Source organism: Arachis hypogaea, chromosome 1, assembly GCF_003086295.3.
Source record: "Arachis hypogaea cultivar Tifrunner chromosome 1, arahy.Tifrunner.gnm2.J5K5, whole genome shotgun sequence".
In the NCBI taxonomy this organism is placed as follows: Eukaryota; Viridiplantae; Streptophyta; class Magnoliopsida; order Fabales; family Fabaceae; genus Arachis; species Arachis hypogaea.
Genome location: NC_092036.1, coordinates 99,148,010 through 99,220,098, shown reverse-complemented (window position 1 = coordinate 99,220,098; position 72,089 = coordinate 99,148,010). Strand labels below are relative to the sequence as shown.

The window sequence follows — 72,089 nt, the reverse complement described above, 5'->3', positions numbered from 1 at the left end:
GTACATAAAGTTGGCAAAGTTACAAGAGATCAAACTTTCAACCATGAACATCAAAATAAAAGGAAAGTAGTATGTCTTTCTACCATTAACATCTTGTAACTTCACAAGTATTGTTTGAACCAAAATAAAAACCCAAACCAAAAAAAGGAAACAGTATCTAGAATTTCTGGTTATCGTTTACATTGGGTCATAGCTAAACCAAAAAAAAGCATAATATCGTCAGCCGTCAGTCATGTTGATTCCTTAGAAATTTGTTTAGTTGGTGTTATTGTTTTGGGGTCTTCCTGAGCTGGTGCTACTTGCGGTGTGCTAGATTGTCCTTGAGTCAGTGGTGCCGGTGGCCTGAAGATCTTCTGCTTTGGTCTGATTTTGAATGTTTAGGGCGAGAAGTGTTGTTAACCATTGATGAGCGGATAATTTATATGCTTTTTGGCATTGTTTTTAGTATGTTTTTAGTATATTTTAGTTAGTTTTTATTATATTTTCATTAGTTTTTAGTTAAAATTCACTTTTCTGGGCTTTACTATGAGTTTGTATGTTTTTCTGTGATTTCAGGTATTTTCTGGCTGAAATTGAGGGACCTGAGCAAAAATCTTATTTAGAGGCTGAAAAGGACTGCAGATGCTGTTGGATTCTGACCTCCCTGCACTCGAAGTGGATTTTCTGGAGCTACAGAGACCCAATTGGCGTGCTCTCAATTGCGTTGGAAAGTAGACATCATGGGCTTTCCAGTAATGTATAATAGTCCATACTTTTCTCGAGATTTGATGGCCCAAACTGGCGTTGCAAATCAGCTTCAAAATTCCCGGCGTTTAACGCCGGAACTGGCACAAAAATTGGAGTTAAACGCCCAAACTGGCATAAAAGCTGGCGTTTAACTCTAGAAAAAGTCTCTACACATGAAAGCTTCAATGCTCAGCCCAAGCACACACCAAGTGGACCCCGGAAGTGGATTTTTACGTCATTTACTCATTTCTGTACACCCTAGGTTACTAGTTCACTATTAATAGGATCTTTTGACATTGTATCTGGACCTCATGACACTTTACACGTTTCTTATTGTATCTTCTACAGCATGAGTCTCTAAACCCCATGGTTGGGGGTGAGGAGCTCTGCTGTGTCTTGATGGATTAATGCAATTACTACTGTTTTTCATTCAATCACGCTTGCTTCTATTCTAAGATATCACTTGTTCCTAAACCTGATGAATGTGATGATCTGTGACACTCATCATCATTCTCACCTATGAACGTGTGCCTGACAACCACCTCCGTTCTACCTTAGATTGAGTAGATATCTCTTGGATTCCTTAATCAGAATCTTCGTGGTATAAGCTAGAATTGATGGCGGCATTCAAGAGAATCCGGAAGGTCTAAACCTTGTCTGTGGTATTCTGAGTAGGATTCAAGGATTGAATGACTGTGACGAGCTTCAAACTCCTGAAGGCTGGGCGTTAGTGACAGACGCAAAAGAATCACTGGATTCTATTCCAACCTGATTGAGAATCGACAGATGATTAGTTGTGCTGTGACAGAGCGCATTGAACATTTTCACTGAGAGGATGGGAGGTAGCCATTGACAATGGTGAAACCCTACATACAGCTTGCCATGGAAGGAGCCTTGCGTGCATGAAGAAGAAGACAGTAGGAAAGCAGAGATTCAGAAGATAGAGCATCTCCAAAACCTCAACATGTTCTCCATTACTGCAAAACAAGTACATGTTTCATGTTCTTTTACTTTTCACAATTAAACCTGATAATTTTTGATATCCTGACTAAGAGTTACAAGATAACCATAGCTTGCTTCAAGCCGATAATCTCCATGGGATCGACCCTTACTCACGTAAGGTATTACTTGGACGACCCAGTACACTTGCTGGTTAGTTGTGCGGAATTACAAAAGTGTGATTGCAATTTCGTGCACCAAGTTTTTGGTGCCGTTGCGGGGGATTGTTCGAGTTTGGAAAACTGACGATTTATCTTGTTGCTTAGATTAGGACTGTTTTATTTTTGTTGGTTTAGAGTCTTTTATTTGAGTTTAGTTTCATATTTTAAGTTTGGTGTCAATTGCATGCTTTTGTTTTCTTTTATTTTTCGAATTTGCATATCCTTAGTCCTTTCTTGATCCTTAAAAATTCTAAGTTTGGTGTCTTCTTTGTGTTTTCCTTTAGGTTTTCGAAAATTTGTGTCTGATTTTCTAAAAATTTTAAGTTTGGTGTCATTTTGTTGTTTTTCTCTTTCCTCATTTCAAAAAATCAAATCTTTAGTTTTCGAAAATTTATTTTATTTTCCTTTTGTTTTATTTTATTTTTTTCGGTCAGCTAAAAATAATAATAATAATAATAAATATTTACTTTACTTGTGAATCCATATCATATTCCCTTTCTCCATCATGGACCTAAGTGGAATTGAACAGTCCAGAAGGACTCTGGGGTCATATGCTAACCCCATTACAGCTGCATATGGGAGTAGCATCTGTATACCTCCCATTAAAGCAAGCATCTTTGAGCTAAATCCTCAACTCATTATCATGATGCAGCAAAATTGCCAGTATTCCGGTCTTCCACAGGAAGAACCTACTGAATTTCTGGCACAATTCTTACAAATTGCTGACACAGTATGTGATAAAGAGGTAGATCAAGATGTCTACAGATTATTACTGTTTCCATTTGCTATAAAAAATCAAGCTAAGAGGTGGTTGAATAACCAACCCATAGCAAGCATAAAAACATGGAGACAGTTATCAGACAAATTCCTGAATCAATTTTACCCTCCAAAAAGGATGACACAGCTAAGGCTGGACATCCAAGGCTTTAAACAAGAGGATAATGAATCCATTTATAATGCCTGGGAGAGGTATAGAGGTATGCTAAGAAAATGCCCCTCTGAAATGTTTTCAGAGTGGGTACAGTTAGACATCTTCTACTATGGGCTTACAGAAAAAGCTCAGATGTCTCTAGACCACTCAGCTGGTGGATCTATACATATGAGGAAGATGATTGAAGAGGCTCAAGAGCTTATAGATACTGTTGCTAGAAATCAACATTTGTACTCTAGCAATGAGTCCTTTACAAAAGAAGAAGTTATGGCAGTAGCCACTGATCCTAATCCTCAAGAACAGATGGTTGAGCTTAATCAGCAATTACACCTGATGACAAAACAGTTAGCAGAATTTAAAGAGATGCTCCAAGAAACTAAAATTGCTAACAAGAACATAGAATCACAGTTGAATCAGGCAAAACAGCAGTTATCTAAACAGATAACAGAAGAATGCCAAGCAGTTCAACTGAGGAGTGGGAAGACATTGAATAACACTGCTCAAAATAGCAAAAAGCCAATAAAGGAACAATTGACAGAGGATAACCAAACCACTGTCCAAAATCCCTCTGAGGACAATAAGAGCCCAGAGAGGAATACTCTTGGCGTTCAAACGCCAGAAAGGGGGGAAAAGCTGGCGTTAAACGCCCATTCCCTGCCCAGTTCTGGCGTTCAAACGCCAGAAAAGGGGAAAAAGTTGGCGTTAAACGCCCAATCCTCACCCAATCCTGGCGTTCAAACGCCAATGAGGGATCAGACACCTGAGAGTGCTGATAGTAATCCCTCTAAAAAGGCTTCTCCAACCACCTCTGTAAGGAATAAACCTGCAGCAACTAAGGTTGAAGAATATAAAGCCAAGATGCCTTATCCTCAGAAACTCCGCCAAGCGGAACAGGATAAGCAATTTGCCCGCTTTGCAGACTATCTAAGGACTCTTGAAATAAAGATTCCGTTTGCAGAGGCACTTGAGCAAATACCTTCTTATGCTAAGTTCATGAAAGAGATCTTAAGTCATAAGAAGGATTGGAGAGAAACTGAAAAAGTGTTTCTCACTGAAGAATGCAGTGCAGTCATTTTGAAAAGCTTACTAGAAAAACTTCAAGATCCAGGAAGCTTTATGATACCATGCACATTAGAAGGTTCTTGCACCAAGACAGCCCTGTGTGACCTTGGAGCAAGTATCAATCTAATATCTGCATCCACTATCAGAAAGCTTGGGTTGACTGAAGAAGTCAAACCAACCCGGATATGTCTCCAACTTGTTGATGGCTCCATTAAATATCCATCAGGCATAATTGAGGACATGATTGTCAAGGTTGGGCCATTCGCCTTTCCAACTGATTTTGTAGTGCTGGAAATGGAGGAGCACAAGAGTGCAACTCTCATTCTAGGAACCTAGCAACTGGACGAACTCTTATTGATGTACAAAAAGGGGAAGTAACCCTGAGAGTCAATGAGGATGAGTTCAAGTTGAATGCTGTAAAAGCTATGCAGCATCCAGACACACCAGATGACTGCATGAGCACAGACATTATTGACTCTTTGGTAGAAGAGATCAATATGACTGAAAGTCTAGAATCAGAGCTAGAGGACATCTTCAAGGATGTTCAGCCTGATCAGGAAGAACCAGAGGAAACAAAAGAATTTTTGAAAATTCCTCAGGAAGAGGATAAGCCTCCCAAACCTGAGCTCAAACCACTACCACCATCCCTGAAGTATGCATTTCTGGGAGAGGGTGACACTTTTCCAGTGATCATAAGCTCTGCTTTAAATCCACAGGAAGAGGAAGCACTGATTCAAGTGCTAAGGACACACAAGACAGCTCTTGGGTGGTCCATAAGTGATCTTAAGGGCACTAGCCCAGCAAGATGCATGCACACGATCCTATTGGAGGATAATGCCAAACTAGTGGTTCAACCACAAAGGCGGCTAAATCCAACCATGAAGGAGGTGGTGCAGAAAGAGGTCACTAAATTACTAGAGGCTGGAATTATTTATCCCATTTCTGATAGCCCCTGGGTGAGCCCTGTCCAAGTTGTCCCCAAAAAGGGAGGCATGACAGTGGTTCATAATGAAAAGAATGAACTTGTTCCTACAAGAACAGTTACAGGGTGGCGTATGTGTATTGACTACAGAAGGCTCAATACAGCCACCAGAAAGGATCATTTTCCTTTACCATTCATAGACCAAATGCTAGAAAGACTAGCTGGTCATGATTATTACTGCTTTTTAGATGGCTATTCAGATTACAACAAAATTGCAGTAGATCCTCAGGACCAAGAGAAAATAGCATTCACTTGCCCTTTTGGCGTGTTTGCCACAGGAGAATGCCTTTTGGTCTGTGTAATGCTCCTGCAACTTTTCAGAGATGCATGCTATCCATCTTCTCTGATATGGTGGAGAAATTTCTGGAAGTTTTCATGGATGACTTCTTAGTATATGGAGACTCATTCAGCTCCTGTCTTAACCACCTAGCACTTGTCCTGAAAAGGTGCCAAGAGACTAACCTGGTTTTAAATTGGGAGAAATGTCACTTTATGGTGACTGAAGGAATTGTCCTTGGGCACAAAATTTCAAGCAAGGGAATAGAGGTGGATAAGGCAAAGGTAGAGGTAATTGAAAAATTACCACCACCTGCTAATGTTAAGGCAATCAGAAGCTTTCTGGAGCATGCAGGATTCTACAGAAGGTTTATAAAGGAATTTTCGAAAATTGCAAAACCTTTGAGCAACCTGCTAGCTGCTGACACACCATTTGTGTTTGACACACAGTGTCTGCACGCATTTGAGACCCTGAAAGCCAAGCTGGTCACAGCACCAGTCATCTCTGCACCAGACTGGACATTACCATTTGAACTAATGTGTGATGCCAGTGACCATGCCATTGGTGCATTGTTGGGACAGAGGCATAACAAGCTTCTGCACGTCATTTATTATGCCAGCCGTGTTCTAAATGATGCACAGAAGAATTACACAACCACAGAAAAAGAGTTACTTGCAGTGGTCTATGCCATTGACAAGTTTAGATCCTATCTAGTAGGATCAAAGGTGATTGTGTACACTAACCATGCTGCTCTTAAGTACTTACTCACAAAACAGGATTCAAAACCCAGGCTCATAAGATGGGTGTTGCTTCTGCAAGAGTTTGATATAAAAATAAGAGACAGAAAAGGGACAGAGAACCAAGTAGCAGATCATCTGTCCCGAATAGAACCAGTAGCTGGGGCGTCCCTCCCTTCTACTGAGATCTCTGAGACCTTTCCAGATGAGCAACTTTTTGACATTCAGGAAGCTCCATAGTTTGCAGATATTGCAAATTACAAAGCTGTGAGGTTCATACCCCAGGAGTACAGTAGGGTGCAAAGAAAGAAATTAATTTCAGATGCCAAGTACTACCTATGGGATGAGCCATATCTTTTTAAGAGATGTGCAGACGGAATGATCCGCAGATGTGTACCCAGAGAAAAAGCACAAAGGATCCTATGGCACTGCCATGGATCACAGTATGGGGGACATTTCGGAAGTGAGCGAACAGCCACTAAGGTCCTCCAATGTGGCTTCTATTGGCCTACTCTCTATAGAGATGCCCGAGAGTTTGTGCGTAACTGTGACAGTTGCCAAAGAGCTGGTAACTTGCCTCATGGATACGCCATGCCTCGACAAGGGATCTTAGAGATTGAATTGTTTGATGTATGGGTATTGACTTCATGGGTCCGTTTCCACCATCATACTCAAACACTTACATTCTGGTGGCAGTGGAGTATGTATCTAAATGGGTAGAAGCAATTGCTACACCCACTAATGATACTAAGACCGTGCTAAAATTCCTCCAGAAACACATCTTCAGTAGATTTGGTGTTCCCAGAGTCCTAATCAGTGATGGAGGCACTCATTTCTGCAATAAACAGCTGTACTCTACTATGGTCCGATATGAAATTAGCCACAAAGTAGCAACTCCGTATCATCCACAGAAAAATGGGCAATCTGAAGTCTCTAACAGAGAGCTAAAAAGAATCCTAGAACGGACTATAATTGCCCGTAGAAAGGATTGGGCGAAGAGCTTGGATGATGCTCTGTGGGCATACAGAACAGCATTCAAGACTCCTATAGGAACCTCTCCATACCAACTTGTGTATGGCAAGGCCTGTCATCTGCCCGTGGAACTAGAACATAAAGCCTACTGGGCAACCAGATTCCTAAACCTGGATGCTAAGTTAGCTGGTGAAAAAAGATTACTCCAGGTAAATGAGCTAGATGAATTTAGACTCAATGCCTTTGAAAATGCAAAAATTTATAAGGAAAAGGCAAAGAAGTGGCATGACAAGAAGTTGTCATCCAGAGTCTTTGAGCCAGGATAAAAAGTTCTGCTCTATAACTTTAGGCTCAGACTGTTCCCAGGAAAACTTAAATCCCGGTGGAGGGGTCCGTATGTGATTACAGGAGTGTCACTATATGGATATGTTGAGCTTCAAGATACTGATTCTGAAAAAAAGTTCATTGTTAATGGACAGAGGATCAAGCATTATCTTGAAAGCAACTTTGAGCAAGAATGCTCAAAACTGAGGCTTGAATGATTCTCAGTGAAGGTCCAGCTAAAGACATTAAAAGAAGCGCTTGCTGGGAGACAACCCAGTCATTAGCAGGTTATCTGTTTTGTTTAATCAAAGTTTGATACATATTCTCAAAGGGCAATCATCAAAATTGAAGGAATTCACAGAGTTACAAAAGGATTCAGTGCAAAAAGCAGAGAAAAGGAGCTTGCTGGCGAAAAAATGCCAGTAAAGGGTACTTTGGGCGTTAAACGCCCAGAATGGTGCCCATTCTGGGCGTTTAACGCCAGTAAAGGTGCCATTTTGGGCGTTAAACGCCAGAATGGGCACCATTCTGGGCGTTTAACGCCAGGTGTGCAGCATCCTGGGCGTTTAGCAAAACGCCCAGTGATGAAGGGGTTTCTGGCGTTTAACGCCAGCCAGGGTACTTGGCTGGGCGTTAAACGCCCAAATTGGCCAACATTTGGGCGTTAAACGCCAGAATGGATACCATTCTGGGCGTTTAACGCCAGAAAGGTGGGAGATAGAGATTTTGCTTTCCACTTCAAATTTTTTCAAACTTTCCTGTTTTAATCCATAATTTTCTACATAAATACATTTCAAACTTTCATCATTCACCTTCAAATTTTCAAATTTAAAATCATTCTTCAAATCTCTTTCAAATCCTTTCCAAATCTTCTTCAAAAAACTCAAATATCTCTCAATTTCTTCCCATATCTTCTCAAATCTCCTTCAAAATTTTCAAACTCTCTCTCCCTTCCTTATAAATAGGCCACACCCCCTTTCCCCACCATTCGAATTTGCTCTCCTCCTCTCTCTCTTTTTTCCTTTCTTTTGCTTGAGGACAAGCAAACCTTTAAGTTTGGTGTGTTTTTCCGTGATCACTAAGTTAAGGCTCATCAAGATCATGGCCCCCAAAGGAAAACAAACCAACTCAAGAGGCAAGAAAGAGAATGCTCCAAAAGACCTTTGGAGTCAAGAGAAGTTCTTAACCAAAGAACATGCAGACCATTACCATAAAATAATGGGTCTAAGGTCAGTTATCCCGGAAGTTAAATTTGATCTGAAAGAAGATGAATATCCGGAGATCCAAGAGCAAATTCGAAACAGAGGATGGGAAGTTCTAACCAACCCTGAGACAAAGGTTGGGAGAAATATGGTTCAGGAATTCTACTCAAATCTGTGTCTGACAGATAAGCAGAGAATGACTGGAACCGCTTTTCATACCTACAGAACCATGGTCAGATGGAGAATTATTTACTTCCATCTGGACAAAATAAGAGAGGTCTTCAAATTACCTCAACTACAAGATGATCCTGAATCCTTTAATAGGAGAATGGTGAGAGTAGATAAGGGGTTGGATCAAGTTCTAGAGGACATATGCCTCCCTGGAACCAAGTGGATGACCAATTCAAAAGGTGTCCCAAACCAACTCAAGAGGGAAGATCTCAAACCAGTTGCAAGAGGCTGGTTGGATTTCATAGGGCGTTCTATCTTGCCCACTAGTAATCGTTCTGAGGTTACTATCAAGAGAGCAGTGATGATTCATTGTATTATGCTGGGAAAAGAAGTGGAGATTCATCATCTGATTGCTTGTGAGATTTACACAATTGCAAACAAGAACTCCACTGAAACCAAACTGGCTTACCCAAGCTTAATCTCTTTGCTATGTAAAGATGCTGGGGTGAGGATGGGAGTAGATGAATTCATCCCAATTGAGCACCCAATCACCAAGAGGTCAATAGAAGGACAAATGCAAGATAACTCTATCAAAAGGAGGGCGCAGGAGTTCCTCCCTGAACTTCCTGAAATTGACTACTGGACTCGTCTAGAAGCATCTGTTGCCAAGCTGCAAGAAGCTATGGAACAAATTAAAGAAGAACAGCAGAATCCAAACTGCATGCTCTGCAAATTGCTGAAGGAACAAGAGAAGCAGGGGCGTGAGCTACAGGAGTTGAAGCGCCAAAAGCTCTCCCCTGAAGGGTCAAATACCCCACAAGTTGAGGGAGCATCCACTTCTCAAAATCAAGGTTGTTGAGTCCTAACTCTGTGATAACCTCTATCATTAGGAGTCTATTTAAATTTCTGTTTTCTATTACTATTAGTCTTATCTTATATATATTTTTGAGTCTTGTTCTTAATTCATGATTAATAAAATTTAAGGTTCATGTCTTAAAGCTATGAATGTCCTATGAATTCATCACCTCTCTTAAATGAAAAATGCTTTAATCACAAAAGAACAAGAAGTACAGGATTTCGAATTCATCTTTGAAACTAGTTGAATTAGTTTGATGTGGTGACAATACTATTTTTTTCTGAATGAATGCTTGAACAGTGCATATGTTTTTTGAATTTGTTGTTTTAAGAATGTTAAAATTGTTGGCTCTTGAAAGAATGATAGAAAATGAGAAATGTTATTGAGGATCTGAAAAATCATCAAATTGATTCTTGAAGCAAGAAAAAGCAGTGAATACAAAAAAAACGAAAAAAAAGTTGTGATCCAAGGGAAAAATAGTGTGCTTAAGAACCCTGGACACCTCTAATTGGGGACTCTAGCAAAGCTGAGTCACAATCTGAAAAGGTTTACCCAAGTATGTGTCTGTGGCATGTATGTATCCGGTGGTAATACTGGAAGACAGAGTGCTTTGGGCCACAGCCAAGACTCATAAAGTAGCTATGTTCAAGAATCATCATACTTAACTAGGAGAATCAATAGCACTATCTGAGTTCTGAGTTCTTATAGATGCCAATCATTCTAAACTTCAAAGGATAAAGTGAGATGCCAAAACTGTTCAGAAGCAAAAAGCTACTAGTCCCACTCATCTAATTGGAGCTAAGTTTCTTTGATATTTTGGAGTCTATAGTATATTCTCTTCTTTTTATTCTATTTTTATTTTCAGTTGCTTGGGGACAAGCAACAATTTAAGTTTGGTGTTGTGATGAGCGGATAATTTATACGCTTTTTGGCATTATTTTTAGTATGTTTTTAGTATATTTTAGTTAGTTTTTATTACATTTTCATTAGTTTTTAGTTAAAATTCACTTTTCTGGGCTTTACTATGAGTTTGTGTGTTTTTCTGTGATTTCAGGTATTTTCTGGCTGAAATTGAGGGACCTGAGTAAAAATCTGATTTAGAGGCTGAAAAGGACTGCAGATGCTGTTGGATTCTGACCTCCCTGCACTCGAAGTGAATTTTCTGGAGCTACAGAAGCCTAATTGGTGCGCTCTCAATTGCGTTGGAAATTAGACATCCTGGGCTTTCCAGTAATGTATAATAGTCCATACTTTTCCCGAGATTTGATGGCCCAAACTGGCGTTGCAAATCAGCTTCAAAATTTCCGGCGTTTAACGCCGGAACTGGCACAAAAATTGGAGTTAAACGCCCAAACTGGCATAAAAGCTGGCGTTTAACTCCAGAAAAATTCTCTACACATGAAAGCTTCAATGCTCAGCCCAAGCACACACCAAGTGGACCCCGGAAGTGGATTTTTACGTCATTTACTCATTTCTGTACACCCTAGGTTACTAGTTCACTATTAATAGGATCTTTTGACATTGTATCTGGACCTCATGACACTTTACACGTTTCTCATTGTATCTTCTACAGCATGAGTCTCTAAACCCCATGGTTGGGGGTGAGGAGCTCTGCTGTGTCTTGATGGATTAATGCAATTACTACTGTTTTTCATTCAATCACGCTTGCTTCTATTCTAAGATATCACTTGTTCCTAAACCTGATGAATGTGATGATCTGTGACACTCATCATCATTCTCACCTATGAACGTGTGCCTGACAACCACCTCCGTTCTACCTTAGATTGAGTAGATATCTCTTGGATTCCTTAATCAGAATCTTCGTGGTATAAGCTAGAATTGATGGCGGCATTCAAGAGAATCCGGAAGGTCTAAACCTTGTTTGTGGTATTCTGAGTAGGATTCAAGGATTGAATGACTGTGACGAGCTTCAAACTCCTAAAGGCTGGGCGTTAGTGACAGACGCAAAAGAATCACTGGATTCTATTCCAACCTGATTGAGAACCGACAGATGATTAGCCGTGCTGTGACAGAGCGCGTTGAACATTTTTACTGAGAGGATGGGAGGTAGCCATTGACAACGGTGAAACCCTACATACAGCTTGCCATGGAAGGAGCCTTGCGTGCATGAAGAAGAAGACAGTAGGAAAGCAGAGATTCAGAAGATAGAGCATCTCCAAAACCTCAACATGTTCTCCATTACTGCAAAACAAGTACCTGTTTCATGTTATTTTACTTTTCACAATTAAACCTGATAATTTTTGATATCCTGACTAAGAGTTACAAGATAACCATAGTTTGCTTCAAGCCGACAATCTCCGTGGGATCGACCCTTACTCACGTAAGGTATTACTTGGACGACCCAGTGTACTTGCTGGTTAGTTGTGCGGAATTGCAAAAGTGTGATTGCAATTTCGTGCACCAACCATCGATGGAACCTTGCCTGGAACTTTACTTGGAGCGATTGTTGTTGGGGCGGGTGGCCTGAGTGGAGTGACTGTTGCTCCCGGAGTTGGTATCACAAGTGTGGATCTAGTAAATCTGGATGGAGCTGGTGCAACATTTGCAGGGTTTGGTGCAGCTGCACTCGTAACCTGCACGCAATAGCACTCGTAACATTGCAGAGTTTTGTTGTAAGAAAGATGAACCAAGAAATTGCATTCTTCATCCTTGCAGCCCACTCTCACTCTCTCCCTGTCATTCTTGATCCACTTAACCTCCCTACCTTCAGCAATGAATGAGTCCTTCACCACATCTTTAAACCGTTCAACACTTGCAAACCTCATCCCTAACTCAAATCTGCCCTGACCATGAGCATAGTCATCGTCAAACTCTAGAAACTTGTGGCCTTCACCTTCATCATCGGATCCCATAGGTGTGTGCAAGTCCTCCGACTCATACTCAAACATGATTTCCTCAGGCTCTGTGGGGACTTCACTTACATAGTATCTCCATGCATTATCCACTCCTGGCATATTACCACCACCTCCTCCATCACTAGGCCCAGCAGCAGACCCTAAACCAGCTTCACCAGCTGCCCCCTTTTTTCCCTGACCGCTATCTTCTCCAGTTGGATGCTCCTTTTTACCATCTTGCACCTTCTTTGTGAATTTCTTCTTAGGGGTTATCACCTTCTTTCTTGGCTCCCTTACTCTTTTCCTCTTGCCACCAACAGCCCCTTTACTACTCTCAGAATCACTTCCATCACTCTCCAACCCAGCTGGTGGAGGTTTATATAATACATCTTCGGTGCTCTCATACCCATCATCCGATGAAGAGGATGTCTTCAATTCCTTTAATATTTCATCCACATCTACTTCATCGTCACCATCCTTACCAGCATCAAATACTTCCTCCAGAGCATCAACGGGGTGGTCAAAGTAAATGTGGAACTCAAGACTCTGTTGGTACTTCACTAAGTTCTCCCGCATTGCATTGATCCCTGCGTCCCCGGTTAACTCGTTCAGCCCAGACTCAAGCAACACACTTGTTCGATCATACCAGTATACTACCTTGTAGGACTGGTATCCCAAACCCTTAAATAAGGTTACAAGGTCCTCGAAGTTCACAAAATCTAGGTCTATCTCCGGGAACCTCTCTTCTTTACCATTCTGATAAACAAGAACATCATCACTACCTCTCACGAAGCTACCACCGTGGTGAAAAACTGGCACCACAAAAACATCCACCATCTGAAAATTACCAAGAAACAACTATGTGTGAGTACTACATTACATTGAAAATTTATTACAAAATCCCCCTTTGCCCTAACACAGTACCTCCTACGACTACTACTAGACACCATGCTCTAAAAACCATTTTTTGCCCTCATTACACCTCTGTTACATACACTGTCAACATGCACGCATGATCACTTCACCCTTACTACAAACTACAGAAACTTCAGGAGTAAGGAGGGCGATCTTACCTTGAAAGGAAAGCGGCGGTGCTAACCTCCACGGTAACCTTCTTTCTTGCCTCTGACCGCTCACTCACCGAACGCCGATTGCTCTTCCACGTAGTGCAATTTTTGGAGGGAGAAACAGGGGGAGGGATTTTGATCGTCTTGGTGTTATGTGTATTGCGTGGGTGAGTTGTGCTTAGTTTCGAAAGGTTGGGGAGAAACGGCTGCGTTTTGGGCTCTGGGGACATATTTGTCCTCTTTTACAAAGCCCAGCTGACGTGGCAACCCGTTAAGGCCAGGTCAGCGTCACGGGGCCACGTCACCGTTTTCCGTCAACCTTAAACGGAGACACTCAAACGGAGGGGTCAAAATGTCTACTTTTTAAAGGGGTCAGAGACATTTAAGTATTTCCTAATCCTTGGGGACGAAAATGTCCGCGGTAACAAAGGTCAGGGACGAAATTGTCCTTTACTCATTAAATAAAATTCTTAAACTATTTCTTTTCACCACTATTACCATCATTTCTCCCTTCTCTCTCTTTCTCTCTCTCTCTCTCAATATTCATAGCTACTCGCCAGTGAGTAATAGCTCAAATGGCATAGTCTCCCTATACTCAATTAAAAGGTTGCGAGTTCGAGTCTCCTATCTTTGGTAAAAAAAAATGTTCTTAGCTACTCAAATTCCAAACTCTACCACCACTCTTTTCTCCAACTATCACCATCACTGCCATGGCCATCCCTACCCTTCCTTCCTCTTTCTTCTTCTTCTTTCACTTCTTCGCCATATTCTGAAAGATTCTCTCTGTATACAAAGAAACAAGCACAATAAACTATATAAAAAAATTCAAACACACCATTATTCTGAAAATAATACAACAAATTCCAAATTTTTTTTTCACAAAAAAAGATGCTTTCTCCCACCTGACTAAATCACTAATGTTACGTTCATCTAATACTAATTTGATTTAGATAAATCTATGAAAATGATAACATAATAATAAAAAGAGGGATCTTTATTTACTTGAGGAGGAGAAGATCGGAGAGAGTCGTGGGAGCTTGATGCGGCCAAATTCGGAGGCGGACATCGTGAGGTAGATGCAGAAAAGGCCAGTGGTGAAGAGAAAGAATACGGCGCCCAAACATGCACTAAGCCAAGTTCGAATTAGCAACAAAGAACTCAATATTAACATCAATTTTATTTTATTTAGTAATTCTTTAATACTTCTTGTCTATATGGTTGATAACATGATATATAGTTCAATAAGGATGAATATGTGATCCTCCTTTTAGGAAATGTATATCCTATGGTCGGCCAATGACTTTCACAGTTATACTGTATCATGTTGAACATACAACAAAGACAATACACACAATTTTATAATAACTTCTATATCTAATGTTAGCCAAAGTAAGTGAATAAATTAATCGGTGCTATTTTTTTAATAAGTTATGTATAATTTAAAACTCCTTTTAATCGTCTTTATTATGATCAACTTCTCTCAAAAATTTTCATAATTCTTCTTATTTTATCTTTCTAGCAAGAATCAGTATCACGATTAAAAAATTCCGGTGTCAAAATTAAAAAACTTTTTCGGTACTATTTTTTTAATAAATTTTGCACAACTTAAAAGTTCTTTTCCTTTCCTTCCTTTGATTTCACACTCCTAATAAGAACAAAAAATAAAAAAAATAAAAAAAATGTTGCAATAACCACTAGGAGGAGGAAGAGGAGAAAAAAAATAAGAAAAAAATACGGCAATAACAACAACAATAAAAGAACGATAATGAGGATAAAACACACAAAGAAAAAAAAAGAACTTAAAAAAGAAAAATTGTGTGATTCATGCACAGGATGTGTGAATGATTTTTATTAGGTTTGTGCTAACTTAATAGGACTTGGTTGACAAAAATATTTAAATATATTACGAGACCAAAAATATATATATAATAAATTATTATTTCTATTTATAAAAATTTAAAATATTAACAAATATATCCATTGATAAAAGAAATTAATTTTATATTCATAAAAGATAAAAGTTATTATTTTTATTTATAAAATTTTAAAATATTAATAAAACTATACATGAATAAAATTAATACTTATGTATTTTTGTGACATCAAAACTATTTTTATGGGTAAAAACTAAATATGAATAATTTTTTATTATATTAAAGTTTTATAGTTAGAAATTAGGATAGATTTCTCAATATATATATATATATATATATATATATATATATATATATATATATATATATATATATATATATATATATATATATAATGTTATGAGTAGAGTCTATCTTTTTAGGTTTGGTTCGGTACGATAAAATTTTAATTTTTTAAAATAGTTTATTAAAATTAATTTTTAAAATTAATATTTTAAATTAATTTGATAAATAAAATTAAAATTAGTTGTTAATAAACATAAACTACAAAAATTATGTTTAAAGAAGTTATTTTTAGTATTTAAAATAATTTTAATAGATATAAATATAATAAATATAAAATTTATTGATATAGAATTGTATTAAATTTTTAATTTTTAAAAAAATATTTTTATAAATATTTTCAAAAACAACCTTAACTTCTCAAAGCTAGAAGTATATGTATATCATTAGCACTATTTTTTTCAAAATACTTTTTTTAATTGAATTTTATTGGAAAACAAAACGAAAATTAACCAATATCAATAAAAAATAAAAGTTTAATTACTTTTGAATTAAAATATTACTATTCACATTGTGAAGTTTTATGTCTAATTTTTTTGTAAAATTAATAATTAAATATTATTAAATAATTTGATATATTTAATTAAATTATTATTTAATATTTTTAAATTATCACCTTCAAACTCAATTACTCACCAATTCACATATTAAAATAAGAATAAATTATTATTTCTACTCACAAAAATTAAAAATGCTGATATATCTACTCATAAAAGACAGAAATTACTATTTATACTTATAAAAAATAGATTTATACAGACAAAATTATTCAAATTCTAAACAATTAAATAAAATTCTTAAACTATTCTTCTTTTCACCACTATTACCATCATTTCTCCCTTCTCTCTCTTTCAATATTCTTAGCTACTCAAATTCCAAATTTTACCACCACTATCTTCTCCAACTATCACGATCACTGTCTCCGTTACCATCACCATCACTGCCATGGCCATTCCTACCCTTCCTTCCTCTTTCTTCTTCTTCTTTCACTTTTTCGCCATATTCTGAAAAATTCTCTCCGTATAAAAAGAAACAAGCACAATAAACTATATAAAAAAATTCAAACACACCCTTATTCTAAAAACAATACAACAAATTCCAAATTTTTTTTTTCACAAAAAAATGTTTTCTCCCACCTGTCTAAATCACTAATGCTACGTTCATCTAATACTAATTTGATTTAGATAAATCTATGAAGATGATAACATAATAATGAAAAGAGGGATCTTTATTTACTTGAGGAGGAGAAGATCGGAGAGAGTGCGTGGGAGCTTGATGCGGCCGAATTCGGAGGGGACATCGTGAGGTAGATGCAGAAAAGGCCAGTGGTGAAGAGAAAGAATACGGCGACGTCCGTGACGAATTCGCAGCTGTTGAAAGGGAACTTCTCCGATTTGGACTTCTTGGCTGCGGGAAATTCGTTCTCGCCATTGTTCTCGAGGTCCTGACGAGCAACCTATTGGTATCGACCGCCATGACGCTCTGCGGCATCTTTAGATCCCAACGAATCACTCACACTGCTCGCAGCATCCTTAGATCTAGGATTTCTTTGCGTTAGATGATTATGCTGGTGATGGTGGTGCTGGTGTTGTTGAGTTGCGACCGACACCGATGAGCGAAAAGGTTAAGGTGACGGTTGAGGAGGAGAGTAAAGCAGTGATACTGAGCGGCGATGTGATCAATGTTAGGATTGGAGTCGCTAAGAACTTTGAAATAGAGAGGGGGGGGGAGATGATGGTTGCAGTGGTGGAGAGATGGTATAGGAAATTTTATTTAATTTTTGAGAGTTTAAATAATTTTTTCTGAAAAAAATTATTTTTTATAAATAAAAATGATAATTTCTTTTTTTTATGAATAGATATGACGGTATTTTTAACTTTTGTAGATAAAAATGATAGTCTATTCTTAAAAAAATTATAAATTTAAAATTGATTAAAACTTATTTTTTATTTTTTTTTATTTTTTGAACGTACAAATACAAATACCGACACTAAGTATTTCAAAGATAGGAAATAATAGTTGAATATTCAAAATTAACAGCAAGTATAATATTGATTGGGATCCTATCACAATGATCGTGGCATGAACCCTAAATCCTCAACATGTTTGAGTACTGTTTTTTTTTTTTTTTTTTAAGTGAATGGCCATTGGCCAGTCTCTTCTGAACCAACCAGAGTGTACTCTTACTCTTACCCAACACCCAACGAAGCACTTGCAGTTTCAGTTTCAGTGTTGAGGAAGAAGAAAAGATGGAGTGGTGGATGTCAATGCCACAGGTGGAACTCCATGCTCACCTCAATGGATCCATCAGAGGCTCCACTCTCCTGTACTCCTTTTCTCCTTTCCTCTCTCTCTTGTTTTGTTTCTTCATCTCATTTTCTTTCCTCTTATCCTTTTTTTTGTTGCACAGAGAACTCGCTAGAGCTTTGTGGGACAAGGGTCTAATAGATTTTTCCCAAGTGGAGCATGTTATCCTTAAAAGTATGCTCCTTTTCCCTTTTTTCCTTTCCTATTTTCTTGTTTTATTTTCAGTGTGCCCCTTCACTGTTGTTCAGCTTCATGTTCATTTTGGGACTGATTTTGACCCTTAACAGCTGTTTGATTGTAAAAATTACGCACTCTGCTAGTGTTTGTGATATGAGGGACTGTTTGATTGTCACTTTTAGTGTTAGTAATCGTTACTATTATAGTGTTTAAGGCTTATAATGGTGGTGGTTATGGTTTTGTAAATACAGATGATCACATGACTGTTACAAGAATTGCGAATGAAGTATGGTTGCTTACTATCTAAATTTCTGTGTTTCTAAATCCGATGCCTTCAGCCTTTCCATTTATAGAAGCAATTTCTGAATGCAGGTTGTTGAAGATTTCGCATCAGAAAAGGTTGTCTATCTCGAATTGAGAACCACCCCAAAGGTAACTAGAAGAGCTTGGTTCTTGATGCAGACTCTTTTTTTTTCTTTTTGGTTTTTTCTATTGATTCGACAGTGAATTTTTCGGCTTAATTCCTTACAGAAAAACGATTCCCAAGGAATGAGCAAACGTTCTTATGTTGAAGCTGTATTGGAAGGGATAAGATCTGTCAGCTCGGTTGATGTGGCTTTAATTCCTTATACTGAGGATCCTAGAAATCTTTTAGATCCTCTGCACGCAGCTACAAATGATAAATGTAATGGAAATAGTAGGAAGAAAATCTTTGTTAGGCTTCTCTTGAGTGTTGATCGTAGGGAGACAACAGAAGCAACTATGGAAACTGTAAGGTGAGTAATTTCAGCATCCTTAAGTTTGATGCTTGCTACTTAATACCTTCAACACTCCATTTCTGTGTTGCAGGCCAAACTGGCACTGGAAATGAGGCATTTGGGGGTGGTTGGAATTGACCTATCTGGGAATCCAAAGGTTGGCGAATGGTATGTCAATCTATCAAGGACTCTAGCATAGTAATTCGTAATGATGCTTTAGATCAAAGTCTCCCGTTATCTTTTTTTGGAAAAGATACTTGCCAGCATTGAAATTCGCCAGAGAACAAGGTCTTTTTGTAACCCTTCATTGTGGAGAGGTGCGCCAATCTTTTATTGTACCTGTTACCTGTGGTGATTACCTGACTGGTCTGTTTTGCTTGTTTCGTGCTTTTAGGTTCCTAATTCAAAGGAGATACAAGACATGCTCGATTTTGTTCCCCATAATCGGACATGCTTGTTTCTTTGAGGAGGAACATTGGAGAAAGTTGAAGTCTACTAACATTCCGGTTAGACTTTGCAAGTTCACTAGTCACATTTGTGATAAAATAAGAAAGTGAAAAGTGTTATGATAATCAATCAATTAAAAATATAGTGCATGGCAATATGGCATATTCATCTAATCCATCACATTTGAACATTTGATAGTTTCTAAATTCGAACCATTTTTGCATAATATTGTCAATACTTATATAAAGAGCTGGGCTACATATAATTTATTGCTTCCTTTACATTTTTCAGGTTGAAATTTATTTGCTTGCTCACGTCCATTGCTGCAACACGGGCAAGCAGCTTTGAATAGCGTGAAAGGCTCACTTGGAGATTAACTAGCATTTAGATCCGTCGTGATTCCCCCTCCATTCTATGAAATTTAATGAATTAATAACAAAAGACTGAAAATATTGGCAAAACATAGGCCAAATATCTATTAATATATAATAAGAATATAGTTGTGGTATTTGCTCGACAAGTGGAGTGTTCTGTGTTTGCCACGTGGAGCTGTGTATGATTGACAAGTGTATGTTACTATGTTTTTAATGTTGGGCACTTTGCTGTTCTCAATCCAAAGAAGTAACTGGGCGGGATTTGATTCAAATTCAAATTGAAAACGATTTTGTTTCAGGACTTTCAAGAAGAGAATATGAGAGAGAGAGTTGCCAGTTCTGATAGGGGGAGTAGTTGGCACCAAACTTCCTCTTTCAATGTCGCAGAGAAGAGAAGAAGAAAAGGTCGGTGAAGAAATAAAGCACGACGGAAGAAGTGGTGGGTGGCGATGACAACGACGGTCACAGAGAAGGATGCTAGATCGACAGAGAAAAGAAGAGGAATGAGGCGGCGACGGCGGTGATGGAGGTTACCGACGCTGTTGGATCCATAGAACTGCATCTACCTCAGAACGCCGTCGCAGCCGTTCCGTTGCCAGTGGATGCTGCGAATGAAGGATGGTTAGTTCTCTCTTTATTTTGTTGTTTGATTTCATTATAACCAGAGAAGAATCCTTTATAATCCATTCTTCGGTGAACGACAGCTTCAAGTTCTAAAATTTTGGTTAATCTGCAATAAAATATATTTTTTTTTTTGCTTTCAAATGATTGCATGTACATTTTGGTTAATCTATAATAATCCGTTACCTTTTTGTTGTTGGATAGCTAACCGTGTTTGTCTTCTATTAACTATATTGCTGATTTTTTTTTTTATCTGTTTTCGTATCTTATGTCATTTCTTAAAGAACATCTGAGGTGGTGATTGACCTGCAATTACAAGTAAAATTTTTAGTCTCTATAATTCTTTGTTGTGGTCTCTGATGGAGTCTTTGATTATGCCAACAATGTCCTCCAGGTAATACTATCCTTTAAAATTTCCTTTTGTTGCCATTTGCATTTATGTTGATATTAGAGGAATGAAAAGATTGCTGCCTAGGATGGTGGATATTGATTCTATATAATGAAATTGACATTAAATTTCTACATTTTATGCCTCATTTGACATGATTGATAACATTTTTATCCAGTTCAATAATATATTTAATGTTATATAGACCTTTTCAATTTTACCGGTACTTCCATCCTCATCATCATAGAGTTCATGAGGAAGTTCAATAATATTTATTTGGGTTTGATGCCTGTACTCAGCAACCCTTAATCTGTAACATATAGAGAAAAAAGAATAAACATTTGTGTGCTATATCCATTTCATTTTAATTAATTGGATCCAACACTAAAGTATATTTATGTGTTCTGAATTTGCACCCACCATCTCATTGTTAGGGATTCTTTCATTTGGTATGTCAATCCTCTCATACTAACAAATCACATATGCCAATTTAAATTTTCTCGAAAGATGTTTCGAGTTCTTAATTTATCAGCTAGAATTGATTTCAGTAAAAAAGATCTGCTTTTGGAAATTCTACAAGAGATAATTTTGAAGCAATGAAGATCATCAAGTAATGCAAAATAAATTCTTTGTTCTTTTTGTTTGGGTATATACTAATGCAAATTACAATGTTAAAGTATTTGATTATCATATCTTGAAGGTTTATGGGATTTTTGTAAAAATTTTAATGAATATGGAGCATTTTGTATTTCACTGAAACTTAATCATGTGATACTTTGATGAGATGGTTTAAAACAAACCAAACCATGGAGCAGTTTCTTGGACTATTAGGAGTCCAACAGCAATAGCAGAAAGTTGGAGATGCTACTGCTCTTGAAGTTAGAGTTGCTTCTCTTGAAAATGCTACCCCTCTTGAAGTTGGGTGTTTTTTCTATAATTTAAAGAAATTTAGTAAAAGCTATTTATAACAACAATGGTTTTTCTTAGAGGCTATAGTTTTTTTCTTTCCTAAACATAAAATGTTGTTCAAAGGTGTATGCATATCTTAAGTTCAGGAGTTGTTTCATAAAATGCTGGAGTAAAACAGCATCACACTTAAAATAAGCAGTCATTGTTGTCTGTTGACATCTTATGTAATTTAGTAGCTTTGACTTTTATAGATTTTTTTTGTTACTACAAATTTTGATTTGCTTTTGGTTTTGCTAAGTAATTTGAAAACTTGATTTCTTTTTTTAAGGAACAACTTCTCCGACAAAGCTCAAGGTGTGAAATCTGCTGCAACGTGCTCCGGCTGAAGTTGCACCTGCCAAAGCGGTATGAATGATTCATCTGCCTTAATCGCTATTTTTTTTACCTTTTTTTTTGTTTAAATTGGATCGTTTTTTTCTCTTCTTTAATTTGTTCAGTTTAATTCTTGGATGGCACTCTTTAAAATTTAACTAAGTTTATATGTATTTAAATAATTTTGATCTTCCTTTTCCTTCCATAACTAACTTCTGTATATTTGTTTCTGAGTTTTCTTTAAAAATGAGTTTCATACCATATATAAATATTGAAAACTCAAGGGCACATAGATAATGCAAACGGTTAAAGTCATGTATTACATGCAGTATTTTGTGAATATGCAGCAATAATACTAATAATAGTTGGTAAATTATCTGCTTTAATTTTCTTTTTCTTCTGCTATACATGCATGATGAATGTAGTTTTCCATTTTTTATTTTGTACTGTGATTTCTATTAACTCAGTATACACCACTGTTGCAGTTTTATGTTATGGTTTGTTGGCAGTTTTTTAATCATTGAACCATGCTCTTGACTATTTTCTATAAGTCTGTAACTATAACAACTTGAAAATTATATAGATTTTCTTTCCCCTATTTTGTAAAATAAAAAATTTTATAGTTAACTAATTTAAAAATAGGCCACTACATGTAAAACAAACATTTTTTTACTTTTTTTAGTTAACTAATTGATTGTTAGCATTTTATTAGAGAAGAGATCATGAACTTGAATTCTACAGTGATTCCATTAGCCTGTGTACTAAAGAGTTTAATCGTATCTTTTTTATGTGCCCTTAATGTTATGAAATTGGATGTAGATCCTCGATTGCGGTTTAATAGAAGAAGGCAGAGATAATAGGAGATGTATTCATCCTAATTTTGTATTATTGCTGAAAGTTTTCAATTGCTCTCTCTTGCCTTTTGTGTTGTTCTTCGCTCCCCCTCTGATTTGAACTTCTGTGTTTTCAATTTTAAAGATTTTATTATCAGCTTAGATGATATTGCTTGAGTTGTTCACCGTTCAATTTGTCCCATTGATCTTTGGAGGTGATGTAGTTATTGTGCTACTAATAATTGAAATTTTAATTATTATAATCGACAGAGTATGGAAATGACTATGAGATTAGCAAATATATAATTATTTGTTGCACATTAAAGATACAAGAACTTCTTAATCTAAGGTTTAGTCACTGCATTATTATTCAACTTTGTTGGCCAATTATAAATAATTTTACTTCATTAAAACTGTCATTGCAGTGTTTTTTAGCGAGCACAGAAACCAAGTTCATGGTATATAATTATATCACTGGCTTTGTTGCATGTTTGGTTCTTCTTCTTAAACTATGTTTTGTTAGTATTATTGTTATTGTTTGTGTTGAAGCTTGATATGATTTGTTTTATGTTCCTGGTGGGTTAAGTAGGAGATTACAAAGAGACATATTATATTTGTCATGTAGTTAGATGCAAATTATAGCCTTTTTTACAAAGGATTTATGTATAATGTTAGTGTTTATTAGTATAAAAAGAAAAAGTCTTCACATGTTGGGAGAATGTAGAGAAATGGGGAAAGAATTTATCAGTTTAATTACTCATGTTGCAAATAAAGCAAATTTTTTTTTTTAGTTGAAATGATTGGGTGTGTTCTTAGTCCAATATAAATTATCTATCACCAACAACCATAGTTTCACCAATTTTGTTCATAGATTCTAATTTTTAGTATTCTTAAATCTTTGAACTAAATTTGAAATTAAGATATTTCAAGGAATTACAATATGAGAGAACCAAAAGCATGAGAGAAATGAGTATTATTAATTTACATGTGATGACTGAAGATAAAGTATGATTATCTATCTATATGTATCTTTTTTTTCTTTTTATTATCAGTTACTATCTTTAAAGATCAAGAAAAATGAAGGATATTTGATTGAAAAGTGCTTCATTTCGAATTTCACTATTTAAATGTCCTCATGCCAACTTAACATTCCTTATTATATATGGTTTATAATGATTTGAATTAGTCCATGATCTAACTATTTACCTTTTTTTTGTGATGTGATGTAATTGTGTTTCCTTAAATACTTATATTGGGATTCGCTAAAAATGGTGATGAAAGAAATTAAAGAAATGGCTGCTAAACTTTAATTTTAGTGTGACTATTGAATTTTGATTTTTTAGATACGAAGTGCCATGTTTAGAGGCTTATATATGATGCCGCCTTTAGGTTCTGATTGCTTTTGCTTGACCCTGTTGACTTAGAAATGATACTTGAAGCCCATCAAATATAATAGTTAGGAAAACTTTCACACGTGCCATGCACTTTTTTGGTACAGCAATATAGTAAGTACGGTCTGATTAGCAGTCAACAGTTTGTCATATAATAATGAATAAACAGTCTAAAATGTCCTTAGTTATACTGTAAAATTATAGAAATGACAGACTAGCTTTGTGGCTTGTGCTTCATGGTTGAAGCTAAGAAGAAACTAATGTGAGAAAGTTTGGCTTTAATGGCTGAAAGTTAATGGGTTATTTATCTACCAACCCAACAGACCTTATAAATGGGCTTGGGTTACCAAATAATAATGAAACCATGGTAAGAAGTTTAAATTATACTTTTCTCATCTCTAATTGTTATTAGATAAACATTAGTAAACTTACTTAGATTCATTTTCTTTATAAATCTTTAGTTCATATTGACGATTTGTTTTTAATAATAAAAAAATTATATTCATTTTTTTAATGATTTAACCACAATATTTATATTATTCTATTTGTATGGTTTATTTATATTAATTATATATTTTTTTTGTTATTTTAAAAATTATTATATAATTTTAAGATTATTTAATTATGTTTTTTTTAAGCATTGTTATTATTAAAGAGTAACTAATTTTTGTGATAGTTTAAAATGGATAAAAAATCAATTTTTCATTGTTTGGATCAACAAAAAAATTGAATGGAAAATAAAAAAATGTATGTGACGCTCATGTAAATATTTTCTCTTCAAAGTTGCGAAGAAAACTGATGCAAAAGTGTAAACATGAATAAAAATACAGAGTTATCATTTGAATTATAATTTACATATAATATATAAAAAATATTAATATAATTTTACTCTATTATAATTTTTTCTCTCGTTACTTTTCTTTTCATCCAAACAAAAGAAAATTTACCCTCTATTTTCTTTCTATTCATTTTTTTTCATCTAAACAACACACAAAAAATTATACTTTTCTTTCTATTTTCTTTTCCCTCATTTTCTTTCTTTTCATTCTTTTCTTCTTATTTTCCATCTTATATTCAAACAATAGCTTAGTGTTTATCCATTTATCTTCCATTAGGCGGGCCGAGAGAGAAATTCAGGACTGCCTTACTAGGTCGGGCGGGAGCGAGACAATCCACCAGATGGCGGGCTTTTGGAGATGCAGGGCGGATTTTCCCATTTGCCATCCTCTAATAGGGACATGGACACAAGTACCCGCCTCATGGAACCTATTAAATATATGCGAATATAAAATTATTAATTTATTCTAATTTATATATATATATATATATATATATATATATATATATATTCATTTCTTGAATTTACTAATCCTAATTTCTCTCTCCAATTCGAATACTTTCATTTTCTTTCAGACCCATTCTCAGCCTCGATCCTCTCTCTCTAACTCACTTTCTATACCTCTCAAGTCCGTCACTACGTCGCTCAGTATCGTCTTAAAAATTTATGTTATGTTATTATCTTGGAATATACTTTTATGTTTTCTCCTTTTAAAATGTTATTTTTCATAACGAATATGTTATAAATTGTGTTGAATTATATTGAATTGATTATTCTATGATTATTATATTATGTCTTTTTGTGTTATTTTTTTTCAAAAATTTTCAAAGAATATTTGTAGATATTCGAGCAACGGAGATCCAACTAGCAACGGAGATCCAATCTGAGCCGATTTAAGAGGGGACGCGTGGACTTCATCTGCATTGGGCCTTTAAGGTAATGAACCTAAGTCGGATTTGGGACACTAATAATAAATTTTAGTTCATCTTGATTGCATTGAGGTCTTGCTAGGTCCAAATATATCTGAGATTAATATTTTAAATCATTGTTATAGTAAATACTATACTAATTAATATTATAACACTTAGTATATGTAAAAGTTGGATATATTTATAAGACATTTTTAATTCAAATTAAAAAATTAATTATCTCTTTTTTAGTTTTAAATATTAATTTTTAATGTAACAAAAAAGTGAAAATAACAATAATCACTCACATAATTAAAATAGATAATCTTAATATATACATGATACTATATATATTAAGAATTATTATATATGATATATAATTTTTTTTCTTTTCTGTAATGATTATTTATATAATTTATTGAACAATTTTTTTATCTTAATATTTAATAAATTTAACATACAAAATAATTAACTTAAGTCATCATCTAGGACAATAAGTATAATAGTACAATATTTATTTATTTATTAGTAGTGAGAAACTATTTAAATAATATAAATTGATATTTTGTTAGTATAAAAGTAATAATAAAGCTTATTAATTAAGTCAATTACATAATTAAAAAATTATTAAAAATTTTAAATAATAATAAAAAAAATCACTATTTTCACATATTACAAAGTTTATGAAAAAAATTTTGAATAATAAATCAATTTTCAATAGATTATACATTAGTTCTGTAAAAAAAATACATTGGATATTATTATTTACGTACTAATATAATATATTATTGATTATTAAATTTATAATTAATTTTTAACCCAATTTTTGGTAATTAAAATTTAAATGATTGAAATTATTAAATTTTGAATATTTTACTTCTAACCAATTTATTTTTTATTAATATTATAAAAGGATGAGTTATTAATCAATTCTAAATTTAAATTTAAATTTCAGTAAGAAAATAAAAAAATATTTTAAATTTTATTTCACTAACCATAATTAATTTTAAGTTAAGAAATTATTTTGTATATCATACATATTGTAGAATAGTGTGGTCATTTGCTATTTTTTAATAGTAAATATTATCAAATAAAATGGTGTAAAAAATTAGAAGAAAATGTATTTACAAGTTTAGAAAATATTAATTTATTTTTTAAAAGAATAAATTCTATATTGAATAATACCATGTTATCAAGAAATATTAATCAATCTAATAACTTTTGTAGTGATATAAGTTTATAAATTTAAAAGTTTAAAAATTATTTCATAAAATGTGAAGTTTTAACAAGTAACAATGTTGATGATATTGTTTTGACTTCAAGAATAAATATGATACCAACAACCAAAATTGTCTCACGTAAATTTTAACAAAGACAAAAGTCTATAAGTATTGCTATTAATAAAAAATTAATCTATTGTAAAGACAAATATAATTTTTTTCTACGGATTTTGTAACTCGCCAAATTGAGGAGTAATCCACCACATATTGATGCTCTATTTATTAAGGGTCTGTCGCTAACTAATTGATTATTATACACACAATACAAGATTCGAAATCCAAATATTTGCTTAAGCGGACGACAAATGAGATGGCCATTCAATCAATCCAAATTGATTAAAATAAATATTAATTATTTTTAATATTTTTAAGTAGTAAAGTATTTATAATAATAATTATTATAGATATTTTTTATTTAAATTTTAATAAAAAATTTTATATAATTTTATGTATTACTCATTGCAGGACACTAGTAACAAATAAAAAACGATACAAAATTTAATAATTATGGCTCTACAATTTTTAACCCAACAGTATAGTATAATGTTAGCCAAAAAATATACAAAAAAATGCATCCAAAAAAGATCTATTATCCTCAAATTAATACAAACAACAACTATGGGCCAAAAAGGTCCATTAGCCCTAAAAAAGAAAAACAGTCAAACCCAAACAAAGAAAAAGCCATCTAAGGAAGCAGCCACCAAGCCAAGCCTGCGCCAAGGGACAGTAAGTGTAATCATCAATTCTTCATACAATTATACTTCGATTAACGTAAAACTAGGTACACACTTCATCATCCACTCCATCATAAGCAGCAGTTTCATAAAAAAATCTCATCCATTCATATTAAAAAATTAATATTTTAACGGTGTAGATTTATTATACACCAGTGTACTAATAAAGTACATTAGTACAGGTGAAATTCTTCCTAATAGTTAAATTCAACACTGTCCTTTAATTATACCATATATCTTTTCGTTCTATCTTTGTTTTAGTAGTTTGAAAAGTTTTCTTTTAAATCTTACCATTTTTTATGAGATTATCAACCAATGCTCCGAAGGTAAGTGAAAATGATGTGACAATGACCTTGGAATATGATAATATGGCTGATTGATTCATGACTCATTTTATATAGGGACAAGATTTAGAACATATTTGTTTAAATTTCAAAAAATGATATTAGATAGTTTTTAACTCAAGTTATTATGCATTTATGTTCACTTTCAAGCTACACGATTTACAATGTGAATATCAGAAGTAAATCCCTCTCTTACTGAGGAGGCACTACAGGAACTCACGAACAAGATAACTAATCTAGGAATTAAACAAGAAGATTTGAAGTTGAAAGTAAAGCGCAGTATAAAATAGTAGAAAATGATGTTTTTCAAGCAAATTATTCGTTCTAGGAGATGGATTATGCAAACATGAATGTTATTGTTGGAAACAAGAGAACTTAAGTGATAAATTGGGGATTATGCAAAAATCTAAACGTGGTCAAGTTAGTATTACACAAAATATTTTAACATTTAAAAATATTTTGCTTTTACTACATGTTTCTTTTTTTATAGTACTTGCTTGAGCTTGTGAGAAATGTAATATCACTATTTTTAGCATAAATTCAGTATTTTAGTTGATGAAAATTTCAAAAAATAATTAGCATTGCAAAAAGCTGTGAAAGGAGTTGCAATAACTTTTAAGTTTATTGCATGCTAAATTTAATTTAGAAATGGAGTTGAAGCAATTAAATAAAACATTTTAATATGATTAGTTTAGTATAGCTTAAACATAATTTAATATTTCTAAAGCATATGTATTTATTATTTTGTGTGGTCATGCTATAGTAGAAAATTGTTATAGAGAAATTCTCACAAAAGTTGTGTGCATGTGGGAACATAATAACTTTTAAATTTATTGCATACTAAATTTAATTTAGAAATGGAGTTGAAGCAACTAAATAAAATATTTTAATATGATTAATTTAGTATAGCTTAAACATAATTTAATATTTCTAAAGCATATGTATTTATTATTTTGTGTAGTCATGCCATAGTAAAAAATTGTCATAAAGAAATTGTCACAAAAGTTGTGTGCATGTGAAAACATAATAACAACTTTATTAGCATATATATAAAAAAACAAATTTGTAGGTCTATATGGGATGAAGAAATAATTTTTACAATAGAAAAAAAAGGTTTGGATTAAAACATAAATTGATAAACATAATTTTTCTGCGTTTTATCTGATTCAAAGTGTAGTTAGAATTAAAAAATAATAACTATTACATCAGTATGGTAATTATAAGATAAAGAAAAAAATTAATACATGCATAAACTTTCATATCCATGTATTATGTATTCAATTTTGTCATGGGGTTAGTTATTTTTTTGAAAAGGGAGAATATTTTGTGTCTATTTAAGAGGATGTGGTTACTTTTAAAAACAAAGATGGTTGAAGAAGTAAACTTTTTTTTTGGTTAAAAATTAAATGCACAATGCAACAGTATATTCCTTAACTTTTAAACTGATATTAAATATGTATATAAAAATTTATTTATGTTTTTGATATGAAAAAAATGATCTAGAAGATATAAATAAGATAACATAGTTGATATATATACATTAGATCATAAATATATAGATTTAATTATTTTATTGGTCTCTATAGTTTTATAAGATTTTCAATTAGGTCTTTATATTTTTTTTTTTAATTTGGTCCCGGCACTAATTTTTTTCAATTAGGTCCCTCTTGATAGTAATTGGTTTAATTGTATAGGGACCTAACTAAAAAAAAATTAGTGCAGGAATCAAAATAAAAAAAGTATAAGGATCTAATTAAAAAAAACTTTGGTGTAAGGACTTAATTAAAAAGAAAAAAAAAGTATAAGAACTTAATTAAAAATTTCGCAAAACTATAAAGACTAATAGAATAATTAAACCAAATATATATTAATATTTTTATAAATAAATTATACATAAATACAATAAAATAGATTATGTACATGACCCGGACTTTACAATAGTTTAATATCGACTGAACTATAGGCATTGATTTATTGTTGTAGAAGAAGTTATCTATAATGTATTAACTTGAGGAAACTGATCTTTTTATAGCCAATATTAAATTCATACGTGTAATCAAAGTATGATTTTTGTCAAATACATTTGAACTTTCCCCTTTAATTTTCATTAGTTTTAGTCAAAACTCTAATATATGGATTGATCCATCTGCCAAATATAAAAACAGAATCATATTAAGCATGTAATATTATTAATTCAATTTAAAATGATACATGATTTTCGTTCGAGGTTTTAGCAACAACATGAAATACTTGTCATTTAGTTGGAGAAAAGAAATAAAATGCTATAAAAACTCCTTTTTGTTCAAAGGCTCAAATCATGAGATAGAAACTCAGAGATTTCTAATCTATCTATCAATTGTATAAAGAGTGTGGGTTATTCAGCCACGCATCACCTCGCAGTTAACTTGATTATAAAATTCACAATGCCTCTTTTTCCATCGGATAAAATTTTCTCTCATTAGACAATAATTTTCAGCGCTCTCTCTTTCATTTAGATTAGAATTCATAAAAAAAAAAGTGGTTAAGAATTTGAGGGAGTGATTTTTTCTTCTGATCTTGACAGCGGTGAAGTCTTGCATTAGCTTTCACAAATTAGTAGATATTAGACTATCTCTAATAAAAAATTTATCATATTTTTTATTTATGATTCACTTGTCATAAAAAGTAATTCTATATTAGTTTTTAGGTCATAAAGTGTAAATAAAAATTCAAAGTATCTCTCTTCTCATTAAAAAGAACTAGCTTTAGTCGCAATTATAGTCTCATTTAATTAATTAATTAAAGTAATTAAAATTAATGTAGTTATATTTTTTTTACAATAATATTGTTAAAATTTATAAATTCAAAAATAATTTACTATTAAAAAATATTAATATTTAAAAAAATAATTTCATATATAACAATAATACACTATATAATTCGAGATTAAACTAATTTGTAAAATTACTTAATATAAAGAAAAATATAGTTAAGCTCTATAGTTGATGACAAGCATGGTGAAATTGCCATATATCTTTCAATTGTCGATGCTGCCGCCTATTTCGAAGTTGGGCATTTTTTGGGAGAAATTGATGGTATGATGCAAAATCTTTCTCTCCCAACTGAGGTTGTGATAAGTCATTTTTGACATCCTCATACTCTAAGCCTTGAGCAAAATTTCTGGCATAAGTGTCTCTTTTATTCTCAACAATCATATTATGCAATATAATACAAGCTCTCATTATATTTGCCAACTTCTTCTTTTGCCAAAACCACGTATAATGCAAAGCGTACTTGCAACACTCCAAATGCTCGTTCGACATCTTTTCTTTACCCTTCTTGATATTGTGCAAATAACTTGCGTTTCTCCCCTTGTGCCTTTGAGATTGATTTGACATATATGGTCCATTCACGATAAATATCATCTGATAAATAGTATCCTATAGTATAATTATTACCATTGATAGTATAATTTACCTCCGGAGTACGATCATTTAGAATATCATCGAACACTAGTAAACGATCTAACACGTTGATATCGTTATTTGAACCAGAAACTCCAAAGAATGCATGTCATATCCAAAGGTTTGAAGATGCTACAACCTCAAGTACTATGGTTGCAACTCTACGATAACCACTCATGTACATACCTTTCCACGTCTTTGGACAATTTTTTCATTGACAATGCATGCAATTAATACTACCCAACATGTTAGGAAAGCTACAACCCTACACTATTTGTAGTCGGCGTCATACATCATTTGAATTTGATTTTCCCAAGTATTCATCTTCGAACACCGAAATGACACCTTCAACAAATTTTTTCAAGCATTCAATAGTGGTGCTCTCGTCTATGTGCACATAATCATCAACAGCATCAACTACTACGTCATATGCTAGCATCCGTATAGCAGTATTGCATTTTTGCAGTGGTGACAAGTCTCTTCTCCCAGTTGCAATCACCCTCTGTTGGAAATACGGATAGACATTTGAGAGAGCGTCTACTATCCGAAAGAACACGTGCTTTCTCATTTGAAATCTCGTCGAAAAATGTCAGTATTATACACCGACTCATCTGTAAAGTAATCTTTGAAAATGAGATCATATCCTGCTTTTCGATCTCTGTTGATCCATCTACGAGGAGTTGGAAAAGAACTTCTATCGATATCTTGTTCTTCAACCATTGAATAAATATTTATCAATCTAATTATCCATGAATGTGTTATCTTACCTTCTTCTTTTACCATACAAAACCTCATTAAATCAAAGTGATAAAGAATATTAAAAATTGCTATAATAATAATAATAATTAATTATGATCGATCGAAAAAAAATGGAAGAAGAAAACGAAAAAACAAAAAAGATAATATAAATTAATAATTTAAAAAAAATAAAATTAAAAATAATTTAAAAAATTGAATATAAAATTAAAAAAATAAAATATTTTTTATTTATTAAAATTATGCATGAAGATAACGAGTATTTCGTTTTAAATTAAATACTATTAAAAATAAATAAATAAATTTAATAATGTTTATAAATAATTAATTTATAATTAACGTTTATAAATATTTATTTTTATTTTATTACACATAATTTTTTTAATATATTATTTAATTCAAATTTATAATTTTTACACGTTCTAAAGTTAAATAAATATTAAAATTTTTATATGTTTTTAAATATTTTTTATTTTTTATTTTTAAATTATTCCATCAAATTTATAATTTTAAAAATAAAAATATAAAAATTAAGCTAGTATATATATAGAGAGAATAAGTTGATATTCGAAACCCTGGTCGCTCGTCAACAGCCCTATCTTTCCTCTTTTAACTTTCTAGTGCTTTACCCTAACCTAGCTTTTTGCTGCCGCAGCACCACCGATCTCGTTCGATCGGAGAGAGTGATGGCGGAATTGGATGCTGCTGAGTCAAAACGACGAAAAACTGAGCAGGTTGAAATGGCGAAGGAAGCGTGCCTTTGCCTTATGACGTATGGAAAGTTGATCGTGATCAAACTGAGCAATTTAAAGGAAGAAGTTGATGTCAAAGATTGGACTTGTTTGCCTCCACCACCGTTCGAGATGTGTTTGGATCTTCCAGGTCATGATATGTGTCCCTTCGAGTTCGACTCCAAGATCTATATGGCGCCGTCCGACAAGTTGAGCCTGCCGCGTGAAATTGGCAGAGCCAAATCCCTTTCCATGGGGAATCTGGTCCCCTGGCCAATCTACGAAATCAAATTTGAGGAGCGCAGAATTGCCCCTACGGGATCACTGGATGGTGCACCCTTTCCTTTTCGCAAATCATACATCGCAAACACGCCAGGCTCAGGCGATGTTTACTTCTATCTAAATGTGAGGCGACGGGTCAAAGATGAATCTATAAATGTGAGGCGACGGGTCACAGATGAATCTAGATTTTACGTTCTTGGTTCTGGTTCTAGAGTTTGGAAACCCTTGATGGCCCCTGGGGCCGCCATCATTAGCGAGCCACATGTCGAGAATACCATGTTCGTCCTCGACAACAACCTCTTTTTTTCATCGTCCAGGAATAGAGACTACTATTTGGCCCGCTTCGACCCCATAGAAGAAACTTGGATGGATATGTCTGCCGCTGATAACAATCTTTCGAACTTCAGAACCGGTAGACTCATTAGCGGCAGTGACCAATGTCGTATTACTTATTTCCCGCACATTTCTGTGTCCCTTCCCTATCTTGGAAGCAGCAACTACACCGTTTGCCTTACACATGAGTATGTGGAGGAACCTCTTCATACACCTTTGAACAAGGTCCTTGCCATTCTCGTTAACCACCAGAATGGCCTAGTCGCATTATATCAATACCTTGATGTGGGTTTTGAGGATATTCAACCCCCGATGGAAGGACCCGGCAGATTCAATTTTGTTGACCTTGGCAACGGGAAGCTGTGTGCAATATGCTCTAGGGAGTTATTGGGTTCCAATCCCGATTCATCCGCACACTGCTTCTCCATTTTCACACTGTCCGTGTTGAAGGACTTTGCAGCATTGCAACTTGACAGTGGGGCTCCTCCCATGGAGCGAGATTTCTTACAAGTTACTGTCCATAGGAAGAGTGTCTTCACCATGGAGAACGGTGGGATTACTGGGATTACTAATTGTATGCGCCATGCGTTTGTTTGGCCACCTACTAAGGGAGGAAGATTTCAGCACAGGACAACTCTATTGTAGTAACATTTCTTGTTATTTCTTGTGGCTTATTATCCTCCTTAGTCGTTTTCAATAGGATTATGAATGAACAATGAATTAAATATTAATGTCTTTCAGGAATATGATCTTGCTTTGAGTTGTGTCTATATTCTCTTCAACTCGTACAAAATTATCTGTGCATTTTGAGATATTTGCATTATTGCTGCTGGTCATATTAAATGATCAACTCACTGCTTTCTATTTCAAAATACATGATGCATTTTAAATAATTAATTCAACTAATAGCCCGCACATATTATGTCAAAAGAAACATTTTGAAGTTTCACATAAAGTTAGAATGGTTCTTGTTTGAAAAATTTAGTTTAAAAATTTGATTTGAGTCATTTATAATATTATCGATTGATTGCTTTATTGATTAGATTAAGAAAATAATAAGAATGATGATGAAGGGAAACTGGGTTACAAAAGTTCAAATCAAGTTTCTAAATGACTAAAGAAAAATAATGATGTTATTTTTATAATGTCATTCCGTATGAATTTAGGGAGAAAAGTAACATTATCAGGATAGGTCATGTTCCTAAACAAAATAACCTAATGTGATGATCAGTTTTAACTGAAGTGCTATAAAGGGGTTCTATGAGTCTATTCTTTCAAGAGATGATTATTTCTACAAAATATAATGATACATGCATATGGAGTAAAGAAATTTACAAGTCTCGTTCATATATGATAATGTCATGCTCTGTACAGAGCCCCAAACTAAAACAAAACATAGGGGAGCAAAAAGTTAAAAACAAGAAGTGGAAACCTAAAATCTAATGGGTGACTTTATCAACATTTTCTTCCAATACATATTTCACATAACCAAACCATTATCTCCAATACAAGCAACATAGTTTAGTGTAGCCAGTTCTACTCAATCTATTATTTGTTGTACAATGGATTTCAGCTTCAAAAAGGCATTTGTGTCATCACAGGTGAATTCCGCATGTAAGCACATCTGGTTAATACTACATGGAAACTTCTGCATGTAGACATCAACATTTAAGTTCCTATTCACTTGCCACTGGCCATGTATCTGTGAAAATGGAAATCCATTTTGCATATCTCACAAGTCATGACCGAGAGGGCCGTTTCCGGTCAGGCTGATGTTCCGACTTCCGACCTATCCACGTTATCACATCTTCTGACAAACTGGTCAAGAGTTCTCTGCTTTGAAGGCCTATGCCCAATAGTAGTGGCCATCTAACACCTGATTTTTCAATAACTAAAATTTAGAATGGTTTCTCAAAAACATCAAAAAGTAACTCTCAAATACTGCTTGAGTATAGATCTTGACAAAATATAAATATAAACCAGAATAAAAACCTTGAAACTAAGCATTATGTACATTTTGCATTACATATGATAGTTCAAGAAGATGTAGAAATGTACCTGCCCCCAAATTATCCGGTTTGAATTGCACCACATCCCTAAGTCGTAAAAATTTAGATCATCAATGCATAATAAATGTTAAGTCAATGCTATACCAAGCGGCGAAAGACTGCAGAAATAACAGAACCTACCAAATGTATCATTTACCAACTAGTGTATATTTACTGATGAGACCATTAAACAAGAACTAACGAGTCAAAAAACAGAAGAGCACATGTTGTCTTTGCTACTAAAAAATTTAGATATGAGAGTTCTTTTCATTTGAGATTATCTGTTTTCTTAATGTTGTCATGCAACTAGTAACAACTCTCTCCTTTCTACTTAATGTGTGTGAGAATACCTGACCAATTCTATATGCACGATCTTTGGCCTGAATTAGGTCACCTGGAGTCCAGGATTGTTCTGTAAAGATAACTGTGCTTGCAGCAGTTAAAGTTAATCCAACTCCTCCCGCTTTAATGGATAGCTGCATGATAATGTGTCACATGAAATCATTATCTCAAGCACAAATACTAACCAAGACAACAGAAAAGATGCCTATAACAGAAACACATGGAAGAAATGCACAACCAAAAATACCACCATACTACAGCTGCCTTGATACCGGAAATCTGTAACCAATTGTTGCCTTGATGCAGCGGGTGTACCTCCATCAATCCAGATGCAACCCACTTTTTTCTTCTGGAAATTTTCAACAGTTTTTGTAAGTGCTATAATTTCCAATATAAAGAGTAAAATTGAACTGGTCTTACAAGAAGGCACTCATGTATCGCATCTATCATTGGCTGATGGTGCGCAAATATATGAAACTTGCAACCTGCCTGCAGTAATCACAACATATTACACGTGATAACTACCGATAGCCCAAATGAAATAGAAAGATGGAAGCAAGAGAGAAAAAAAATTGAAGCAATCAAACTTTCAAATTAAGCATACACAACGTTTGGGGCGCTGGAAGATGGATGAAATATAAGAATTAACACATAATCTAAACCACTCAGACCAGCCAACGTTGACACCAATAATAGTTGTGGCATACGAATTAACATGTCATATGCTGAAATTTTCACTACACTGGTCAGCCAATTTAATTCGTTCAACTTAGGGTCCTAAACTAAGGGGTACCGATTGCAACAAAAGCAATTTGAAAAGAGCAATTTAACCATGCATCATGCAAGCACACCAATCAAAGGAGATGGGTGAGAAACTAGAGAAGTTGAGAACCTAACTTGACTTTCTTGTAGTACATACAGATGCAGTCACTAAATTCTTTATTGACATTTTATTGCTTTGAAACAGTGGAGGGGAGCAATACCTCAATGAAAGTTCCGAGATATTCAAGAGCAGCAAGAATCTTGGCATCTGCAGAATTAGTATATATCTGGAATCGAATATATCATGATTCAGTTTTGATCATATACCAGTCAAAATGATTTAAACTACTCCAATATTGGCCAAGGCCTGAGAAAAGGCAAATATAAAAGAAAGATAAAATGTTGAAGAAAAGATAAAAATCAAAGAAAAAGTCGGTAAAGTTTTAATGGCAAAAATAAATGATGATTAGTGAAGTGATTGCTGATTTGGGGAATATTTTTGCTCTTGAAGATAAAAACTATAGAAAAGTTTATGCATTTTAAATAATGTTTTTATTAAATTTTCATATTTGACAGTTAAATGATCCTTTTAGCAAACGTTTTCTAAAAGATTAAAATATGCACGAATTGAATGTTCCTTTTCAACAAACAAATTTTGAAGCTTGAAGATAGAAAATAACATCAGTTTCCCAATTATAGAGAAAATGAAAATAGAAGAATTATTTCCTGAACTTTATAATTAGATATTTCTCCTAGAACCTTCTCTGCTTCTGATAAGGAAGAAAGCGGGAACATCCATAACCTGCAGACTCAAATTTTCAAATAACTAAGCCCTCAAAACAGCCAATCCCAAAAAGCAGAAATTATTACCTGCCATGAAACATAGCCTATAAAGCATGAGTATGCAGGAATTTGTTCAAGGTCAAAGACATAGCCCCTAATTATGGAAAATTCAAAATTTTCAATAGAAATATAAAGTTCAATACTCTTGATGAAGTTAGCATGTGAAACCTGGTCATATTGGAATTTCGCTGCAACATGCCCACTGGAATGAAGAAAATGTTTGACAGAAAACTTCGGCAGTTCTTTAGAACTTAGAAGGCTCATCTGGTTACATATAAAGCCAAAATCCAAAGCAAATGCCAATAGATCAACAAATGATATTTCAAAACCCGAAGAAATTACATCTAAGTTTATAACTATTATTTTTTCTTATGGTAGATAATTAGAATTAGAGACAAGTAACACAGCCCTCAACAATGACACTGAAACAAATGTTAAGGTTTTGAAGGAAAGAAGCATACTTTTTCCCTTGAGGCAAAGCGTCCACCTGGATTGGAATACAAACACACTATGAGAAGTTCTCCTTCCAGAAACTGAACCACAGGGTCTTTTGATTCTTCTGCATTAATTTGTTTTCTAACATTAAATGAGGGTAGCGGTGAGGACGAAGGTGGTGATGACGGAAATGATGGAGGTGACGACGGGGTCAGGGAAGTGGTGGTGGTGGAGGAGGGTACAACGGTGGTGACGGGAGGTCAGGGAGGTGGTGGAGGTGGTTACGGGGCCACTATGGTAGAGGTGTTGGTGGTCAGGGTGGGAGTACCGGAGGTGGTGATCGTGGTCATCCTGGAGGAGGATAGAGGTGAGGCAGGTGGCCAGAGCCATGTATATGGTTGCGGTGGTGTGTGTGGAAGAGCCATCTGTACATGTATATCCTTACGGTAGAATTCACCAACTTTTAATTAGTATGTTTTTGTTTGAAAAGCTTATTAGCGTAAGGTTAAACCAAGGTTCTGAAACTTAGTTCGAACTGGCCGGTCGAATCAGTCGAACCGTGAATCGCAGAGAAAAGCGGTTCGAACAAAAGGCAAAACTGTAGATTTGAAAAATCGCTTTTAAACCGACGAATCAGTTAGAAACTTGTCGGTCAAATCAAACCATGACCTGACCGATTTTTAGAAAAGACAATCAAATGTCGCCGTTTCACTCACTGCCACAGCAATTCCGTTTCAAATCGCGCTCCTCTCGGTCTCACTCCCTCACACACACTCAGTCCAGGGAGGGCTCCTCAGTCCTCTCAATCTCATCGAACTCACCTCCGTCCAGCCATCGCCTCGTGCTGCCGTCGTCGTCGTTCCTTCGAACAGCCACCGCTTCGTGCTCGCTCACTTTCCCTCCATCGCGCAGCAGCCATTGCAACCTTTGAAGCCTCCGTCGCGCAACCTTAGAAGCCTCCATTGCGCAGCAGCCATCGCAACCTTCGAAGCCACCTTCTGTGGAAGTCACTCACCGTCGCGCAAGTTCCTGGAGCCAGCTTGGAGATTCACACAGCCCTTTCCATCGCGAAGTCAGCCGTGGAAATTGCAACCACCGCCACCACTCCTTGCTGTCGTGCAATGTCTTCCCACCGGCGCTAGCCCTGTTCGACCCTTCCACCCCAGCCATTGTCCTTGTGGCCGCTAGCTCTGCATTCTTCCCTGTCTTCCACTAACCCTAGGTATAAATCTAATTTGTTGTAATAATAATTGTTGAAGCATGATTAATTGTTGGTTTTATTCATTGCTGTTGATTGTTTAAAGTATGAATTCGAGCACAGGTTGTGATAATTACAGATAGTTGGACTGCAGAGTTTTTTGGTGGATCCCAAGAATCAGTATTTTTCTCCCAGGTATTGCTGTGGTAGACAACAATATGGTAGTCTTTGCTATTTTGTTCAATATAGATAAATTCACTATATTTAAATAAATATTGTTTACGAGTCTCATCACAGATTATTGATTAATTTTTTGGTGCTGATTGCTTAAAGCATTATTAACTATTAAGTGATTAATTGTTAAAACCGATTGCTTGAAGCATTGTTGAAGCTGATTGATTGAAGCATGATTAATTGTTATAGTAGTGCCTCAATATATATATATATATATATATATATATATAAAATTTAGTTAGGTTCTTCTTTTGCACTTAGCAGAGAAGGAGTTTGTTTTATCAGAAAAATGAAAGCCTAGTGATTGGTTGAAGCATGATTAATTCTTATAGTTTATTGTTGAAAGTTGAAACCTTGATAATTGATTAGTTATTGGGTGCTAAATCTTGCTGTTGAGGCATTGATTAGTTGATTAGTTGTTAGATTGTATTGTTATTGGATTGTTGGTAATTTTTAGGTATGGATGATAGTATCAACTAAGAATTAATTAGGAATAATAATTATATTAGACTATAATTATGTTTTAATGTGTTATTTATATTTTATATTATTTTATTATAAAACGGTTTTTTCAGTTCAATTACGGTGGAACCGATTGAATCTATAAACCAATAAATCAGTAGTTAGAACGGTTTGATGACCGGTTCGATTTTAAGAAAATCCTTGAAGGCCTATTTATTTATTTATTTTTTCAAATAAACCCTATAAATTAACAAAAGGATGACACTGTTGTAACTTGTAATGTAAATTGTAGAGTGAGAGAAAGACACACATCATCATCGTTTCTGATCCCCCGCCCCTCATGGCGTCAACCTTCAATCTCTATACTCAAATTAACGAACCCTTTTATAACTCCATCATCCACATTACATTCCTCACTTCTCAGATCACTATTCTCCCGGACAAGGAACAAACAAAAACAAACCCCCGAGTTTCTCTCTTTTTCTTTTATTTATTTGATTTTATTTCCGATCTTGTCCCTTCACTGGAGCTGTTGAAACGCGGTCGTTTCGGGGCCATCGCTGCTGAGTTTTAGATTGGAAATGGTGGGAGGAGGGAGCAGGAGGGAGGAGGCGCCGGTCATAAACAGCTCCAACGTGTTCGCAGCGCTCGGAAGCCTCAAGAAGAAGAAGAAGAAGCCTGAGATTCTGAGAAGGAACAGGCTTCATCCAAGGGGAGAGCCTACTCGTCCTCTTCCACCGCGGCTTCCTCCGCCGCACAACAGCAGGAGAAAAAGGAGGTTTTCTGGGCCCCGGCGCCACTCACGTCGAAGTCATGGGCTGACGTTGACGACGAGGATGATGACGACTACTACGCCATCACCGCTCCACCTCAATCCATTTGGGGCGCTCCTGTTGCTGCTGCAGCTGAATCCGAGGCCCATGCTGAGGTGAACATAAAACTTTGAGCATTAATGTGTGTTGGATCACTACTGCTGAAACTTGATATGCAATGGCTTGAATCGTTTATTTTTTAACTATGGATGGTGATGATCGCTTGCTTGATGCAGAGAGTGTGTAATTTTTTTCTTTTATTACTGTGTTTTTTATTTTTGAATCCCTTAGTCCTGTGGCATGGATAGCGACTAGACTTGGAAAAGGTGGATTAGTTGAGCTGTTCATGTTCTCACATTTATTTGCCACGAGGTGAACCGAACTGGAATGGATGTTATTCAGTAGGTGTTTTGATTGTGTTATCTGTGTTCTGTAAGTTGGATGTGTTAGGCAATGCTGTTTTGAAGGTTGGATTGGATGGGTTGATAATGGTGTCTTTGAGGAGAAAGAGTTGTGATGAATGTTATTGCATGCATGATTGGAAAGAAAGCTGAGTGTTTCTTTTTATATCTTAAAGATATAATATTGGATATTCTGTTTGAGGATCCTGGATTCTGGTCTTGTTCTGGATATCTAGCTCTGGGAAGGTATTTATGATCCTTGTTGAATTGTCATTTATGTGATTTGTGTTAATGGTCTAACGATCTGTAATCTGTATGCTTGGATTTGATGACGTTGTAGCTTGTCGGTTTAATGATTTGGAATCTGATTAGATTAATATGCATTTGATGACTATTTGTCGGTTTGCCGATTTGTTATTCTCATTTCCGGATTTGCAATTTGGTTCTTCAAGCTCAAGTTTCCACGTGTTCAATCTTGCATAGTTAAAATGATTGTGTCTTCACCCATAACTATAATGTTTAACGTAGATGATATCATGTAGCATGGACTTGCCTTTCACGTCCCATTTGGAGTAGTGAAAGCTGAAAGCTGCATAACTGGGCACTTAATTGTTAATTTGTTTTGGCCTTAATGGCAAATTAATAACATAGAAAATGGTTATTATTGTTTCATTGAGACATTGAGCTTCACATTGACTAACTGCAAGACATGTGAATGATTTAATAGCAGGAAAGCGATAGTGAGATAGAAGGCCTTGATGATGCTGAGGATGAACATGAAAATGATTTAGAAGTGCCAGTAGAGCCTGAAACTGTTGTTAAGAAGCCTCGTGAACCTTCGTTGTCTACCAAGGAAACTGAAGAGCAACTTTCAAAGAAGGAATTGAAGAAAAAGGAGCTTGAAGCTGTTTTAGCAGAGCTAGGATTGCAAAAAGAACCTGGAAGCCAGGCTGACTCCCATGGTAATATGATGTTTTTGATCTTGTGAAAGAAAAAAAGAAAAAAGATATTATAATTATCTTAGTTCTTTCAAGGAGGTATCTATCTTTTCGGAATTTGTTATTGATTTAACCATGTTGGCTACAAGAATGCTATTTAAATATCTAAAGTATTAAGTTGAGGCTTGAACTTGCTCATGCAAACGTTCGCCAATACATTTGCAAGCCCTGCTAAGATGACTGATTATATAGAAATTTCTTACTTGGAATCTGTTACCAGTCCTGGAAAATTCAAGTGCTGAGAAGAAGGTTGAGGATCGCAATGGTGAGTTAGAAAAGAAGGAGAATGCCACCAGTGAAAGCTGCCACCAGTGAAAGCAAAAATGCAAAGAAGAAGAAGAAGGACAAATCTTCAAAGGAGCAGAAAGAATCGCAAAACCTGCCTGATTCTGTGGCTGATGGAAAGACAACTACGGAAACTGCTGGAACGGGGAAGGCAGAGGATGCACCTGTAACTGACGTGAAAGAGCGGCATAAGAAAGTTGCATCTGTGAAGAAGAAAAAATCAAGGAGATGGATGCTGCTGCTAGGAGTGCAAGGCTTGCCGTGGCAAAGAGAAAAGATAAGGCGACTCACTACAATCAGCAGCCTGTGCGGTAAATAGGCTAGCAAGTGGCAAAGTACTTGTATCTTCTCTTTGTTTATCCTTTTGTTTTGCCCTTTATATTTTCAGTCTTTCCATTATCATATATGGGCATATGCTCTTTGTTCATTTGCAAATGCAAAATAAACATCGATAGCGGCTTTAGATAAATTGACTATGAGCAAAATTATAATTTTACATGAGGGAAAATACGAGTATATGAATCTTTTACTCTGTGTACTTATCAAAGTTTTAAAGCAAGAAGGTATAATCCATTTTTCTGTCCCATTTGTTTCACTGTATGCGCATCTCCGAGAAAATTTTTGATGATGTTCATCTGATGTATCAGATGCCGTTAGAATACATCAACGCATTTTTTTGAATTTGGGTTGCCTATAATTCCCTTTGATCTCTCGGAATTTAAGAGAATTAGCAGCATGGTGCAATGTGAGCGTATCATTCTTGTCAAATCAAAGTTCTTTTAAGATCTGGTGACGTTGATATGGAGTTGAAATGAATGGGCAAGATGTGATACTTATAGTAAGTAAAGTACCAAATACTACAACCTTATCTAACCTATTAATTGGTTGAAGACAGAATAAACGAGAAAGAGGAAAATTATAGGAGAAAAGTTTAGTTAATTATTTTAAGGAAAAAATATAAAATATAATTTTTTTCCTAAATTTTGACAAAAATTTTAAAAATATTTTTAAATTTTATTTTGTTTCAATTTTGTTCCTAAAATTTTCAATTTGCATGAAGTATATCTCTAGTAAATTGTTGGAAAGTTTAGAACAAATCAGCAATAATGCATGACAACTATGTCTCATGGCTAAGGATTTGATGGTCCCAGAATGTTTGGACCATTAAATGGTACCATAACAAAACATGTTTTTAAAGTTTTTTTAACAATTGCTATATAGTTCTTTAACTAATTTTAATTACAAATTAATCCAATATATTTTATTTAATTATAAAAACTGTTTTTTATTTTATAAATTATTATTTTATCAATCATCTATTATATTTGTTAATAATCAAAAACAAAAACAATGCCAATGAGTAATGGTTCAAATGGCATAAGTCTCCCCATACTCAATTAAGAGGTTGCGGGTTCGAGCCTCCTATCTTTGGTAAAAAAAAATCAAAAACAAAAACAATAACGAATCGTAACAAAGCTTATCGATTGTTTATACTCTCCAATAACAATATGGATTTGCCACTGCAGTTTATAACTGAAAGTTCACTTGTTAGGAAATTATCTAAAGAAAATGCTTTTATTATGTCTCTTAATTCTCAACATTGATTATTGGAACTCAACAATGGCTCAGATATTTGCTGGCTATTGCAATTTTGTCAAGTCTTTATAATGGAGGCATATTGTTTCTCAAAGTAAAAGGAAAACAATTGCTTCAGCCCAGAATGGCTGCTATCATTGACTTTGCAGGAGACCAGGTTTGTTTGCAATTAATTCTTTTTTCTTTGATCTTCATCATAACATTGATTACTTTGTGGGGTTTTGTTTTTTTTTTTTTATACAAAATTTGAATCTGTGGCCAGTGAGGGATGGAGAATCAAATTCAGGGCCATTAACTAGATTTGAATTATCAGATGGTTTCATTTTCATTCTTAAAGACTAGTATTTTCTTTCTCTTTTTATTTCTTGGTATTTTTTTTAAATTAATTAGCATTCCATTTAATTAATTTTCTGTCCCTTAATAGTTAAGAAAGACTTAAGTTTTTCTTGTGTTGTTGAGCTATAACTATAAGCAATGCTGAAGAGGTTTGGGTAGAAACTTTTGAAAACTTCTCTGTGAAGTTGCCTCTACAGATGTAATGAAAATGAAAGTTTACATTACTTCAAGCAGTCTATAATATTATAGTGTTTCTCTAAGGACTACAATCTGCAGGATAATCACATCAGCAAAAGTTTGTTATATTCTTTTCATCTAATTGTCAAATCAAATTAATGGCATATGAATATTTTATTGAGGAGAGTGTAGACTTTGAACTTATAAGCTAAGGATTAGATGAAATAGATGTAAAAATATTAATATGTTTTTCACTTTAATTAGTCAAGAGAAGTTAATGAGTCCTAGCGTTCATATGAGTCCACAATATTAATGAGTCTGATATTAATATAAGTCTTTCACTTGTGGAAGTTGGTAGAGTCTTCATTTTGAATTAATCAAATCTTTTACACAACTCTTCATTCAAAACCCTGTTTTACCTTCCAATCATCATATTCATGTTTGTGTATTTGCCAACTGCCATTGAGGAACAATGAATAGTTAATTAGCAACTTGACCCATTGGCAAATGTTGTTACTGTTTTTGGTTGCAGATCATGGCATATCTGTTGTTATCATCAGCATCTTCAACAATTCCAATAACAAACAGAATGAGAGAAAACTCAGACAATATATTCACTGATTCTTCAAGTACAGCCATTTGCATGTCCATTTTTGCATTCATTTGTTTAGCAGTGTCAGCACTCATCTCTGGCTTCAAACTATCATCAACTCAACCTTATATATGAAACTTTCATTGATTTTTTTTTATTTTTTTACCCGATAAAAATGTTTCACACTTTCATTTAATTGTGTATACCAATCACATATATTACAGTGAGATATGGAAAGTTACTGATTTTTTACCTATACACCAAAATAAATGAATTTTGCTCTATTCTTGAGACTATGTTAATGGTGTTAATTCTTAATAACCAATTTGGCAGAACAAAAACCAAAGGTAATGGCACAAGCAGTTCTAGATTTTCCATTTTATTTCTTTACAGAATATAATTATTAATTATACCTCAAATAGAAAATGAAATTATTGACTTTATATTTGGATCTTAGTGGTTTGAACATTCCAACTTTGACCAAGTGAGTTTTTGACTAGTCTCTTTTCAGTGTAATGTTGCCTAAGAGGACTATGAAATGAAATTTTATTGAAGTCCCAATGATGATGTCACTACAAATTATTAATCGAAGTTCCACTCTTCAATCTCAACTAATCTATATTGAAACTTGAAAGCTAAGATTAGAAATAGAATACTAAAAACTGCAAGCACTGCACAAATTTTACAAAGTAATCGACTATTAGAATCTTATAAAAGAAACCTTTTTCGCTTTCTTTCTGTGAAACAAATACAACAAAAGAATAAAAGTATTCATCAGCCAACAAAACTGATTAAAGAACCTTCTTCTGGTCAAACTTTCCTATCACTATGTCTCTAATCTAATACATGTAAACATTCTTGCTGCTTTCTCTGTTTCTGTCTTTTGCTATGAGTAACTAAGATCCTATATGCTATACAAAAACATGTCCATGATAGCATCTGCAAAGTGGTGTATTCCAAACTTAGTTCTTTGAAAGAAATGACTCGAGGAATGAGTCATCCTTCCTTTCATCCTTGGCCTTGATGTATACACCATCCGAAAGTTGCGTATTGTTTCCATATGAACCCATTGATCTTCCAAGAGACGTGTAGCCGAAAAGTCCAGAGCCTTGCAGCATGTCTAGGGAAGATGATTCTTGAGTTCCGGTGGCCGGAAGCCTAGGATTGTAAAGTGAATTCGTGAAATTCAGCGCGCTAGAATAACCATTCACGGCCGCAGGCCTTATTGGTGCGCCGGTGCATTGCTATTGTTTCTATTTAGAGAATTTCTGTTCATGTTGTAACCTGCGCTGCCACGTGCTGCAGGCCATCATGGTTGTGTTTCCCTTCATAAGTTGTGATCACTGATTTTATATTAGTCGCGGCTCGCTCAACATGTTTCCTCACTGAACAACCAGGGGCTGTGCATTTGTAATAACTCCTGCAGGAAGAAAAAAATTGAACAATATCAGTTACTAATGTTGTTAACAATTTTAAAAGATTTATGACACTTCTAAGAACTATTAACTAAAAGGGCTTTGTTTCAATCAGTTAATTACCTTGCATTTGGATTTCCTTTAACTACTTTCTGTCCATATTTCCTCCATCTGTAGGCATCATCAAGAATATCGATTTCGCTTGTAGTTTGAACTACAACTCTAGGTTCCCTAACAGTTCTACTTCCATAGGCTGAATGACCATCATGTTCATTCTCCCCCTTCCTGCAACAAGAACCAGAATTAGTTATAAACAAATTACTTTTCAAATCTTCGTAGATCATTTGTATAATAAGATTATGAAAAAAAGCATCACAAATATAGAAGAGTAAATTTTTTTTCTATTTTTAAAGTATTAGATAAGAGTTGCTTCTAAAATAAAAAACAATAGCTAAACCTTATCCTAGAATTCTCATGCCAATCGATTGAATTGGAATTCACATACACGACCAATCGATTGAATTTGGCAAATCCATATTGTTTTGGTGAATTCAATCGATTGAGTAATAAAACCAATCAATTGAATTGTGAGAGTTTTCAAGCATTCAATCGATTGGAGAGTATAAACAATCGATTGAATTACAAAAATCCACTATTTATTCATCGTTCAATCGATTGGCTCATATGACCAATCAATTGATTTATGCGAAAACCATGTTGCCTTGCAATTTTCAATCGATTGTTTTGTGATAAACTGTAATCCAATTGATTGAGTTATAATTCAATCGATTGTTTTGATAATCCGATCGATTGGTTTTTAAGGAAACATGATTTTATGATTCATCACGAATTTCACGGATCAAATATAAACTTTTAATCCATTTGAATGGCCAAAAGCTTTATTACGGTCAATGGAAGATTTAATTCGTTATTATTTTTATTTTTGATTATTAACAAATATAATAGATTATTAATAAAATAATAATTTATAAAATAAAAATAGTTTTTATAATTAAATAAAATATATGGGTTTAATTTGTAATTAAAATTAGTTAAAGGACTATGTAGCAATTGTTAAAAAAACTTTAAAACATGTTTTGTTATGGGACCATTTAATGGTCCAAACGTTCTGGGACCATCGAATCCGGTGCCATGTCTAATTCTTTTTTTGTGACTCAACTATGTCTGATTTACTTATGTTAAAGGTTGTTATTGTGAAATTATTGCTAAATTAATTTAAAAATTTTTGAAAAATTAGTCACCACTCATCTGAAGTATATATGATGCAAATTGAAAATTTTTAGAATGAAATTAAAATAAAATAAAATTTAGAGATATTTTTTAAATTTTAAACAAATTTTAAAGACAAAAATATACTTTATCCTTGTTTAAAATACATCGTGTATTTTAAAATAGAAAGCACTAAATTGTTCATTTATAAATTAGCATGGATGAAAGTATCAAAATATAAACTTTTATTTTCTTAGTCAATTAATTGAGTTCAATTATTGAATTAAAAAAAAACTATGATGTGAATTGAACAAAACAAATAGTATCAAAATACAATGATATAATATGTAGAAAATAAATTGAATACTAAAGATCATATTGATAGCACCAAAATGACTTAAAATTGACATAAGAAGTTTAATAACACGACGCAATAAAATATTGAATCTTTCTAAAAAATATTACACATTTAATGAATTGAATAATTATCTCATATATAAAATAAAATATAAAAATCTAAAAAAAACAGTGAAATGTCTTCACTCTAACTCCAAAATTTCTAATTAAATGATATGATAAATCTAACCTTTTGTTGCTTGTGTTTCAAATCAGTTGAATTTGTTCCTTGAAGAAGATATCTCTGATACGGTTTTATCTGGATGTGGAATTGAAAATCTGAATCTAAAATTGTTGATACATTCTGGAATTTTGTTGTGGAATTGTTTGTTGAATCTGAGTTTGCATCGAGTTTTTCTTCTTCTGTATCCATGATTTTTGAAGTTTGGCATAAATTTTATTATTGCTGCTGAAATTGTGGCACCGCATATTTGTAACTATAACTTGACAATGAGGATTGTTGAATTGTTGTTTGAACTGCCATTGCTGTTGATTTTGCTTGTTGCTGCTGTGGTTGGACTAGGAAATAGAAATCTGATTCTTCTTCTGCGTTTTCTTCTTTGTGAATTGAAATTTCTGTTTGTATTGCATAATCTGAGTTTGTTGTGAGATTTTCTGCTTGTAGATTTTCTGCTTGGATGGGAAGAGAAGAAAGGAAAGAGATAAGGAAGTGGGAGTGGAGGTGGAGGTGAGGGGGGAAGGGTTTATTTTTATTTTTTAATATTATTTTTATTATTTAAATTGATTATTAAGAGTAACTTGATAAAATAAAATAAAATTAAAGCAGAAAAGGACGATTTTATAACGTTTTGTAACATTGAGGATGATTTTAATAAGGTCGGGGACGATTTTGATTTTGGCCTAAGATCTTAAGAACAAAAAAAGTACTTAACCCTAAAATTTTGGTTCTGGAATCTGTGATTCTAAGTAAATCATGGCACTCATTAATATAAACAACTGTCCTAATAATAGTATACTATGAACACATTAAAAAGCTCATACTTATGACTTTTTTTGTTATGAATTAAAGAATTGTATAATCCATTGTTATGGAATGATTGCGTGTTTTTTTATAGATATGGATCTTTTTTTCTTTTGAAAGTGCAAATTAAAGGATCAATTTTTGGGGTGGAAAGAAAATGGAGACTCTGATTTTGGGTTTGAAGAATTTGAATTTTGAGCTATCACAAATTGGAGCCTCTGATTTGTGTGTTGGGTGAAATTTTTTTATTTTGTACAAGTTTGGTGAATTGATTTTGTATTAAAAGAAATTGAAAATCCAAATTGGTGAGTAAATTTTCTTAATTAAAAAAATAAATTAGGAAAACTCAAATTTAAATCTTCGATTTCTTCTCTAACCCTTCTAATGTAAAACTCGGTTAATTTATGGCTAATTAACCCATAAATTAAAATATATTATAGAAAGTGAGAAATTAGGTTTTTATGGTTTAAAATGATAGAGAATTTTAAAACGAGAATTTCGATACCAATTTTAAAGAAATCGGCCCAAGATTGGGCCGAACAGGCCAAACTGGGCCAATCAGACCCAAGTTGGCCCAAGGGCCCAGCCAAGCCTCCTTAATTAATGAGAGCTCAGATCTCTTCTCTTCAAAACAACACACACATGCTACACAAAGAAAGAAAAGGGAAAAAGTGTGAAAACCCTTACTCCTATTCACACCAATCTTCCATTGATCATATCTTTTGATCCGGAGCTCTGCTTGATGCACCGTTTGCGGCCATGTAACTGCTGTGTCAAGCTCTACAAAACACACACAAAAAATCTTTAGGTAAGTTACAGTTTGCCCTTCGAATTCTCTGCCCTTGATTTCGAGTTTATTGGGCACAATGTTAAAATTTGTGAACTCCTTTGTGTTATAGGATCAAATTAGCTTGAGGGGAAGACTTGTTCTTACTCCCTTGATCCTTGGGTGAGGTAAGAGATCTCAAATCCTAGTGAAATATTGAATTTGAGGTATTGAGTAATGAGTTATTGTGTTTGGGTGTGATATTGTGGTTTAGGCTTTATATGTGTGTGTGTTGGAACTTGATTGGTAGTTTTGGCAAGCCTTGGAGTGGAGCTTGTGCTTGGAAATCTGTTGGTGAAGCATTGTGACACTGAAAGTTGAGGAAAAGTGAATTTGAGAGTGATTCGAGTGGAACAAAAATCGGCTAAGGTATAGTTTCGGTTTCTTGTATCTAAAATATAATGTGGTTGTGAAAACGTAGGCTAGTGGCCCTAGGATAAGATTTGGAATTATTGATGTAATTAATGGATAATGTGACTTGTATTAGTATGTATGCATTTTTGGTGGATTGTGAAAATATTTGGTGATTGATGAAATTGATTGTTGTTTTAGAAATTGAGAGGGGAAAGAATGAATATTGAATTGAGTTATGGAATGTTGACTATGATATGTGACTTGGCTAAATATGGTAAAATTGGTGGGTTGATGATCGAATGAGTGGATGAAAGTATTTGGTTTTGAATCATTGAGTTTAGTTGGTTTTGGAATGAGTTTGATAGGGGTATGTTTTAAAAAGGGGAGTTTATAAGTTTTGGTGAAAATTGGAATTTTGATTAACTTTAACGGATCATATCTTGAGCAATTGTTTTCAAAATTTGATGATTTTTATATCAATGGAAATATAATTTTATAAGCTTTGAAATGGTTTAAATTTGGTGAAAATCTAAATTTTGTGGAAGGAGATATGATCATTGGAAGTTTGGGTTAAAAATATGAATTTTGCAATTTCTGCAGAATTTATGATTTCTGGTTTGTGTGCGCACGCACACTTTGCGAGAATTTGGTCATGTGCGCATGCACAACCTTGTACGTACGCACACGCGGACAGGGCTACTGGTGGCAGCACTAGCACGTCCTGTGCGCGCACACAACCAACGAAGGATTTCGAGCTGTGCATACGCACAGGCCTGTGCGCACGCACACGTTGGGAATGGCACGCTGGTGGTGGCATTAGCACACGACGTGCGCGCGCCCAACTATGGAGATTTTGTTTTCTATGCGTACGCATAGACCTGTGCGTACGCACACTTTTAAAAATACTCCTGGGCGTGCGCACGCACACCCCTGTGCATATGCACGCGACCCAATCCTTTTCTAAAGCTATTATTTTCAAGACTTTCACATTTTCGACAAGCTTGTAACCTTTCGAAATGTTATTTTCCACTTATAAACCCCCAATTTCGTTCTTTAATTCTTAAATTGATATAGAATGCCTAGTGAATGAGAGTAACTATGGGAGAGGGTAACTTGTAGGTGAAGGAAGGAGATAGCATGATAAATTATGATTAATGATGACGAGATGAGTTGTTAAGGAGGATGGTGGAGTATCGTGTATGATGTGAGCCAAATGGCTGAGGGTGATATGAGGCGAAGGGCTGTGTGTGATGATGGTTAAGGCTGATAATGATTTATGAATTTTTAAGCCAAATGGCTGAGATGAATGTTAATGTATGGTTGTGATTAAATGCATATATGCTGAATTGTTGATATTGTGATTATTGCACTCCATCTTTCTTTTCCTGGGTGAAAGCAGTGGCTAGCCACCACGTGCTCTAGGTGGAGACTCGATACTCTGCTAACCCTATGTCGTAAGTGTAGCCGGACACTGTGAAAGTTCCGGATGAGCTCGCCCCCGTGAATATACACCAGTGAGGGTGTTGGATATGAATTATAATTATGTTTGTGGATAACTCGAGTTGGGGATGCGCGATAGAGGGACAGTCCAATGGTTAGCTACCAGGACTTGTTGGGTTGGCTTTATAACCGACAGATGAGACTCATCAGCCACTAGGACAGGCATGCATCATATGCATTATACGTGATTTGTTTGGAATGCCTAATTGATTGCATTGTTACTTGCTAATTGCCTAATTGTCCTATCTATTTTCTACTTGTGCATTTCTTGTTTGATATACTTGTGTTTGCATCTTTATTACTATTGGCGGTTGGGAGGTTTGCAGGATTTGGAAAGGGGATATATATATAGTTAGACCGAAGATCCTTAAGTTAGTCGCCTGTTTTCGTTTTTATAATCTGGAAGTTCTAAGATTACCTTCGGCTTTCCCAGGACATTACATGTTAGGTATTTGGGCACTATTGCCATGCTGAGAACCTCCGGTTCTCACTCATGCTGATTTTGTGGTTTTCAAATGCAAGACGTGAGGTTCGTCGTTGAGGCATGCTGGAGACTTCCTTTTGGCGGAGATCCTTAACTTTGGGGATGTTATTTTGATCTTATATACTTGTTTAGATACTTATATTCTCTATTGTATTTGTATTTTGTATTTACTCCTCTTAGAGGTTATTTTGGAGAAACTGGATTTGTATATTGTCTTTTGGGTTATCTTTAAGGATTTCCTTACTATATATGTATGTATACTATGTGCTCGGACCGGTTATCTTTGCAAGCCGAGTCCCGAGTCTTGATATATGTATTTTGGCACTCTTTGTATATCTCTTCGCTTTAGCTTGTTCTCTAGCTGTTCGTTTACGTTAGCGATCAGAGTGTTGCGCTTTTTGATTTATCGGTTTTAATTTACCCACTTTTCTTCAAAGGCTCATAGTTATGAATATTTTTGCAATATTATACGTACTAAATTTTATTTCAGAGATCGTAATACCTCGCCACCTCTATTTTATGACTTAAGCATAAGACTCTGTGTGGTAGGGTGTTACATCTTCCACACTCGGAAATTACACCCATAGCTTCAATAATGGTGAAAAACACCAATGTTAAGTCAATTTGAAAATTAAAAAGCACATACTTATAAGGGACATGTCTTTTTTTATATTGATTGATGAGTGTAATAAATAAATAAATTGAAGACAAATTGTAAGGACAAAGAATGACAAACTATTTTTATTATTTGAATTATTAGATGTACAATGAAATCAAACTATTCATATCAATACATTACACTCATCTTAATGAATGATTGACTCTGGTGCGATAAGGTAGACATTGGAGGAGCTATCTCTGTTAATCTCTTTTGATGCTATAAAACATAATTATCAAACTCGACTCAACCCAATCAGTTTTACCAAAAACTCAATCACCCGGTCACTTGGCTGAGTTGAGCCACCTTCCTAACCGTCTAAACATCGGATCTGGTAAAAACCAATTTAACCCGTCCAATTTTTATCAAAACCAGCAACATAACTTGGACCAGGTCATGCTTAATGTTTGTTTTTTAAATTTCGAAAACAACGTCATTTTTCTTCATCAAAACCCTTATGCCCTAAATGTGTACTTCCTCTCATCACTATCTCACTAAAACTCGATTTCTCTCATTTCTCTCACTATGTCTCACAAGCTCTCGCACTCAAGGTTGTCGTTAGTCATCACCGTCTTGTATTCAATCGCGCACGTGCACCTTTCCTGCGCTTGTCATCACCGGTGGCAAAAGCAGAATGTCCTAGGATTGATTGTCATTGTCGCTCTCTCTCTCTCTTGTTACCATCTCTCACTCAATCGTGCCCCTTCCTTTCGCTCACAGCCGCTAGCGACAGAAGCAGTAGGTTCCGGGACTGGTCATTGTTGTCGTCTCCTTGCTTCGAGTCTTACCATCAACTTCCTTCATGAAACCAAAAGCTAGTCCCCAATTTGGTGAGTTCCAACAAATTTTTCTGTTCTTTTTTTTTTCAGTTTTATTGCTGTAATACATGACTACACTTTGATTTGTTCACTAAACTAGTATTTTTGTTGCTGAAAATCATCACTAGTATGAATTTGTTACTAATTGAACCTTGAATAATTTGTTGCTTAAAATATCATGGTTCTAGAAATCGGGCTAGACTAACCGGTCGGATCGGTCCAACCACAAATCGAACGCATTTGCAGTTTGACTCAAATGGAAAAACCGCAATTCTAAAAACCATACATGACCTGTTTCACCAGCCGGTTGGACAGAACCAAATCCTGGCCGATTGGACGGAACCAAAACCGGCCGATTTTCCTAGAAACAGGAAAAGAATCACGCGTCGCGTGACTTCCTTCCCCTTCTGCTCACTCAAATTCAAAGAATGAAACCCTGATTCCCTGAAAGAAATCAAAGAAACAAACCCTGAAACCCTAGCTTCTCTAACACCGCTGCAAGGACTGTCGCCTTCCGTTGAGTTCAGGCACCACAGTCGTCGTTTAGTTGTCCGCTCTTCTTCCTCATTCGACAATCGCACCTTCTCAGCATTTCCTTTGACCTTCACTTCCTTAGCAAAGCAAAATCTTCTTTTCTGTCGTTCTGCTCCTCCAGCCACCACTGTGTTACCGCTGCGTCCCCACCGCGCCCCCGCATTTGTTGCATCTAGTCGAAAATGCCGTCCCCATTGCGCTCGTCTATGCTCGTCTTGCGTGCCCTGGAAGGTACTTTTTACTGTGATTATTGTTTTAATTCGTTTATGATGGTTAAATTGTTATTATTGTGATTATTCTTCTTCAATTATTTTTGTTATTAACATTGTTCTGAAAATTAAACCGGACCAGCTAGTTCAATCAGGTTAACCAGAAACCGATCACCTAACTGATCCGGTTGACCTCCAGAACCTCTTTCCAAAAAATTGGTGAAAAATCGGTTGAACCGACAGTTAGCCAGTGAACCAATCGAACCGAACAAGTTTTTAAAGAGACCGATTTTTTAACTTAACCTAAAAACAGCACGGTTTTGGAGCCCAAAAAAAATCCGAAGTTAAAGGCCCAGATCCCCTTTCCCCTCCGCTATCATAGACCCCCATTGACACAGTAGCCTCCCTCCTCAACCCTAATTTCGATCTGTATCCACTCTGCACACCACAACTCTACAAGTGACGCCGGCAGTGACCACCAGCGGCTGCCACCGTTGCGGTGCGAAACTCTGGACTCCACCGTCGTTACCACAAGCGACACCACCAGTGGCTGCCACCGTCGCGGTTCAAAGGTAGTCGGCGTTGTCTGTTCGAAGGTCATGGTTCTAAGGTCGTTGGCGTCGTCTGTTCGAAGGTCGCCGTTCGGAACTTCTGAGCATCTGTTCTGTTCTTTTCTAAGCTTCTGTGCTGCCACCTCTGTCCTCCTCTGCTCTGCTCTCCCAGCCTCTCAGTCAGGCCTCCTGTGTTCCGAGCATCTGTGCTGAACTACTGCCACCTTTGTCCTCTTCTGCTCTGCGCTCTCAGCCTCTCAGTGAGTCCTCCTCTGTTCCGAGCATCAATTTTTTATCTATCTATTTAGGGTCGCGCTAGTACAGATCAAAGTTCATACAGAAATACAGATTTATTTTCACTTTGTTTCACATGTCAGTGTTGCCTTAGGGGTGTCAAAACCAATCCCGACCGAAGTAAACCGACAAACCGAATCGAAATAACCGAAAACCGAATTAACCAAAAATTGAAAAAATCGAGAAAAACCTGTTTTGCTGTTTTTTTGTGATTCGGTTTGGTTTTCAGTTTTGAGCATGAAAACCCTAACCGAATCGAACCGGCTAGGAAAAAAACCCTAAAAATTACTAACCCCACCCCCCAGACACCCCCCAAATGAATGAAATGCTGCTGTGCGCGAGTGTGAGCGTTCCTGACCCCAACCCCCAAATCCCCAATCCCTAACCTAGCTCAGTACTCAGTCGCTTTCTCTTCTCCAAATCTCGACACCTGTGCACCCAGCCGCACCTGCCTGCGGCACCCACGTTCCTCCCAAGTCCCACCACCGTGAAGCCTTCCTCCGAATCCCAACGCCGAAGCCTTTCTCTTCGCGAAGACGCGGACAGAGCAGAGATCCCAACACGACGCTGTCGGCCCGTCGCACATCAGGCCAGCACGCCACCCACTGACCCAGAAGGCCAGTAACACGCCACCACCCACTGACTCAACAGGGCAGCATAGCACAACGCCGTCACCGTTGAGACGCCACCACCCAGCAGCGTTTCTAGGTTCTGGCCACGATCATCAGTTCAACCCAGCACCTCCAAGTCTCCCACTCAGCCTTCTTCCCAAGTCAATATAGAGCCCGAGCCACCGATTCAGGTAATGTTTACCATTTGCTATTTACTGGTGCATTGTTGATTTGTTGCTACTTGCTGTTTGAGTGTTTAATTGTTGGTGTTGTTGTATTTGTTTATGCAGTTTGTTGTATTTGGGGGGTTTTAGCTTCTGAATGTGTATTATTTCTGATTGTTAAGGTTCTAGGTTCTGATTGTTAGAGAAGTTATGTTTTTTATTGTTAGGGTTCTGCATGTGTATTATTAAATGTTGGATTTGAGTTTTGTGTGCTGATGTAGTTGCTATAAGGAATTGATGCTCCTAAAAGTGTAATGCCATATGGAAAGGAAGCTAAAAATGAACCAACAAAGATTGTTCAAGGAAAGTCTTTGGGGATCTTTGTATATGGACAAGATCGCTATGGTCGTTGCGTCGGTGATCTCTACTATAATGCCGTTTTTGCACAAGTAATTTGGTTTGTACTTTCTCTCGATTTTTCATTCATTTGTCAATGTTGCCTTTGGAACATTCTTGAATTAATGTAGCTAGATACAATTAAATAATAACGAAATACATGTTAGTTCAATGTAGCTCTAATATAACATAGGATTGCTTTTGAGTTTCTTATTTTGCTTTTCTTTTATGATAAGGAAATGATGCTGAAGAAGGGTTTAGCATGGCACTACTAAGCCTATGACAAAAGTCCAGAACTAGAAACAGTAAGTGATATACTACTTTTTCTTGTTTCTTTCATTTTTTTGTGCCAAAGCTATATATCTAAACTTTATATTGCTGTTATTCTAGTGGGAAAACAAGCAAGAGCAAAGCGAGTTAGATTATGGGCCTCAAAGAATCCAGAGAACCATGTGCCTATATATATATATATGGTCTTTTAATAAATAAGGAATTCATTTTCTTATATGTGTTTGTGTTTTACTGAATTGTTAACACATTAGTCAGTTTAAACAGTGTAATATGTAGTTTTTTTATCTATAACTGTGAAATATTGGATCAAGACCTTTATTAGTTATTGCGTATTTGTGTTATATGATTGTGAAATGGTATGATAGATTTTTTCTTTTAGTTGATTGAAAAAACCGAACAAACCGAACTAAACCAAACCGATTTTAATTGATTTGGTTTGGTTCGAATGGTTTTGGTTAAAAATCAAACCAAACCAAACCGCAGCTTAATTAAACGATTGGATCGGATGACTTTTATCTGCAAAACCGAACCAAACCGCACCATGAACACTCCTAGATGTTGGCCCCTTGTTGCAGTATGCAGCTGGCGCAGAGGAAGTGACGTAAGCTCATGGAAGGTGCGATGGAGCTGGCTTAGTGGGGGTGTAGTCAAACGGGGTTTTGAACATCCCGTGTTCCATTAGAGCAAGGCTCGCGACATGGGTCTTGTTTGGGGCAAAAAAAAGGGATGGCGTCTTTGCTTTGCCACGCTGAGCCATCATCGCACCCTAGCCGGGCTCTCACTAAATGTCGAAACAATTATCTCCATTATCGTATCCCAATGACCCCATTAGGTATATTTTTCTTAGAGGAGTGTTAAGGGGCCAGCAACTTTTGGGAGTTGTAGTCATCAATGATGATTTTAATGGTGTGAGATTGGTTTGAGATTTCATCCAATGACTCACTATTCTTTGTTGGTTACATGCCGGCCAAAATTTAATAAAATTATTGGCCCTAAACTTTTTTTTTCTTATTTAAAAACACATTGCACCTTTTTATCGTACATTTGACATATACTAAACTTATGTTATCGTAAGGAAGACACATATAAAAAAAAGTATGAGTTTTCATGCAAATAGAAATAATTAGATAAGTTGATTAAAATTATAATCCACATGTAGGGCTTGAAAACACCAAATTCACTGTTCTAATTTTTTTTGTGGTGTTTGAACGTATAATTTTATGAATTTTTTATTTTTATAAATTAAATAAATATAATAATTATTAAAATAAATAATTTTATGAATATTTATCGAAATAAATACTCCAATTTTAGTGTAAACGAGATAATTTTGCATGTATCTCGTTTACAGTATAAACAAGATAAGAGAGGTGTATGTGACACGTGTTTACTGTAAACGAGATATATATATTTTTCTAAATAAAATTAAAAATAATAAAAAATATTAATAATCCAAACTTTTAGTATATAATTAGTACATAAAAAGGATTAAAATGGATATGTTTGATTAGTTTTAGTCTATTTTAAATGATATGGATTAATATATTTATTTAGAAACTATTAAACTGCCCACTATTAATATGGTTACCTCTTTTCTATCTACCCACTATTTAAAAATTTAAAATATAATTTAAACATACTTAATTTATTTAATGACTCAGTTAATGTATGTATCTACTCTATTGATATATAATATGAATTTTTTTTTACTTAAATTATATTTCAAACTTTTATGTACTCCATGCAACAAATAAAATTTATATGTACTTCCGTAAAAAAAACAAAAACATTGAGTGAATACAGAAGAAAACAAATGTACTACCCATTATTGATAATGGGTAGTTACAAATATAATTTAACACATTTATTTTAAAAGTACATTAACACCTTAACAAGTGCACTGTTAAACTTTTAAATTACCCACTATTAACACGGTGATCTTGAATTCAGTTTTAAATCATCAAACCAATCAATTAATTTCCATTGAGTTCTTTCTAAATTATATTTCAAATTTTGATATACTCCCATGCAACAAACAAAATTTTTATGTACTCTGATACAATAAACAAAATTTCATAAATTTAAAATTTAAAATTTTAAAAATTATATTTAATTATTTCATTTAAAAATTTGAAATTTTATTTGTTGGATAGATTATATAAAAATTTAAAATATAATTTAAATAACTGTATTATTTAGTGGACAATTTAAGAGATGATTTGATTAGTTGGATGATATCTATTAAGAGGCAATCTAACAGTGGACAGTTTAAAATAAACAGTTTATCTTTTCTATTATTTGAAACATTCTATTTATAAGAGTTTAGTCAAATTAAAAGCATTAATTTTTTTTATTATTTTAAAAAATTATATTAAATTATTTTTAAATGCATATATCTCGTTTACAATATAAATGAAATATACAAAAATTGAAAAATTACGTATATCTCGTTTATACTATAAACAAGATACATGTAAAATTATCTCGTAAACGAGATAAAAAAAATATTTATTTCGATAAATATTCGTAAAATTATTTATTTTAATAATTATTACATTTATTTAATTTATAAAAATAAAAAATTCATAATTTTATTTGGCACGAAATTATCGATTAAATATTTAATGCGCAAAGAATAACTTTTCGGGATAAGTTGGATTAATTTTTTTTAAGTGATCAATTATGTTTATATTTTTTAACAGTTGACTTACTCCTTTTGTATTAATCAATATTAAAAGTGGTCCATAATTTCTTGCTGAAGCCTGTAGTTCACAGTGTATGATATTTTTATAAAATAGTGTTACCCAATGTTATTTTTTAAACAATTTCCACCATAAACAATTATTTAGATCACTAAAAGATATAAAAATATTAGATATTATTCTTGCCGCAAGTCTTCTCAAATTCAGTTTGATCACTAATAGATCAGATGTACAAGGTCAATAGTTTTAAAAATTTTGAAATTTGACTTCAAGATATATATAATCAAATATATGAAATTCTAAAAAATATGTTCAGTAATCAACAGAATTCATAAAAATCATATATCCAACTGTGTTGTACAAAAAACATTCTAATAAAATATTTTATTTATTATTATATAAAATCTCCTCTCATTTCACAAGAGAATTTTTTTTTACTACAATAATTGACATGGTATTTTAGCATTGTAAAAATTCAATTCAAATTTTTGTCTTAAAACATAATAAAAAATCATGATATTTCTGTCTTCTCAGATTAAAATTAGTTAAATTTAAAAAACTCAATCAGAAATCATGATATTTCTGTCTTCACAAATTAAAATTAGTTGAGTTTAGAAAACAGACCAAGCAGCTAATGAACAAACATTTTTAAGAAGTTACAAATTGTTTAATTTGTTTAATGAATTTGGTCTAGTTTGCCAGAAATATTATGTGTTTAAGATATATTTTTATATATCTTCAGTAATATTTTAAAAACAATCAAAATTTAACAAATTATAATAAACAACTTACAATCTACTAATCATTAAGTAAGTATATAAAATTTTAGTCTTTTCCATAATAAAGATTTTTTAATTTTTTTTAATATTGACCTCAATATTTTTTATTTTAAAAACAAACTAATTAGTTTATATTTATAATATCGTTATATATTATATGTATTTATTGACAAATAATATTAATAAATATGATAGAATCATAAAAAAATCATACTATAATTGATACAAATATTTGATATATTTTTATTTATACATATTTACTTATATTTATATTAATAATTATGAATAACAAAAAATAAAATTAATTTAAATATAACTGAGTATAAAATTAAAATAATATTTAAAAAAATTAATTCACGTTTTTACTATATATTAATAATTAGCATTTAAAATAAGAAGGAACAACATAGTTTAGCACTAAGGAGAGCATGCAGAATAAAGAAGACCCAAGTTCGAACGACATCTTCATTAATTTCGGAATTTTCTCCCGAATGTATCAGTTGAACCGATTTTTACTGATTCTGAAAAGTTTTCATCGGCTTTGACCGGTTCTTTTTCTTATGCTGTTCCAAGATTGGACTAGACCAATTGGGAGTCCGGTCCGTCGGTTTCTACAGTCGAACAGGCCAGTCCGGACTGATTCTTACAACTATGCCACATCATTTAACCTTTTTTGCCTTTCACCAAAAGCCAAATCGTCTCTTTTCTCCCAGTTCTCCTTCTCTTCGATCACGTCATTCAACAATGAATAAAGAAGGAAATGGAAGGTGCAAAAGCTACGGTGGATTGCAGAACAAAAGGCGTGTTTCCGCATCCATACAAGAAGAAAGGGCTAATACCAAGAGGCTAGTCACACTACAGTTAGAGCACATCAAAAACTATTTTTCCTCATTTGTGCTGCACCGAGGATCTAAGAAGAAATCTACCAAGTCTCAAGCACAATCAAGCAACGATGGAGAAATCAAAGCCAAATCCGGATAGTAGAAGATCCATGGTCCAAATCCAAACTTCGGGCCAAAGCAAAACTCTACGGGCTAGATTGTCAAAAATTTGAAGAAAAATGATGAGAGAGAATGGGTAAGATGCATGCAACAGATTCGGATCTCTCTCTCCTTACTGACGAAGCCGTTGCAGCTCTATGCAGGAGAAGAAGACAATATGGGTTTTGAACTTGCTTCAACCTTGAAAGCTCCACTCTTCTATAATAAGGGTGGACGGCCAACGGTTGAAGACAAGAGAGTAAGAACAAAACGCAGAATTGTGAGAAACTGCTAATGAGAGGTAAAAGGCAATGAGTTACACTTGGAGAAAAAGCCGTAAGATGTTTCAGATTTTCTTTGTACATTTTTCTGTTTTTGCTTCATGATCATGTGTGGATTCCCTTATAAGTTGGGTTAGCATTTGGCTATTGAAAGCTACGATGAGTCCTAGTCAAATTTAGATTTGGTCAAAATCTGGATTTGTCCCAGATAGGATTGGGAAGATCCTATTCAAAACATTGGTGTATGTAATTCAGTGAAAAAGTTAGTCAAATTCTATTAAGTTTATGATGGAGACTGGATGTAGGTTACATTGCATTTAGTAGTTGAACAAGGATATATCTGGGTGTTATTTATACTGCTCTACTCTATTTCTGTTTCTATCGCAGACAAAAAAAGTGTCTCTCAACGCAATACAAGACAAAAGTAAAATATATCTCCTAACTTCCTTTGAAAATGCAACAAGTAAGATTCAGAAGAAAGGGAGGCTAACATACAGCCTCCGCTTTCTCTTAAGCACTGATAGCCATCAAAGTTTAATTTTAATACATCGACAATGTAAAATGTTTTGTTTAGTCGTTCAATTGCATTTTTACATTTACATGACTATTCATACTATTAATCGTAAAACGTAATTATTTTTCTTGACATGTCGTTATATAATTGGATGCACATGTAAAACTATTAATCATAAAAACATTACTATTTTATTCTTTTAGAATTAAATAAAAGATTATTTTAATATTTTTAATATTAAATTTGAATTCATAATTGCTAACACAATTAATAAACCTGAGTAATAATTTAGTATTTTTTAAATTAATGCTTAACAGAATTTGTTAGTGCTTTAGGAATAAACTAAAAGCTATATTAATTTTTTAAAATTCAATCTTCGAATATTATTTTCTTATTTTCAAAAATAATTATCAAGGTGTTGTAATATTTTTAAAAAGTAAAATTTAATATTTTCATAGGCATGTTTTTGAAATATGTTTCATGTGACATTTTTATATCGCCAGTTTTCTGTATTATTTGTTATCATGAGAAAGTATTTTTTCCGACAACATTTTTCCATCATTGGAAAAGAATCAATTTTTTTTTTTGGTCGGTGGATTGGACAACCCCCAATCCTAGGTATAGGATACACCCACACACTCCTCACATATTTATCACATTTTTTCCTCAATTGCATCCTCTAGGGTTTGAACCCTAGACCTTGAGGTGGGGAGAGGGGAGAAATGCCACTAGAGCCAATGCTCATTGGCGAATCAATTTTCTCAAAACAATTATCTAATTGGATCAATCTATTATTTTTTGGGGCCTATCCCTAACATTGAAATGGAAATTTTGAGTTTATCATCCAATTTTCTCTCTTTTATTTCCGGTTACAGTTCACTATATCAAAAAACCTAATCAATCCAACAACTCACGGCCCTCTAATAACATTTCAGGAATGAAACAAGGCCCAACAACGATAAACCCATTCATCACATCCCTTCAACGGGATTCTCATGTTGACCTGGTCTCCCCATCCACCGGCTTAGCTACAATGTGGAGCCTTTGTAAACCAGTCCTGCAATCTCTGCAATCATCGGTGGTGACGACAGGTGGCAGGAAAGAACAGTATTTCCTCTAGTGTGCCTTGAAGCGGGAATTTTCCCGCTCAAATCCATCTCAAAATCAAATTCTCTTTCTTCCCTTTTACTTCAAATAAAAGCAAAGAAAACTAAGCTTCAAGGATCTTCATTGTCCCGAAGATCATCTTTTATGAGGGGGATTTGCTACCTGCAACTGAAGAATAGGCTATTTTAACACGAGATATCTCCACCATTTCAAATTCTTTCCCTTTCTCCTTTTTACTCTCAAGTCTCACCAGATTTCAACTCCCTAAAGTCGTACCATCCACTTCAAAACAAACCCTAAACCCCTTGATACTCCAACTCTTGCTCCGCCATTTCACTCGGCACCTACAAACTCAACATCTTCCTCCGCCCTTTATCTTCCTGTGACCTTGATTGGTGACTTTATTCATGCTATGTAGCCAAACATGGGTCAAGGAGAAGCTGTACCTACATCTCATTGTTGCATAAAAATCTAATATAGGATCTGTACTTTGAGGCTCCTAGGAAGAAATCTGACTTTGGAGATCATTGGAAGCTGGTGCGAAGCCTCAGGTGTACAATGAAGAGCATGAGAAGCTGTTATCTGTTGTGGCTGGGGTGGTAGACAGTCGCGGTGGCGGCGGCGCTGAACGGGTCGTTTTGGTTCATAGTGGTGCCACAGATTGTGTACATCCTGAGCAGCACAAACGGGGTTGTGTGGAGTGGGTTCTCAATAAAGGCCTTTGAGAATCTCTGGGGATTCGTTCGTCTCTCCCTTACAGCTGCGGTTTTGCTCTGGAATCAAAATTTAAATTTATTTGTTTTTTGTTTTTTTATTTTTTATTTTTATCGTTTGAAAAAAACTCTCTTGCACTATGTTTGGTTTGATAGAAAATGAGTGGAAAGAAAATGGATAGAAAGAAAATGGGTAAAAAATGATATTTTTCTTTGTTTGGTTATGAAAGAAAATAGGAAGGAAAGAAAATTTTAGTGTGGGTCCCATTAAAAAAATTTTCTTTCCATCACAAGCAAGAAAACTAGAAAAAAAAAGTGTTATATTTTTGTATTTCCAATACTACCCTTAGTTATATTATTAACAAATATTAATATAAATTTAGTTTTATTATATTATTATAATAGAAATTTATATTTCAAATATTATATATATTAGATAAATAATTTAAATTAAATATTTAAAATTATAATATTTTATAATATTTATAAAATATAATAAAATATGAATAAATAAAAATATTTATATTTTATTTTATGATAAGGGCATTAATGTAATTTTATATTATTATGATTTTCTTTCTTCTCACTTTTCTTTCCATCCAAACAAAAGAAAATTTTCCTTCTATTTTCTTTTCATCTATTTTCTATTCATCCAAACAACACACAAATAACTCAACTTTTATTTCTATTTTCTTTCCTCTCATTTTCTTTCCTCTTATTTTTTTTCTTTTCATTTTCTTTCTAACATCCAAACAAACCCTTGGTGAACTGATGCATGATGAATATGAGAGACAACACTCATGTTTTGTATTAGTAGATCAGAGCCAAATTCTTTAAGAGGAGATAGTATTGTCTCTTCCTTAAGAAATTATGCTTTCTATATATTAAGGAGATGCAAAAGGATTCGGATCTTCTGATGTTTTAAGTTGTGTTTCAATCTTTACCATTAAAAGATAAACATTCAATTTTAATGGCAAAGATTGAAACATGACCAACAACATGGAAAGAGAATAGCATGAGAAGATCCAAATGCAGCAACAAAGAAAGGAAAGGAAACAATAATGTGTACTAGAGTGTTCTGAGTGTAGCACCTGTGATGCACGAACATGATAGTTGCGAAATCGTTGAGAACTTTTCAAATGGTTGGTCATCTTTGACATTTGCTTGATTTCTAGCATTTTGATTATTATTCCACCCACAAATTCGGACTAAAGAGGTGTCTCTTAGTGTTATTTTAATTATTACTCCAATGCCTGTTAGCATGTGTGGTTTAGGATGAAAAAATGAGATACTATAATGGGGAAAATGGTAAACCCATAACCATTTATAAATTTTTTAACTGAAGGTTTGTTCTTTGCTTTGGAAATTAATGTACAATGTTGTTGTCAAAGTTGTCACCCCCTTTTCCAATTTGTTCTTTGTTATTTTTTTTCGGTCTCATGTTAATGAATTTGAATTCTAAAACAATTTCAAGCATAGAAAACTCCATATTTTATGAGCAGCAAGTGGAACATTGACTGTGCGACTTGAACTATTTGTAGTTGCCAAGACGAATAGAGATAGAGCTTCTTTGATTACTTTGCTTTTTGGTGTTACTTTTAGTGCTAAGGTTTCACATGGATTAAGGGCTACTTTAGCTGTTTGCATACACATTTACTCCCTCTGGAATGTTAGTTTCCCAACCGAGGTTTTACTTTATTCTGAATTTGATGGAAAAATTTTCTTTTTATTTTTTTGAAAGTTAGGCTTGACAATGGGATTATTTGCAAAGATATCTATGAAGATGTGAAAAAGTGACAATGTTTTGGATGACTACAATGATATGGAGCTTGACGAGGTAAGTATTGGTGATGCAAGATTTCTAAATATTTTGCAAGTATAATGGTTTATTATTTTCTATTTGTGATTGACTGTTGTTTTTGTGATGCAGATATGGAACATGCAAAAGATGATTTTGATGTCAATGACTATGTGAGGAGGATGAGAAAGAACAAGAAGAGGAAGAAGATGGAGAGGAAAGAACAATTGAGGAAGACCAAAGTGGATGGAATAATGATGAGATGGAATAACTTGAGATACAAATGTCCCAAATCAGGTTAGATACAGATGTCTGTCTATCCTATATTTGAGTTGAAATACCAATATAATTTTCTAACTTGCTTTAATGATTCTGTAGCTCATTATTTAATGTGAAATAGTTCATGTCAACTGACAGAGAGAGAAAGAGATGTATTTGACAAGTTTGGCCACACCTATCAGAATAGAGAACAAAATAATGAATATATAGGTAAAGTTTGATTTTTGCTATTATCTGAATTTGGTGGTTTATGGAAGGACTTAAAGCCAAGATATATCTAATTGATTTCACCTTGAGGGATTCACCCTTGAGTTAAAGCTAAGATCAAAGGTGTATTTGCGCTGCAGTTTAATGTCAAGACTATTTTATGTTGTATTATCTGGCAAGGGTTTACACTATTGACACAATCTTAAAGGTGACTTTTCTATCTTTATTCTTTAATCTCTGATTCATTTTTAAATCTGTTTATAGGACTTGACTGAGAAATAAGGAAGAAGAAAAGGGTAGAACAGTACTATGAAAAAGAACTAAAAATCTATAACAATAACGATTAATTATTAGTCACACTTTGAGCTTAGAAGAGATGCATTTTTCAAGTAATTGATAGATTGGATAGTTGTGTTAAATAAGAAGTTTCTTCTATCCATAGGTTGGTCCATGTGATAGTGTCAATACTGTCGAATTTGGAAAAGCTACAGCTAAAGACAAATGTGATGGCAAAGCTAAATGAGTTTGATATGTTCAGTAGAATAGATAAACATTAAAAGCATTCTTGGGTTTCAATTTCAGTCGGATATACTTTTCATGCTTTGAATATAATGTGAATTAGACACGTTAAAGCATGTTAATATTTTCTTTTCCTAACTGTTGAACTGTTATAAAAAAATTGTGGCAGATTACATAATCCTATATTTTCATATTTGGAGATTTACGTGGCATCAAGTAGCTCATTGGACATCAATCAATTCCATTAATCTGTTAATCCTTATAAGTACTAATTGTATTTCTTGATTATCCTTAGATGAAAATATAATTGGAGATGAACTGTATTCAATCATCCTTATGCTTTGTGCCGCCGTTATGCTTTAGAAGAGGTGGATCTCAACAATGATGCTCAGATAATTTATTTGTATACTTCGTCCCAAGTGTCATAATGTCATCCATTTTTTTCCTTTCATAAATCTGAAATAAGAAGAGACAAAGAAGCAATAGATCTGTTTTTCTTGGTTTCACTAAAAGCAATTAGAAAAAAAAAACTTTGTTAAAGAATGTTTTTTGCATTTTTTAGAGTGAGTCGACCTTATTGAAGTTGAAAAGGAGGCTTCAGAAAATCAGAGGAAGAATTCAAGAGGCATAGGTGGCAATGAAAACCATAACAACAAAAGCAAGCATAATGTATCCAAAAAAAGAAAAAGGGGTAAATAAATGAAAATTTTATTTATTAAGATATAGTATATAGAATTAATCAGGTATAAGCTCTTTTGGTTGAATTTTATATACTGATAGAACTAATCAATTTTATAATGATAATTTTTGCTGCATTTTTTTCAAGGAAAATCAATTGGGTGTTCATTATTTGAATGCAAATTAAGATTTCAAAGATCAATAATATGCTTATACATTTCTAGAGTAATTTAGTAAAAATTAGATATGCTCTTTTGCAGCAAAATATAGGCTGTTACTTTATTTTACTTTTTAAGTAGCTTAATCAGCACCTTATTGCTGAAGCTACAAATGCAAATGCTGAATGTGCATAGTTTATCATTTTTGTTATGCATAACACTTTTAAATATGGGTAGCACTCTTGCATGTGTTTTAGCAATAAACTCATTTGTACTACCTCATAATTGATTTCACAAATATTCTTACTTGATGAACCTAACTATTTTCTTGCTTGATGAACCAACCAATCACCATGGTAATCCTTCTCTCCCTTATGAAAAGCCTTTTATTTGTTGAGCTACCATTTTATTTGATGGATTTCTCTATTGGCTCACCTATAATTTTGACTTAAAATATATGTGGATCAATTATTAGGAAATCAAAGTTGAAATTGACCTCAAAGACCACAAGGTTCATTTATATTGCCTATTTGATCTTTATTTTATGTGGTTGATGTTCTGATGGGTGAGTTATTCTTATAAAATAGTTGAACTTGAAATATTGTAATCTTAGTTTAATTTTTTTTTCAATGATTGATGTGGTTATGTTCTTAGTTGAACTATATTGTTATAAAATTAGTTTGCTATGGTGTTATTAGATTTCATTTGGTTGCTAAAGCTCATCGTTTTGTTTTAATGAAACATTAGATCACAACTTTCACATTTAAATATTTAACCGGCCAAGAAAGCTAACCAAATGAGCACAATCAGTTAGCAGTTAATGCAATCTTTCCAAATAAGTCCAGTTGCCTTTAGGAAGATAGATAATGAAGTTGTTCAATTCTCTTAAGCTTCTCTTCGGTGCAAGTGTTATATATGCTAATATTATAATTTGCCATTTCTACGGATTTGCTTCAATTCTGGTTGCAAAATAGTTTTTGTTAATAGGATAACTCTTAGTAGTAATTTCAGTGACTAAATAGTGGAGCTCCAAATGTGGAGGTGTTATAGTATGCAAGAGTTGTAATTGATGTAAATGTCATAATTCGTTGAATTTTTTTCACTGTGACTTAAGTTTTGAGAATTTATCTGTTGGGTTCAACATTAACTTTTAAAAGTTGTGCTCTTGATTGTATTGCAGTGTGTCACTGCTGAGCCTGATAGTCGTAAGAGATCCCTTCTCATTGGAGTTTGCATTGCAAACTTTACTGTTTTATCCGCCACGTTTAGTGGAATTATTCGAGCCATGAAAGTGAATGTTTGGTGTTTGTATGTGATCTTTTCTATGTATATAAATTAAATTAAATTTATTGTATAATCCTTGAAATAATGCATTAATCTTACACATGATTGTTAATTCCTTCACGTTCCAAGTAAATTTCTTTGTGAATCTATTTATAACTTTCTCTTGTATAGGGATCATTGGAATTCGCTCATAACTTGAAAACCATTTACACCACTCCTATTAAAGCAAAGTTTGTAATTACTAAGTTTCTTCTTGCAATGTCATTTCATTTTAGAAACCTACATTTATGTCACTTTGAGTGGTACAATTATTGAAATGTTAAAAAAATACAAATTTAAAAATATTGTCTTAGGAATTGAACCTTTTATAACATTTGGTTTGTTTTTTATTGTTTTTTGGAGAACTTCGAAAGCATCATTGTTTAGTCGGTTAAACTCCATATCAGACCTACTCATCATAGTTGACAAATGCATTAATCAGATATTCTCAGTCTATATACATAGCATAGATTAATTATATCTTGCATATGTTCTAATAATTGTAATGTAAATGTCTTACAATTATGATTATTGGACCATGTATTGTCATTTTTTAGGAATTCGCTCTTCAAGAATACTTGAGGTCCAATTTTCATATATAGAACAAGCATTTGAGCTATTGGAGCACCTCAATTGTGTGAAATAGAAAAGATACGTATTATCAAAAGTTAATTATTGTTTTTTTAATCTGTCGATAAGATTATACACTATTTTAACAATCTATTGAGTTGTTGGGAACTTGGTGCATTATATTTTGAGGAGTTTGAATGATAATTATGTCTTATATGTTTTAAATTGTTTATATAATTTATCAATTGGATCATTTTAATATAATACTATTATTGTGCAGGTTGTGCTCAAGGAAGAAGTACTTGGAGTGGATTGTTTGATATAGATAAAAATAGCATTTTTGATTCCAATTATCCAAATTATGACAGCACTAAGGTAAAGAATGCAAAGAAATTGAGCATTTATGTGCATATGACTTTTATAGGAATATGAGCATCCAAATTAAAAGGAAAAATTTAACACGACCACCTGATTTGGTAGATTACAAAGAAAAAGCAACAGTAAATATAGAAGAATACTTTGTAACTAATGAATGTAAGCACTAAGCAGCATAACTTGAAACCCATTTACACCCCTCCTATCAAAGCAAAGTTTGTAATTACTAAGTTTCTTCTTGCAATGTCATTTCATTTTAGAAACCTACATTTATATCACTTTGAGTGGTACAATTATTGAAAAGTTAAAAAAAGTACAAATTTAAAAATAGTCTCAAGGTTTGTGTAAGTTTTATTTTATAATAAACATTTAAAATTGGATTCATAGAGTTTGATGAGGTTGACTTAAATTTTAAACTATAAAGTTGGCAAGGCTGTACTAGGTAAGCATTCTCTAACTCATGATTCACAATAATGTTTTCATGTTCTTTTGAAGATTCTTTTTTCAAGCTTTTGAATTTTAATTTTTTGGATTAAACTGGTAGATTAGAAAATGTGTAATAGGGATTGTGTAATAGGATTTGTAATGAATTTGTATAATGAAAAGAAAGTATATTGAATTAGTGTTGTATTACTAGTGAATAGCATGAATGAAAAGGAGTATGAACATAAACGTTTCCCTGCTTCGAGTGAGGGTTATACTCCAGAGCCAATTCTCTAATGGCCAAATGATAATTCTCTACTCTCTCCTGATGCTACTTTTTCCCTATATCACTCATTCTCATACTCAAAACGTAACTAACTTTGCCACGTAGGCATTCTAGAAGCAATTTGTTACATCACATAATCTTGGTGCCAAGTTGGGCGTTTCTTTCTTCTAGGACCCAACATCTCTGGCCCATGACTCTCTTGTTTTTCATCTTCAATTAGTTCCTCTTCAGCTGGGCCTTGTTGATTTGGATTTGGGTTTGCATCAATTATCCCCCTCTCCACTATGACCTTGTCCTCAAGGTCCACATCTGGAAACTCCCTGCTAAGTTCAATCATATCTACCCATGTGGTCTCATGGTGAGGAACTCCTTCCCAATCAACAAGGAGTTCAGTTCGAGGTCCTGTCGGAGTGGAGACAACACGACTTGCTATGATGGCGGCTGGGCGTGGCTGCAGGGAAGACAGTAATTCAGCTGCAGATGGCACTGACACTGGCGGAGGACCGTGGAAGGGTTTCAGTACTGACACATGGAAGACCGGATGAAGGGCACACGACTCCGGCAACTCCAACTGGTAAGCCACCTTTCCTTCTGAATGACTTTGTAGGGACCATAATATCTCTTCCGCAGTTTATTATGTGGCTCCAAGGATAGGGAGCGCTGCCTATAGGGTTTAATCTTGAGTAAAACCCAATCCCCAATGTTAAATTCCATGTCCCTTCTATGTGAATCAGCTTGCTTCTTCATTTTATTTTGAGCCCTTTGAATAAAATAAGTCAGTTCCTTATTCAGAACTTCCCTCACCTTTAACATCTCATCCACCTCGATAACACTAGTAGTACCTGAGGAGTACCCAGGGAGTACATTCATGGGAAATCCAAATAAGGCTTCATGTGGAGTCATGTTAATAGTAGAATGGTAGGAGCCATTGTAACAGAACTCTGCCCATGTTAAATAGGAGGTCCACTGTTTCGGATAGGTGTGTGTGAATACGCGTAGGTACTGCTCAAGTGTTCGATTAACCACCTCTGTTTGGCCATCACTCTGAGGGTGATATGCAGAACTATAAAGTAACTTAGTCCCACTTAATTCAAACAAACTCTTCCAAAACCGACTTAAAAAAATCGGATCTCGATCCGAAACAATAGTAACAGGAAAGCCATGTAACCGTACTACTAAATTAATGAATACCTGTGCCACATCCTTGGCTGTAAACCCAGGTTTCAGAGCACTGAAATGACCCACTTTGCTGAAACGGTCCACCACCACTAAGATCCCTGTAAACCCAGCCGACTTAGGAAGTTGCACAATAAAATCCATGGAAATATCGGCCCATGGTCTAACCGGAATTGGTAAGGGCTGTAGCAAACCTTGGGACTTGGCAGGAATGTACTTAGTA

General features: G+C 34.2%; 2 protein-coding genes, 1 long non-coding RNA gene and 2 pseudogenes across 29 annotated transcripts; 3 read left to right on the top strand and 2 right to left on the bottom strand.

Moving 5' to 3' along the window:
• Positions 1–17,539: 17,539 nt before the first annotated feature.
• LOC112702107 (N6-mAMP deaminase) lies at positions 17,540–23,053 on the top strand. 14 transcript variants are annotated; one of them, XM_072201611.1, is made up of 12 exons: positions 17,540–17,864; positions 17,949–18,019; positions 18,274–18,308; positions 18,395–18,454; positions 18,554–18,798; positions 18,872–19,068; positions 19,175–19,286; positions 19,519–19,795; positions 19,901–20,222; positions 20,507–20,616; positions 21,848–21,924; positions 22,711–23,053. In XM_072201611.1, the coding sequence occupies exons 1-6, from the start codon at positions 17,788–17,790 to the stop codon at positions 18,891–18,893; spliced, it is 510 nt and encodes a 169-aa protein (XP_072057712.1). In that variant the 5' UTR covers positions 17,540–17,787; the 3' UTR covers positions 18,894–19,068; positions 19,175–19,286; positions 19,519–19,795; positions 19,901–20,222; positions 20,507–20,616; positions 21,848–21,924; positions 22,711–23,053. The 14 variants fall into 14 exon arrangements, with proteins under 14 accessions (XP_072057712.1, XP_072057696.1, XP_072057661.1 ...); XM_072201491.1 differs by having other exon boundaries at positions 17,546–17,864; positions 18,554–18,793; positions 18,872–19,097; XM_072201595.1 differs by having other exon boundaries at positions 21,848–23,053.
• A 12,028-nt stretch (positions 23,054–35,081) lies between these two features.
• On the bottom strand, positions 35,082–38,699 carry LOC112702045 (uncharacterized). 14 transcript variants are annotated; one of them, XM_072201125.1, is made up of 8 exons: positions 38,221–38,699; positions 37,787–38,023; positions 37,138–37,203; positions 36,575–36,643; positions 36,405–36,503; positions 36,163–36,288; positions 35,823–35,931; positions 35,082–35,640 (listed from the first exon to the last, which is right to left on the bottom strand). In XM_072201125.1, the coding sequence occupies exons 2-7, from the start codon at positions 38,021–38,023 to the stop codon at positions 35,884–35,886; spliced, it is 645 nt and encodes a 214-aa protein (XP_072057226.1). In that variant the 5' UTR covers positions 38,221–38,699; the 3' UTR covers positions 35,082–35,640; positions 35,823–35,883. The 14 variants fall into 14 exon arrangements, with proteins under 14 accessions (XP_072057226.1, XP_072057206.1, XP_072057157.1 ...); XM_072201105.1 differs by having other exon boundaries at positions 36,402–36,503; positions 38,221–38,696; XM_072201056.1 differs by having other exon boundaries at positions 36,393–36,503; positions 38,221–38,694.
• Positions 38,700–38,818: 119 nt separating this feature from the next.
• LOC112702100 (uncharacterized) lies at positions 38,819–43,168 on the top strand (annotated as a pseudogene).
• Positions 43,169–45,814: 2,646 nt separating this feature from the next.
• On the bottom strand, positions 45,815–47,060 carry LOC112755160 (probable WRKY transcription factor 33; annotated as a pseudogene).
• A 7,953-nt stretch (positions 47,061–55,013) lies between these two features.
• Positions 55,014–57,339, top strand: LOC112702037 (uncharacterized). The gene is made up of 5 exons (XR_003153914.3): positions 55,014–55,502; positions 55,620–56,338; positions 56,593–56,768; positions 56,944–57,012; positions 57,098–57,339. It is a non-coding gene; the product is annotated as an uncharacterized lncRNA (long non-coding RNA).
• Positions 57,340–72,089: the final 14,750 nt, after the last annotated feature.

Bases quoted from the DNA above. Each gene is read 5' to 3' on its own strand.
- LOC112702107 (XM_072201458.1), top strand. From the start codon at position 17,788: ATGGAGTGGTGGATGTCAATGCCACAGGTGGAACTCCATGCTCACCTC. The intron at 18,020-18,273 runs GTATGCTCCTTT...TTGTAAATACAG, and splicing joins GGAGCATGTTATCCTTAAAA to ATGATCACATGACTGTTACA. The intron at 18,309-18,394 runs GTATGGTTGCTT...TTCTGAATGCAG, and splicing joins TTACAAGAATTGCGAATGAA to GTTGTTGAAGATTTCGCATC.
- LOC112702045 (XM_072200981.1), bottom strand. From the start codon at position 38,023: ATGAGCCTTCTAAGTTCTAAAGAACTGCCGAAGTTTTCTGTCAAACAT. The intron at 37,204-37,786 runs GTAATAATTTCT...ATTCGATTCCAG, and splicing joins TAGGCTATGTTTCATGGCAG to ATATATACTAATTCTGCAGA. The intron at 36,504-36,574 runs GTAAGACCAGTT...GAAAATTTCCAG, and splicing joins CGATACATGAGTGCCTTCTT to AAGAAAAAAGTGGGTTGCAT.